Source organism: Triticum aestivum, chromosome 3B, assembly GCF_018294505.1.
Source record: "Triticum aestivum cultivar Chinese Spring chromosome 3B, IWGSC CS RefSeq v2.1, whole genome shotgun sequence".
NCBI classification, from domain to species: domain Eukaryota; kingdom Viridiplantae; phylum Streptophyta; class Magnoliopsida; order Poales; family Poaceae; genus Triticum; species Triticum aestivum.
Window position 1 is genome coordinate 611,872,345 of NC_057801.1, and position 72,089 is coordinate 611,944,433.

The window sequence follows — 72,089 nt, forward strand, 5'->3', positions numbered from 1 at the left end:
ACTCATGTGTAGCTGCCCACTTGGTACCACGGGGTTCGGTGATGTAAAACCACTCCACTGCCATAGGTTGGAAGTTTCTGTGACGGAGCCTTTTGGCCAAAAAGTACTGGTGAGTTTGCTCACTGTACCACCACCACACTCCGCTTGTTTCCCGTCGACTACCTTCGGCTTCACACTAAAGGTCTTGAGCCACAAGCCGAAGTGTGGAGGAACACGAAGGAAGGCCTCACACATAGTAATGAATGCCGAGACGTGAAGAAAGGAGTCCGGATCTAGATCATGAAAGTCTAGCCCGTAATAAAACATGAGCCCTGGGACGAAGGGATGAAGAGCGAACCCTAGCCCTCGGAGAATGTGGGAGATGAATATGACCCTCTCACCGGATCTGGGTATAGGAATAACCTGCCTTTGAGCAGGAAGTCTGTGGGGGATTTCCGCGGTCAGGTATCTTGCCGCCCAGAGCTTCACAATATCATCCTCCGTGATAGAGGAGGCCATCCACCAGCCTTGAGGGCTAGGTCCGGACATGACTGGGAAGTGCGAAGCGATTAAATTGAAACTTGGGTGCTAGAACTCGAGGTGGTAGAGGTTGAGGAAAGGGTTGGCGCAAAGGAGAAGAGACGGGTCTTAGCCCCTTTATAAAGGCGATGAATATCAAACGCCCCTCCTAGGCCTTAAAACCTGCCTATTCCTAAGGAATCATGCCAACAGAACGGTTGGGTTACCCATGCTCGTATTGATGAGAATCCCGCAATAAGGGGACATGATCTCTGCTTTGACAAGACGTGCCAATGAAACCGCCTCTCAAAATATGGAGCGAGAGGCTAAAAACGGTTCGAAATAATGGCTGGGCGGCGACATGATGTCACACTACAAAAAGTTGTCAGCGGATTGGACTCTTGAAATATTATACTCTCTATGGTTGTGTGTGGAATTTGTTTTGCAGAGCCGGACATGATTCTTGTGTTCAAAGACTGTTTTGGAGTATTCGAAGAAGGAACCCGCCTTGCAATGCTGGAGACAATCTGCGTGCTGGACACCTCATCATTGAAGCCTGGTTCAGGGGCTACTAAGGGAGTCCTGTATTAAGGGGTCCTCGGACGGCCGGACTATGAAGCATGGGCCGGACTGATGGGCTGCGAAGATACAAGGCCGAAGACTCTCTCCCGTGTCCGGATGGGACTCTCCTTGGCGTGGAAGGCAAGCTTGGCTTTCGGATATGAAGATTCCTTTCTCTATAACCGACTTTGTACAACCCTAGTCCCCTCCGGTGTCTATATAAACCGAAGGGCTTAGTCGGTAGAGGTAATCATACTCATAATCACATAGGCTAGACTACTAGGGTTTTAGCCATTACGATCTCGTGGCAGATCAACTCTTGTAGTACTCATATTCATCAAGATCGATCAAGCAGGAAGTAGGGTATTACCTCCATAGAGATGGCCCGAACTTGGGTAAACATCATGTCCCCCGCCTCTTGTTACCATCAACCTTAGACGCACAGTTCGGGACCCCCTACCGGAGATCCACCGGTTTTGACACTGACAGCGAGGCCGCGGGCAGGGCCGCGGGTGGCGCTGCGGGCAGAACCTCCCCCGAGACTGTCGGGAGAATGGCAAGCAGCGAGGAAGAGCCCGAAGAGGCCGCGGGAGGCACCGTGGGCAGGATCACCATCGTGGCGGCGGAGGTTGCAGGCGGCAGTGGCGGGATTGGAGCTGAGAACATGGATCCCACGGCGGTGGTGCCGAAGAACTGGGGCACCAGCGGAGCCTAGGGGCAAGGTGGGAGGTTGAGGAGGGCGGCAAGCGACGCGGGGATGGACCCGGAGCTGTCGGCGCCCAAGGCGGAAGCAGTCATGGCACTGGCGGCGGCAACCCAGGGGTTTAGGGTTTTGGCATAGTGGTGGCGGCGGGTGGGGTGTAGGACCTAGGTTAGAGTCGATACCATGTAAAACGTAGGTTTTGGGGGAACTGGCTCAACCCTCTATGGGGTGGCCTATCTCATATATATATATATATATATATATATATATAATGAAGACATAAAAGACCTATACCAATACGGTATAGTTTACACAGTGGGGCTACAATATGAAGTCTAACAGGATTGAGCAACAAAAACATAAGGGCAGCCTACATGGTGACACATGACACAGGAAACACAAATTGCTGAAACATGGCGCGACCATGGTGACCAGCGAGCACTAGAGGCGGACGCAAGGTCGGCGGTGTCACTACGCGGTGTGTTGCAGCATCTCAGGCACTAAGAACATCTGCGAAGGCTGTGGGGGAGGAAGGACCGGGGCGGTCGATGTGGAGGAAGCCATTCTTCTGGCAGAGCCGAGCGTCAACAATGGCCTCCGTCACTTGTCTCGTCCTTGGACGCTAGTGAGAGGTCGAGCTTCTTGGATTTGTCCCGCATGACCCTCGTGGTCATGGACATGGTGTCAGCGCACCAACCACTCAAGAGCAAGGCACCGTGGCAGCACCGGTCATTAGCCTGCCACGGCGATCAACCCAAGCAAGACGCAAGGCTACACCCCAAGGTGCGTCTCCAGCAGGCTGACCCGCATCGTGCAACCCAACAGGAAGTTCATTGGGCCGGAGTGGACCCGCTAGGGTTGGCCCAGCGGCGACACCTACTTATCCCCACCGGCTAGACGAGCGAGGCATCCAGTTGGATCAGGACGATGGCGGCTCTCTTCCTCATCCCCTTTCTTCCTCATAAGAACAGCTTGGCTGATTGTATCCAAACTCAAGATTGTATCTATAATTAAGTGATAGATTGATCGATACCCTAACATCCTGGTATCAGAGACCACTCCACCACTCCTCTCCGCCGCGCTAGCCCTGGTGACTCGCCACCGCGTCCAAGCGCGGCAAGTACTCCTCGCCGCCATGGATCCAGCCCTGAAGGAGTACCTGGACAAGCTACACCAGGATGTCAAGGCCGACTCCGCCCACGTCCTCAAGCAGCTGTAGACTCAGTATTCGCATATCGAGGATCTCCTCCACTTGAAGCCCAATCTAGAGGCACGGTTCGCGAAGCTAGAAACACCGTGGTGACCCTACAAGCCGCGGCGCCACCTGCACCCAACGGGATGGTGCATCCCAGCACCCTCCCACCGCTGCTCCAAGCGCGAGGACCACCTCTCGGGGCCGATGGCCACGACGTTGCTGATCTCATCGGGGGGAGGGGGCGTAGGTGACCCCTGCATCGCCGGCAGCACTCCCGGTCACAAGTATTGTCCCACTCCCACTTGTCCCTACCGCTACGACCCCGTTCTCATCTTCTGTCCTCACCACCTTGGGCTAGCCACCGCCGTCCATGAGTTTCCCCGTTTTTTCCGGCGACAACCCACAACTCTGGAAGAAGCCGTGCGAACAGTATTTCTAGATGTTTCATGTCCATGATTCTTACCGTGTTCCTATGGCTATTCTCAATTTCTCTGGACCGGCAAGCATCTGGCTCTAGTCAGTACAAAAGAAACTGATCGGGTTGGATTGGGAATCATTTACTTCCCTGCTCTGTACACGCTTCGGCAGAGACAAACACCAAATGTTCATACGGCAATTTTACGCCATCAAATAGACCACCTCCATCACTGATTTCATCGAGCGCTTCGAATCATTGATGAATCACCTAATCTCGTATTCATAGCTAACTCACCCATATTTCTTTTTGACTCATTTTTTCGAGGGCCTACGACCGGACATTCGAGCAGTGGTGCTCGTACAACGCCCACTGGACCTTGGCTGATTGTATTCGAGAGGAGGAAGTGGCCAACGACGAGCTCCCAATTGACCGCACCTTCACCAACCGCGGCCAGGGGAGTCACCAGCACGCGACTGTGCCCCGTTCTTCGGTCGACCTGCTACACCAACAGTGGTCTCTGAGGATCGACGCGGCATGGACTCCGCACGCGCCAGCATCGAGAATAGGAAGGTCACGGCGCTCCATCAGTTTCGGCGCGTGAAGGGCCTATGTTTCAAGTGCGGGGAACAGTGGGGCAAGGATCACATGTGCCCACCCACTGTGCAAATGCACGTCGTCGACGAGCTCCTTGCCATGTTCGCTCAAGATGACCCCGTCATCGAGTCGCCACCACCATCGCCAACATCTGAAGAAGAGAACATGTGTACCCTCTCTTGCCAGGCAGAGGATGGATCGTCAGACCCGGGGGTTCTTCAGTTACACGCATGGCTCCAAGGGCATGAGACCTGTGTCGATTCCGGCAGCTCTACATCCTATGTCGACAACTCTCTGGCCACCAAGCTTGAAGGGGTAACGTCGTTACCGCAACCGTGCACGTCACTGATGGCGCCACCATTCCCTGCAACCTCTTCATTCCGGCATGTTCGTAGATCATGCAAGGGCACGAGTTCACCACGGATTTCAAAATCTTGAAGATGGGCTCGTACGATGCCATTCTTGGGATGGATTGGCTGCGCCAACACAGCCCCATGAGCATCGACTGGGTTGCACAACAGTTGAATTTCACCACACCTGCTGGGCGCCTCCATATGTCTGCAATCTCTTCGGATCAGACACAGTGCTCCGTTATCTCAGCTCCAGAGTTGCTCAAAGCATGTAAGCAAGGATCAGTTGCTCACATTATACACCACAATTCCCTCGATGGCAACAGTGAGCAGGACACAGCGATGCTCGTGGAAGTCCTCCGGCTGCTTGAGTAGTTCATTGATGTGTTCGAGGACCCGTGTGGCCTCCCGCCGCGTCGTGAATGCGACCATCGCATACCTCTGATGGTGGGCGTGCAACCTGTCACATCCAGACCCTATCGGTACAAACCAGAACTTAAAATAGAGATAGAGCGGCAAGTTCAGGAACTACTCGATGCAGGGATAATTCAGAAGAGTTCCAACCCCTTTTCATCCCCACCTTTGTTGGTTAAGAAGAAGGATGGGACTTGGCATATATGTGTCGACTATCATCGTCGCAACTTCATGACCGTTGTGGGAAAGTTCCCTATACCAATCATAGATGAACTTCTCGATGAGCTCGCTGGTGCCAGATGGTTCTCTAAGCTCAACCTTCGCGCCGGATTTCACCAGATCAGAATGGCTGCAGGAGAAGAGTACAAGATGACATTTCAGACTCATTCTGGCCATTCGGAATTCTGTGTCATGCCCTTTGGCATTGCTGGGTCCCTGCAACTTTCAACGGCGCCTTGACTACAACACTCAAGCCGACGAACCGTGTCTGCGTCATCTCATTCTTTGATGACATCCTCGTCTTCAGCAAGACCTTCTCCGACCACCTCCAACATCTCACTCTTGTGCTTCAACTGCTATGCAAAGATCACTGGCAAGTGAAGCAATCGAAATGCTCCTTCGCCTAGCGCCAAATCTCATACCTCGGGCACGTCATCAACGAGCACGGTGATACGTCCATTTTGCATCATGTTTTCCTACTATTATATATGTTATTTTATTGTATAATAATGCTTTTTGGAGTAATTATAATGCCTTTTCTCTCATAATATGCAAGGTATGCACCAAGGGGGAGAATTCTGGCAGCTAGAAATCTGGACCTAAAAGGCTACATCAAGCTACCTATTCTGCACAACTCCAAATGAGCTGAAACTCCCTAAGGATTCTTTTATGGAATATTTAATGAATATTGGAGCAAATAAGTACCAGAGGAGGGCCACTAGGTGGGCACAACCCTCCTGGGCGCGCGAGGAGGCCCAGGTGCGCCCTGGTGGGTGCTGCCCTCCTCGGCCCACCTCCGGTGCCCATCTTCTGGTATATAAGTTGACCTAGAAAAAAAAGGAGAGGACATTCGGGACGAAGCGTCGCCGCCTCGAGGTGGAACTTGGACAGGAGCACTTTTGCCCTCCGGCAGTGCGATTCTGCTGGGGGAACTTCCCTCCCGGAGGAGGAAATCATCGTCATCATCATCACCAACAACTCTCCCATCTTGGGGAGGATTATATTCATCAACATCTTCATAGCACAAACTCCTCTCAAACCCTAGTTAATCTCTTGTGTTCAATCTTTGTATCAAAACTATAGATTGGTGCTCGTGGGTGACTAGTAGTGTTGATTACATCTTGTAGTTGATTACTATATGGTTTATTTGGTGGAAGATTATATGTTAAGATCCATTATGTTATTTAATACCCCTCTGATCTTGAGCATTTTTATCATTTGTGAGTAGTCACTTTCATTCTTGAGGTCACAGGAGAAATCATGTTGCAAGTAATCATGTGAACTTGTATGTTTCTATTCTCTTAGTGGTGTCATGTGAACATCGACTACATGACACTTCACCATATTTGGGCCTAAGGGAATGCATTGTGGAGTAGTTATTAGATGGTGGGTTGCGAGAGTGACAGAAGCTTAAACCCCAGTTTATGCGTTATTCCATAAGGGGCCGATTGGATACAAAAGTTTAATGCTATGGTTAGAATTTATTCTTAATACTTTTATCGTAGTTGCAGATGCTTGCGAGAGGGTTAATCATAAATAGGAGGTTTGTTCAAGTAAGAACAGCACCTAAGCACCGGTCCACCCACATATCAAATTATCAAAGTACCGAACACGAATTAAGCCAACATGATGAAAGTGACTAGATGAAATTCCCGTGTACCCTCAAGAACACTTTGCTTATCATAAGAAACCGTTTTGGCATGTCCTTTGCCTCAAAAGGATTGGGCTACCTTGCTGCACTTTTGTTACTACTATTGTTACTTGCTCGTTACAAATTATCTTGCTATCAAACTACTCCGCTACTTACAATTTTAGCACTTGCAGACATTACCTTGCTGAAAACCACTTGTCATTTCCTTCTGCTCCTCGTTGGGTTCGACACTCTTACTTATCGAAAAGGGCTACAATTGACCCCATATACTTGTGGGTCATCAAGGCAATTTTCTGGCGCCGTTGCCGGGGAGTGAAGCGCTCTTGGTAAGTGGAAATTGGTAAGGAAACATTATTACTACATGCTGAAATTTATTGTCACTTGCTACTATGGAAAACAATCCTTTGAGGGGTTTGTTCGGGGTATCTTCACCTCGACCGGAACCACAATTAGTTACCCCTCAACCTACTGCACCTACTGAAAATATTGAATATGAAATTCCTTCGGGTATGTTAGAACAACTGCTAGCTAATCCTTATGCAGGAGATGGAACCGAACATCCTGATATGCACTTGATATATGTGGATGAAATTTGTGGATTATTTAAGCTTGCAGGTTTGCCCGGAGATGAAGCTAAGAAGAAGGTTTTCCCTTTATCTTTGAAGGGAAAAGCATTGACATGGTATAGGCTATGCGATGATATTGGATCTTGGAACTGGAACCGTTTGAAATTGGAATTTCATCAAAAAATTTATCCTATGCATCTAGTTCATCGTGATCGGAATTATATATATAATTTTTGGCCTCGTGAAGGAGAAAGTATCGCTCTAGCTTGGGGGAGGCTTAAGTCAATGTTATATTCATGCCCCAATCATGAGCTCTCAAGAGAAATTATTATTCAGAATTTTTATGCTCGGCTTTCTCGTAATGATCAATCCATGCTCGATACTTCTTGTACTGGTTCTTTTATGAAGAAGACTATTGAATTCCGGTGGGATCTTTTAGAAAGAATTAAACACAACTCTGAAGATTGGGAACTCGACGAAGGTAAAGAGTCAGGTATTGAACCTAAGTTTGATTGTGTTAAATCTTTTATGAATACCGATGCTTTTCAAAAGTTTAGCACTAAATATGGACTTGACTCTGAGATAGTAGCTTCCTTTTGTGAATCTTTTGCTACTCATGTTGATCTCCCTAAGGAGAAGTGGTTTAAATATCACCCACCAATTAAAGAAGAAGTTAAAGAACCGGTAAAAGCTAAAGAAGAAACTGTCATTTACAATGTTGATCCAGTTGTCCCCACTGCTTATATTGAAAACCCACCTTTTCCTGTTAGGATGAAGGAACATGCTAAAGCTTCAATAGTGGTTAACAAAAGTCATGTTAGGACACCCAAACCATCTGAACAAATCAAAGTTGAACCTAGTGTTGCTATGGTTAAAGATCTCTTAGTTGATAATATTGATGGGCATGTTATTTACTTCTGTGGTGAAGCTTCTAGAATTGCCAAACCTGAAGGAAAAGATAAACATAGACCAGTTGTTGGCATGCCCATTGTCTAAGTTAAGATAGGAGATCACTGTTATCATGGGTTATGTGACCTAGGTGCTAGTGTAAGTGCTATTCCTTTCTCCTTATATCAAGAAATTAAAGATGAAATAGCGCATGCTGAGATAGAAGACATAGATGTTACTATTAAACTTGCTAATAGAGATACTATATCACCAATTGGGATTCTTAGAGATGTTGAAGTCTTGTGTGGAAAAATAAAATATCCTACTGATTTTCTTGTTCTTAGCACCCCACAAGATGACTTTTGTCCCATTATTTTGGTAGACCTTTTTTGAACACCGTCAATGCTAAAATAGATTGTGAGAAACAAACTGTCGGTGTTAGCTTTGGTGATGAATCTCATGAGTTTAATTTTTCCAAGTTTAGTAAACAACCTCATAAGAAAGATTTGCCTAGTAAGGATGAAATTATTGGTCTTGCTTCTATTGTTGTGCCTCCTACTGATCCTTTGGAACAATATTTGCTAGACCATGAAAATGATTTGCATATGCGTGAAAGAAATGAAATAGATAGAATCTTTTTTGAACAACAACCTCTGCTTAAACACAATTTGCCTATTGAAACTCTAGGAGGTCCTCCTCCACCTAAAGGTGATCCTGTGTTTGAATTAAAACAATTGCCAGACACTTTGAAATATGCTTATCTTGATGAAAAGAAGATATATCCTGTTATTATTAGTGCTAACCTTTCAGAACATGAAGAAGAAAGATTATTGAAAGTTCTAAGGAAGCACAGGGCTGCTATTGGATATACTCTTGATGATCTTAAGGGCATTAGTCCCACTCTATGTCAGCACAAGATTAATATGGAACCTGATGCTAAACCCGTTGTTGATCACCAACGTCGGTTAAATCCGAAAATGAAAGAAGTGGTAAGAACGGAAATATTGAAACTTCTGGAAGCAGGTATAATCTATCCTATAGCTGATAGTAGATGGGTAAGTCCTGTTCATTGTGTCCCTAAGAAGGGAGGTATTACTGTTGTTCCTAATGATAAGAATGAGCTTATTCCACAAAGAATTGTCACGGGCTATAGAATGGTAATTGATTATAGAAAATTAAATAAAGCTACTAGAAAAGATCATTACCCTCTGCCATTGATCAAATGTTAGAAAGATTATCCAAGCACACTCATTTTTGCTTCCTTGATGGATACTCTGGCTTTTCACAAATACCTGTTTTACAATCTGATCAAGAAAAGACCACTTTTACTTGTCCTTTTGGAACATTTTCTTATAGACGTATGCCTTTCGGTTTATGTAATGCACCTGCTACCTTTCAAAGATGTATGACTGCTATATTCTCTGATTTTTGTGAAAAGATTGTTGAGGTTTTCATGGATGACTTTTCTGTTTATGGGAAGTCTTTTGATGATTGTTTAAGCAATCTTGATCGAGTTTTGCAGAGATGTGAACAAACAAATCTTGTCTTGAATTGGGAGAAGTGCCACTTTATGGTTAATGAAGGTATTGTCTTGGGCCATAAAATTTCTGAAAGAGGCATTGAGGTGGACAAAGCCAAGGTTGATGCAATTGAGAAAATGCCATGTCCTAAAGATATCAAAGGTATTTGTAGTTTCCTTGGTCATGCTGGTTTCTATAGGAGGTTTATCAAAGACTTTTCTAAAATTTCTAGGCCTCTTACTAATCTTTTGCAAAAGGATATTCCCTTTGTGTTTGATGATGATTGTATGGAAGCCTTTGAAACACTAAAGAAAGCCTTAATTACTGCACCTGTTGTTCAACCACCTGATTGGAACTTGCCTTTTGAGATTATGTGTGATGCTAGTGATTATGCTGTTGGTGTTGTTCTAGGACAAAGAGTTGATAAGAAACTAAATGTTATTCATTATGCTAGTAAAACTCTAGACAGTGCTCAACGAAACTATGCTACTACTGAAAAAGAATTCTTAGCAGTGGTGTTTGCTTGTGATAAATTCAGATCTTACATTGTTGATTCTAAAGTAATTGTTCACACCGATCATGCTGCTATAAAATATCTTATGGAAAAGAAAGATGCTAAACCTAGACTCATTAGGTGGGTTCTTCTGCTACAAGAATTTGATTTGCATATCACTGATAGGAAAGGAGCAGAGAACCCCGTAGCTGATAACTTGTCTAGACTTGAAAATATTCTTGATGACCCACAACCTATTAATGATAGCTTCCCTGATGAACAACTAGCTGCAATAAATGTTTCTCATAGTACACCTTGGTATGCTGACTATGCTAATTATATTGTTGCTAAATACATACCACCTAGCTTCACATACCAACAAAAGAAAAAATTCTTCTATGATTTAAGACATTACTTTTGGGATGACCCACATCTTTATAAAGAAGGAGTAGATGGTATTATTAGACGTTGTGTGCCTGAGCATGAACAGGAACAAATCCTACGGAAATGTCACTCTGAAGCTTATGGAGGACATCACGCGGGAGACAGAACCGCTCATAAGGTATTGCAATCTGGTTTTTATTGGACTACTCTCTTCAAGGATGCCCGTAAGTTTGTCTCATCTTGTGATGAATGCCAAAGAATAGGTAATATCGGTAAGCGTCAAGAAATGCCTATGAATTATTCACTTGCTGTTGAACCATTTGATGTTTGGGGATTTGACTTTATGGGACCTTTTCCTTCCTCTAATGGGTATACACATATTTTGGTTGCTGTTGATTATGTTACTAAGTGGGTAGAAGCTATTCCAACCAGTAGTGCTGATCACAACACCTCTATTAAAATGCTTAAGGAAGTTATTTTCCCAAGGTTTGGAGTCCCTAGATATTTAATGACTGATGGTGGTTCACACTTTATTCATGGTGCTTTCCGTAAAATGCTTGCTAAGTATGATGTTAACCATAGAACTGCGTCACTTTATCATCCTCAGTCTAGTGGTCAAGTTGAACTTAGCAATAGAGAAATAAAACTAATCTTACAAAAGACTGTCAATAGGTCCCGGAAGAATTGGTCTAAGAAATTAGATGATGCACTTTGGGCTTATAGAACAGCTTATAAAAATCCTATGGGTATGTCTCCATATAAAATGGTTTATGGAAAAGCTTGTCATTTACCTCTTGAGTTAGAACACAAAGCATTTTGGGCAATAAAAGAACTCAATTATGATTTCAAACTTGCTGGGGAAAAGAGGTTATTTGATATTAGCTCATTAGATGAATGGAGAACCCAGGCTTATGAAAATGCTAAGTTATTCAAAGAAAAAGTTAAAAGATGGCATGACAAAAGAATCCAAAAGCGTGAGTTCAAAGTCGGAGAATATGTTCTTTTGTACAACTCTCATTTCAGGTTCTTTGCAGGAAAACTCCTCTCCAAATGGGAAGGACCCTATGTCATCGAGGAGGTCTATCGATCCGGAGCTATCAAAATAAATAATGCCAAAGGGACTAACCCAAAGGTTGTCAATGGGCAACGAATAAAACACTATATCTCAGGTACGCCCATTAATGTTGAAAGCAATGTTATCCAAACTTTGACACCGGAAGAACACATAAAAGAGTCCTTCCGGAACACTCCAGAATCGTGAAAATAAGGAGGTACGTGATGGTAAGTAAACGGACTCCGAAAAATCTGCAAAAATATTTTTTTGTCAGTTTTGGAATATTTAGAAAATTATGAAAATAATAAACTTCCAGGAAAGTGACCTTGGTGGGCACGATACACCAGGGCGCGCCAGGCCTGGCTCGCCCGGGTGGGTTGTGCCCACCTCGGGTACTTTTCGGTCTCCGTTTTTCTTCCGTTCTGCTTGTTCCCCAAGATAAAACAATCTATATATACCTCCCGAACCTGTTAACCTCCGTATCACGGAGAAATATCCTATTTTCTTTTCTTGCTGTTTTCTGTCAGATCCAATCCACCATTGCCTCTTCAAGCTCCTCCAAGGACAAGTTCTTCGACAACGTCATCAACCCATATCTGTGGGAGGTGATGCAGCACCCTCAAGCTATCCAGATGCGCGATGGGGTGCTGCACATCCGCAATGTGCAAGGACCTAGGGGGACTGGATCCGTGGAGGCCAGGCTTGGAGCCATGGAGCAGGACATCTTCAAGTGCAAGGGGATGGTGAAGCATGGACTCAATGCCAATAATCTCATGATGGCGAACTATACCTATGATCCCAAGGTGGATGGCAAGCCCATAAAGGACATCATCTTCTCCCTCAACGAGCAAATCAACTTCCTCCATAGCTAGATCCACGATCTTCAAAGCCAGGTCTTTGAATATGTGGCCAGGTTTAAAGGTATGAGTTTGGCTGCCAGTTGGAGGATCTGGGAGACTCACTCCTCCTCTTATGATGGTGAGCCTCTGCCATGGAAACCTGAGGACAAGAAACCTTCTACCAAAAGAAAACTGAGTATTGGGTATGGGCACTCCCCTTGGCTTTCGCCAAGCTTGGGGGAGGTGCCACGGTATCGTATCAACCTCCACTATCTTTTGCCTTTACTTTCTTAATTTGATCAATGGTTATCTTTTGCTATTAGATGAATAAAAGTTTAGTTCGATCCTTGCTTTTTGTAAGTTTGCTTAGTGATCAATCCTTGTAACCGTGTGCGAGATATAATAAAGTCTAGTTTGAGTTTTGCCTTCTTTACTTTCTTGCTGCAATAAAAAGAAAGGAAATAAAAAGAAAGATCATATGCTAATCTTATGGTAAGTGATGACATTACATAAGGAAAAGTATAAGTAGAAAATTTTATTGTAGATTGACAAACATAGCATTGGTCAATGATGCAACACATGAAAGAATTAATAAGGGAAGAGAAGATTCACATATAAATATACTATCATGGAAATCTTTTGTGATTGTGAGCACCCATCAAAATATTATATGCCAAAATTGTTGACGTTGGACAAGGAAGACAACTTAATGATTTATGTTTGTTCATATTCACATAGAAGTCATATTGTCATAGATCCTTCAACATGTGGTGCTTGCCCCTATCTTTGCTAGCCAAAAACTCCGCACTAAGTAGAGATAGTACTTGTGCATCCAAAACCCTTAAACCCTATCTTGTTTGAGAGTCCACCATACCTACCTATGGATTGAGTAAGATCCTTCAAGTAAGTTGTCATCGGTGCAAAAAGGGCAATAAAAATTGCTTATAAAAATGTGAGATCATTTAGTGTAAGGGAAAATTGAGCGTTGTACGAACTTGTGATGGTGAAGAATAAAAGCGACATACTGCATAATAAATGTTGCCATCACAAGGGGCAATATAACGTGACGTTATCTTGCACTAAGGGGTTAAGCATACAAACAAAAAGCGCATGGCAACCTCTGCTTCCCTCTGCGAAGGGCCTATCTTTTACTTTCATGTATTTACTTTTATGCAGGAGTCAAAGTTTTTCTCTCTATTCCTTTTATTTTTCTCCTTTGGCAAGCATCATGTGGCGAGGAAAGATCTAGGCACATATGTCTAGTTGAATATGGGTGGCATAAGTTATTATTGTTGACATCACCCTTGTGGTGAGTGTGTTGGGAGGCGAAAGTATAAGCCCCTATCTTTGTTTGTGTCCGGTTGAAATGTTTTTCTCATGTGTACACGGTGAGTGTTAGCAATCATAAAAGACTAAATGATGGTTGAGTATGTGGACTTGCCTAAAGGCTTTGATACGTGACCCTTCCTGAAAAGATGATGAATTGTAGTTGCAAAGTTGACTAAGAACATAGTTTGTCGGTTTCCAATAGAGTTTATGCTTTATACTTTGATGTTGTGATGAATTGTCACTTGTTCATGAGAAGTATATGATAAAAGTTCTATAATAAAAGTTTTATATTGAAGTTTGCTGCTATTATAATAAGTCACATGATGCTGTTATGTCTGTATTTTTGTTTTTATCGACACCTCTCTCTCTCTCTCTCTCTCTCTCTCTCTCTAAGCATGTGGACATGTTTTTCGATTTCTGTTTTCGCTTGAGGACAAGCGAGGTCTAAGCTTGGGGGAGTTGATACGTCCATTTTGTATCATGTTTTCCTACTATTATTTATGTTGTTTTATTGTATAATAATGCTTTTTGGACTAATTCTAATGCCTTTTCTCTCATAATATGCAAGGTATGCACCAAGGGGGAGAATTCTGGCAGCTGGAAATCTAGACCTGAAAAGGCTATGTCAAGCTACCTATTCTGCACAACTCCAAATGAGCTGAAACTCCCCGAGGATTTTTTTATGGAATATTTAATGAATATTGGAGCAAATAAGTACCAGAGGAGGGCCACCAGGTGGGCACAACCCACCTGGGCGCGCCAGGAGGCCCAGGCGCGCCCTGGTGGGTCCTGCCTTCCTCGGCCCACCTCCGGTGCCCATCTTCTGGTATATAAGTCATTTTGACCTATAAAAAAAAGGAGAGGACATTTGGGACGAAGCGCCGCCGCCTCGAGGCGGAACTTGGGCAGGAGCACTTTTGCCCTCCGGCGGAGCGATTCGCCAGGGGAACTTCCCTCCCGGAGGAGGAAATCATCGTCATCATCATCACCAGCAACTCTCCCATCTTGGGGAAGAATATATTCATCAACATCTTCACAGCACAAACTCCTCTCAAACCCTAGTTTATCTCTTGTGTTCAATCTTTGTATCAAAACTATAGATTGGTGCTCGTCGGTGACTAGTAGTGTTGATTACATCTTGTAGTTGATTACTATATGGTTTATTTGGTGGAAGATTATATGTTCAGATCCATTATGCTATTTAATACCCCTCTGATCTTGAGCATGTTTATCATTTGTGAGTAGTCACTTTCGTTCTTGAGGTCACGGGAGAAATCATGTTGCAAGTAATCATGTGAACTTGATATGTGTTCGATATTTTGATGGTATGTATGTTGCCATTCTCTTAGTGGTGTCATGTGAACGTCGACTACATGACTCTTCACCATATTTGGGCCTAAGGGAATGCATTGTGGAGTAGTTATTAGATGGTGGGTTGCGAGAGTGACAGAAGCTTAAACCCCAGTTTATGCGCTATTCCGTAAGGGACCGATTGGATTCAAAAGTTTAATGCTATGGTTAGAATTTATTCTTAATAGTTTTCTCATAGTTGCGGATGCTTGCGAGAGGGTTAATAATAAGTAGGAGGTTTGTTCAAGTAAGAACAACACCTAAGCACCGATCCACCCACATATCAAATTATCAAAGTACCGAACACGAATTAAGCAACATGATGAAAGTGACTAGATGAAATTCCCGTGTACCCTCAAGAACACTTTGCTTATCATAAGAAACCGTTTTGGCATGTCCTTTGCCTCAAAAGGGTTGGGCTACCTTGCCGCACTTTTGTTACTACTATTGTTACTTGCTCGTTACAAATTATCTTGCTATCAAACTACTCCGCTACTTACAATTGTAGCACTTGCAGACATTACCTTGCTGAAATCCACTTGTCATTTCCTTCTGCTCCTCGTCGGGTTTGACACTCTTACTTATCGAAAAGGGCTACAATTGACCCCATATACTTGTGGGTCATCACACGGTGTTTCTACCGACCCGACCAAAGTCCAAACAATTCAGAACTGGCTTGTTCCTGAGTGTGCAAAGGACGTGCGCAGCTTCCTTGGTCTAGCTGGTTATTACCACAAGTTCATCAAGCACTTTGGAATCATTGACCGCCCACTCTTCACCTTGCTGAAGAAGAACCAGCTCTTTGTCTGGACAAGTGACACACAATAAGCCTTTGACACACTCAAAGAGAAGCTGATATATGCACCAGTCCTGCAACTACCAGATTTCAGCAAACAATTCGGGATCGACACAGATGCATGTGCCTATGGGGTGGGCGTTGTAATGCAACAGGAAGGCGACCCGATCGCGTACTTAAGAAAATCCCTCAGTCCCAAGAACAGAGGACTGTCCACATACGAGAAGGAGTGCATGGCGATTCTCATGGCCGTCGATCAGTGGCGTCCTTACCTGCACACAGACGAGTTCATCATCCTTACTAATCAACTTAGCCTGATCCACCTCGATGACCAGCACCTGTCGACACCCTGGCAACAAAAAGCATTCACAAAGTTGTTGGGTATGAGATACACGATCTGCTACAGAACCGGAGCCTCCAACACGCTGCTGACGCACTCTCTCGGCGCACTCTAGAAACATCGCTCACATCAATTTCAGTTTGCACTCCCTCCTACCTAGCTGACATTAAGGCCAATTATTCATCCAACCCTCAAGCTCAGAAGATCATACAAGACCTCGAGGGCCGACTAGATCCCAAGCTGCGCTTTGCCATGCGAGATGGGTTAATTTACTTCCGCAACATGCTCTGGCTGGGTGGCTCCCCATCCATGCAACAACGTGTGCTCCACGCCTTCCATGACAGCACGATCGGAGGTCACTCCGACGCGCCGGTCACATACAGACGCCTGCGCCGTCTGTTTGCTTGGCCCAAGATGAAGGAACAGACGCACTAATATGTTCAGTCTTGCTCTGTCTGCCAGCAAGCGAAGCCGGAGCATGTCCGTTACCCTGGACTCCTTGAGCCCCTACCTATCCCAGATGGCGCCTGGAAGGTAGTCACCATGGACTTCATCGACGGGCTGCCCACATCCGGCAAATTCAACTGCATCCTCGTTGTTGTCGACAAATTCACGCGCTATGCACACTTTCTGCCTCTGAGCCATCCCTTCATCGCCGCCAAGGTGGCTCACTCGTACTTGGAGCATGTCTACAAACTCCATGGGCTACCTGCTTCCGTTGTCTCCGATAGAGACCCAGTATTCACTAGCACTTTCTGGCGCGAGCTGTTCAAGACCATTGGGACTGAGCTGAACATGAGCACACCATACCATCCACAAACAAACGGGCAGACCGAGCGTGTCAACTAGTGCCTGGAGATCTATCTTCGCTGCTTCATCCACGCCTGCCCGCACAAATGGCACCAGTACCTGGCCCTCGCGGAATTCTGGTACAACTCAAGCTACCACTCTGCCCTCGACACATCTCCTTTTGTAGCACTCTACGGCCACGAACCGCGGCATTGGGGGGTTGAGGCCACGTCCACTTGCAAGCTTCTCCCGCTCAAGGAGTGGCTCGAAGAGAGTAAACACATGCAGCAAGTCCTCGTCGAGCATCTCCGTCGAGCCCGCGACATCATGAAGAAGCAAGCTGACAAGAAGCGATCCGAGCTCACCTTCGCTGTCAGCAACGCGGTCTTCGTCAAGCTCCAACCCTACGTCCAGACGACGGTGGCTCGTCGCACCAACCACAAGCTTGCCTTCCGCTACTTCGGCCCCTTCAAGATCATCCGCATCGTCAACCCTGTGGCGTACGAACTGCAACTTCCCGATGGCGCTAAGGTACACCTGGTCTTCCACGTATCCCAACTGCGTCGCGCCATTTCCCCTACCACCTCGGTCGATCCGGAGCTGCCAGCGTTGACGGACGAGCCGCTCCACCCCGCCGAGATCATGGACACGTGCTGGCGCCAGACTCCGCAAGGGCGGCGCGAACAGGTGCTCGTGCGCTGGTCGGACCCATCCGTCCTCGATGCCACCTGGGAGGATGCCAAGTACCTCTTCGACCGCTTCCCCACTCTGGCTCGAGGGCGAGCCAGTGCTCAAGGAGGGGGGGATGTCAGCACACCAACCACTCAAGAGCAATGCACCGTGGCAGCGTCGGGTCATCAGCCTGCCACGGCGATCAACCCAGGCGAGACGCAAGGCTACACCCCAAGGCACGTCTCCAGCAGGCCGGCCCGCATCGTGCAACCCAACAGGAAGTTCATTGGGCCGGAGTGGACCCGCTAAGGTTGGCCCAACCGCGACACCTACTTATCCCCACCGGCTAGATGAGCGAGGCATCTAGTTGGATCAGGACGACGGCGGCTCTCTTCCTCACCCCCTTTCTTCCTCACAAGAATAGCTTGGCTGATTGTATCCAAACTCGAGATTGTATCTGTAATTGAGTGATAGATAGATCGATACCCTAACACATGGAGGCGTAGAATGTCTGCTCACGCTCGGAATGCGCACACTTCCCCTGGCCTTGACGACAGAGTCCGATGCCATCTTAGCGCGTCGGCTGTTGCGGCACTGGATGCACTCATGGGGGGCTTCATCCGGATCAAGCTACGTCACAGGATTAGCAGGCGGGGTGGCATCTTGTGCGGGAGGAGCAGGGCCCGGTGCAGGCTGTGGTATAGAGGCGCAACACAAAAATGCTCTCGGGCCGGCCTCCAAACCTGAATGACATGAGTGTGGCTACACAGTTGATTGAGGTAGTCATCGAGAGTGCCCCTCGGCTACATTTCTTCTGGAGATAGATTATAGTTTCTCTAGGATGGGAATCGGAGGCGGCCGACCCGAGATGGATGAACCAGCTGGCGATGATGTGTGGTGCTTGTAGTCGTCACTAGGTGGTTTATGAATCTGAATGTAATTTTTATTATTTGTAGTGTTTATTGTACTGCGTTGATTGAAGTTGATTTTTTTAAAAGAAAGGGATCATTGAAGATGAATAGATTGGAAGCTTTCTCAAAAAAAAAAGACTGAGCGCATACGGCACAGTCCGTGCGCCGAAGTCACACATATGCGCGCATGTTTCCGCCAGCGTGCTATGTCGCTTCACGCATCGAAACACTTTGATGACACATATCTAGGATCGGCCTAATTGTCACACGATATCTCATATCTAGCACCAACATAGCCAGCCGGAGATGCAGATTTAATAGGCACAAGCGCGGAGTGTGCCCTTGTTGGCATCATACGTGATGACGTCGTGTCGTGTGCTTGCTTGCGCCCATTGTTATTCTTGGCGCTGGATCTTTTCTGGGGCCTCTGCTTAACTTGTCTAGCTACGGCAACCACTGCAATGATCGGTGGGTGGAGGATCTTGGTAATAGAGGCGACACGTAGCACTCCCAAAATGTTGGTTTCCTTTCGCATGAGGCAACCAACCAATCGGTTTTACTTCAGTGTGTTGTTGTCCAAGCCGCACCTGCCAACCATTCATGTGCAAATGCTTTGCTAATTACCCGAGTTAGATAGATAGTTTGTGCATGCTTGCAAGTTTTCCGTTGCTTGACAATGTAACACCTCGCGAAACCACACATGCACCCATCGAACACCATCCATTTCTTTTTGTCCTCTCCGCCCCCATATTGCAAACAATTCAGAAAAATAGATGCAGTACAACGAAGCCAGAAATCTAGGTGCCCGGAATTAAATTTAGGTCTCAGTCGACGTGACTCATGCTCTTCGAAAAAAAAAAGTCGACGTGACTCATGCGTGAAGCTTGTTTTTCTCAATGCACGTACGTACGTACTGCTCGTTTTTGGCTCCCTTGTCTCTTTTCACTCGCAAAAGAATTCTTATATGTACCACGAAAGAAACTGCTCTCTGTTTCTGAGAAATCTAGTTGCTTGCGACATCCCGGATCGGACGACTTAGAATCAATGCGCGATTCACGCGTAAAGCTTAGCACTGCACTGTACAGACGGATCGATGACACACTACACGTGTTGAAAAAGTAATGTGGAAACCTAGCTTGTCAATCCGTCGATCGATCGCCATCGGCTAATCAAAATCACGCAGGCCGGGTGGCAACACGCTTGCGTGCTCCCTTAATGTTGGAGCAATTTCAATAGTGCGATCGAAACGGACGGTGATTTTATTCGTTTTTGTCTGTTTGGATCGGTCGCCCGCCTGGCGTCCGCCCTGTTTTATATATGGGTCAGCAGCGTATCCAACACGTCGACCCATATGTGCCGGCGTGGCCGGCTGGCCGCCCTATTTTGCATTGATGAATTTGCATAGTTTGAATCAAATAACATAGTTTGAACTGAATAAAAAATAGCATAGTTTTACAAGCCGAATAAAAATAAAAATGTCTGACATAGTTCTCACATAGTTTTGCAAATGAATAAAAGAAGATACATCTATTGGTTGCCAACATGAGGCCACATATACTCAATCAAATCATTTTACAGTTGCATGTGAGTTTTCCTATCATGCATGTCATGATGAAATTGGGTGAATTGTTCAAATATTGCCGCTCCTTCATACTCAGCCACAACATTCTCACCTTGAAACTGAAACCCTTGATCGTACAGACGTTCCGGACGCTCGTATTCTACGATCATATTGTGCATGATCACAGAAGCAGTCATCACCTCCCACAATTTCTGCGTGCTTCAGGTATTAGCAGGATACCGAACGATGCCCCATCGAGATTGCAAAACACCAAACGCACGCTCGACATCCTTCCTAGAACTCTCTTGCTCTTGGGCAAATCTTTTTCTCTTCTCTCTGACAGAGTTGGGTATTGTCTTGACAATAGTGGTCCACTAAGAATAGATACCATCACTCATGCAGTATCCTTCGTCGTAGTTGTGATCGTTGACAATTAAGTTCACCGGTGGGCTGTTGCTTTCGGCAAGCCTAGCAAACACCGGCGAGCGCTGAAGCACGTTGATATCATTGTGTGAACCGGCCATGCCAAAGAAAGAGTGCCAGATCCAAAGATCTTGAGACGCCACGGCCTCTAGTATGACAGTGCAAGCCCTGGCATGGCCCTTATACTGCTCTTGCCAAGCAGAAGGGCAGTTCTTTCACTCCCGATGCATGTAGTCTATGCTACCAAGCATCCCTGGGAAGCCCCTGCTGGTATCATTGCCAACAAACGGGTTGTATCTTCAGCAGTCGGCTCTCTCAAGTACTCAGGGTCAAACACAGCAATAACAGCTTTGCATAACTTTTACAGGGACTCTAGGCATGTAGACTTGCTCATACGGACATGCTCGTCAATGAGACACCGGGCACTCCGTATGCAAGCATTCGGATGGCGGCAGTGCATTTCTGATAAGAGGAGAAACCAATCTTGCCAACGGCATCCTCTTTGCCCTTGAAATAGTCATCATAGCCGACCACCCCCTCTCTAATACGGCTGAAAAGATGCCTACTCATACGGAAACGGCAGCGGATTTTTTGATGTTTGAACAACGAGTTTGTTGTATCAAAGTAGTCCTTCCAAAAAAGGAAATGCCCACTCTCTTGGTTGCGATTCAACACCGGAAGGTGGCCCAGAATGGAGCCACGGAGCAATGACTGATGGTTGTTGAGGTGGTGATGGACCAACACGGCAACCAATATCTCCTCCTCGTCATCGGACGACGAATCGTCGGAGTCGCAAAGGAAATTATGAAAAAAGAACTCGTCGACGGAGTCCATTTTGTATCTTGGCAAACTGTCGAACAGGTTGCGGGTGTCGACGAAGGAGACAGCCGGCGAAGGGAGTTGCGGCGCGCACGGACCAGCTAGCTGCCCTGCCGGCGTCCGACAAGCATGCCGGTGAGGACCTGGCGGGGCGGTGAGGCGGTTTCTTGGTCGGGGGCGGCTGTGTGGTGGGGGGGGCGGAGGTGGTAAGCAATCGGCTCCTCGGCGGCAAGACGGCAGTGGCGGGCGACGTGGGAGTGGGCAGCGTTGCTGGGCGGATGTGGAAGCGCCGGTAGCTGGCAGAGTCGTCGACAAAAATGGGCGGTGGCGTCGGCAACGAAGGAGGCGGGCGAGGGTTGCTGTTGGATGAGTAGAGGCCAATGTGCCACTGGACAACGGGCCCGGGGGAGGAGAATGCGAGCGTGCGGCGTCCGTCGCGTGTTCGCGCCGACGCAAATTCGGCTCAAAAATGGACCGGGAATGTGTCGCCCGCGGACGAAAAGCGGATGCGCGTCCATTTGGGCCGACGCGCTGGGCCGCCTTTTCTGTCCGCGCCGACCCAAACGGACGGCGGCGGACGAAATGGATCGCTCCATTGGAGTTGCTCTTACTACTACATGTTTAATTACTCTGGTACGTCATTGTTTAATACTTGCACAACTAATGTTTAGTTATACTCCCTCCGTTCGGAATTACTTGTCTTAAAAATGAATGTATCTAGAACTAAAATACGTTTAGATACATCCATTTTCGACAAGTAATTTCGAACGGAGGGAGTATTAACAAAGAAGCAAGGCTAGATGATGCGATGATTGTGGTCTTCTCCCTGTTGACGCAATTCACATCTTTCCGGCGAGATACGAGAGTTGATTGCGACGGACGGGAAGCTGATTCCTAGAAACAAGGGTACGGTGACAAACGGTGCCGCACAAGCGCACAATGCATCCTCATTCCTCAGTTAGATATGTGCGTGCAGTGTCAATTTGTACATGGCCGTAGCGTAAACGCCCCGCTAGTTCTTCGTTTGTCCATGCATCGTCTCGTCGTCCCAATCCCACTCGCTGCGTACGTACGATCGAGCGCGCGCCACATTAATCTCACAACCTAACTAACTAAGAGCATCTCCAACAGCCTAACGCCGCGCCGCAAATTTGACCGTTTTAGTGTGCGCGCAACGCGTCGGGTCGCTCCAGCGGGCGCATAAAAACGGCGCGCGCTATAGCGAGTTGGGCGCGCGGTCGAAAGCACCATCCCGCGCGGTGTATTTCGGGCGCCTGCTACAGCGCGCAGCACACTCGACCGCTCGCGCCGCACTCTCTCCTCTCCTCCTCCTACGCCCAGCGCGTGCCGGCACCGGCGCCTGCCACCCATGGACGCGCACACCGGCACCCCGCTCACCCCGCTGTACAGCCGCGACCCCTCGCAACCGCAGCCGCCGCCGCCGCCGGAAACCCTAGCGCGGGGAGCGTTGGCGTCGCCACCGCCGGAGCTCCACCGAGCGTCGGCCTCGCGCGCAGCCTCTTCTTGCCGCCGCGGATGACCACGGCGACGGGTGGCGTCGCGCCGGCGCCGTCCCGTGCCGCCGCCGCACCGTCGAAGCTCCCCAATGCGGCGCGGTCGAAGAAGGGCAAAACTTCGGCGAAGAAAAACAAGGCGGCGGACGGCTCCGGCGGCACGAAGGCGAGGGGAAAGAAGCTTGCAGGGCGTTCGACGGCCGCGGCGGCTACCGAAGCGCCAGCGAGCTCACTCGTTGAGCCGGCCGCCGACGCGCACCACGTATTCGACGAAATGCCCCCAAGGTGAAAAAAAACTCCAACTTTTATTTTCTTCTTGTTTTTTCAGTGCATCATCACATATAGATAGCTTATTTGCATTGTTCAAAAAAAATTGTAGTCTCAATGATGATGCATACATGTCAACTATGGGTGTTGGGTCCAACAATTCGCATTGGTCTCAAACCAATGACATTCATTTGGAAGACCATGAGTTTGAGGTGGACGAGGAGGGTGAGGGCATTGTCGACGCGTCGAAAGGAAGAGCGGGCAATTACAACACCAACGATGACAAGTTACTATGCAATACTTATTTGCAAGTGTCGAGGGATCCATCCATTGGAGGTGATCAAAGTAGATATGCGTATTGGGGGCGAATGAAAGAATACTTTCATGATCACAACATGAGTGGAATTGACCGCTCCGAGAGATCACTTCGGTCCCGGTGGTCCACAATCAATTTGGATTGTCAAAAGTGGGCGGCCGCACAAAAGGTAGTTGACAAGATTAACCCAAGTCGCACAAATGAGGATGATAGAGTAAGTGGCATCTCATATATGTTCATCTCATACTTGTTTTTGGTGTCCGAAGTGCTAACTTGTTTTGTTTTTCTTGTAGTTCAACATTGCACAAAACTTGTTCAAAGAAGAGACGAGGACAACCAAGAAGGGGAAAATCAAGAAAGGAAGGGTCTTTACCTTGTCTCATTGCTATGAAGTGTTAAAGGATGATGAGAAATGGAAGAAGCGTGATGGTATGGATGATATGCATTTGAGCAACAAACGCAAGCGAACAATTGAGGTGGATGATGATGATGAGGAGGAGGATGCATCAAGTGATGACGGCAAGAGAAGCCCCACACCCAACTCGGTTTCATACTCGGAGCCAAAACGACCGGCTGGGTGCAAGAAAGACAAAACCGAAAAGAAAAGGAGGAAAGGAGATGGTGAGCTCAAAAATGCTATGGAAGTTATTGTGAAGGCAAGAAAAGAAGCCAACGAGGTGAGAAAAATGGCAAGGAACAAAGATGCCGCGGCCGAGGAGAGGAGGTTGGCGGCCGAGGAGAGGAGGGTGGCCGCCGAGGAGAGGAAAGTGGCATTGAAGGAGAGGAAGGTGGCATGGAGGAGCGATCTAAGTTGTTGGAATGGGAGAAGCACTTGTTCTTCTTGGACACATCTTCGTTCAATGGTGCACAAAAGGAATATGTCAACCTTGCCCGTGAAGAAGTCTTGATCCAAAAAAGAGCCATGATCCGCACAATGGGTGGCGGTGGCCTTGGCGGCATGGGTGGCGGTGGCATCGGCGACATGGGTGGCGGCGGCCTTGACGCAATGGGAGGCATGGGTGCACCTCCGGCCGCCATGGGAGGCATGGGTGGCTTTAGAGCGCCCTCTGACGCTATGGCCGCCATGGGAGGCATGAGTTTCGCTTTTCTTATGGGAGGCATGGGTGCACCTCTGGCCATGGGTGGAATGTCTTTCGATGTGCCTCCTCACACACATTCCTATAAAGATGCCGTTGAAGATCTTGCCAACACCGTCAGAGCTTCACGTGATGCGATGCGTGATGAGGATAGGGAGGAAGATTCATCTTCGGAGGCGGAAGAATCGTCTTTGGAAGATGAGGACGAAGACGAGGAAGATGTTTGATGTGTCTTTCATTTATGTCTTGAACTTTAGTTTGCATTTTGAACTTGGTTGGATGAACTTGTGGGCATGAACTTGTGGGCATGAATTTATGGGCATGAACTTGGTTGGAAGATGTTTGTGACAAATTTCACATGTTCATTGCATTTTGATAATTGTTTCAAACTCATTTTGTGGCTAAGTCGCGCGCGCGATGTATTTTTGCGCGCTGCTGGAGCGGCCGCGCGCTGCATTATAGCGCGGCTGCTGGAGCCAGCGCTCGCGGCCGCGCTAAATCAGCCGAAGCGCGCGCGGCAAACAGGTTTTTTGCGCGCGACGCATAGCGCGGCTGTTGGAGATGCTCTAAGAAGACTACGTGGGAATTGACGGCATCCACAACTAGTATGATGCGTGGTAGCTAACAATGGCATTAGCTAGTACTCCATCCGTCTAGGTGAGTAAGTCATCTTAGGATGTGCACCGTGACCAAGGAGGAGGGGAAACCGAGAGACATTATTGTTTATTTGCTAATTAATAGTGTTGCATGCAATGAACTGATCACTGCATGTCGTGTTTGATAGTCTCAAGTCATTAAAAGCATGCACATCCCTCATATCTTATTGATTGATATGTCAAGAAACAAGAAACAAGGTAGAAGTTAATGCACCGTGCCTAAGTGTTTTAGGATTATTTGGTTTTCGTAAGATGACTTACACAGGGAGTAATACGATGGAGCATTAATGAATTAACCACCATTTTGATGTACTGTACTAGTGTACGTACGTGGCACCGATGAGAATGCATGAGCAGTAGGCAGTAAGTAGTTGCCGGCAAGCAACGTGCACCTGCAACTCATTCTTGCATGGAACATATTGATCTTGCCAGTGTGATCACTCCTGCTCGCCACCACTATATAAGAACCAGCTGACCGCCATGGCTACCACCACCACACCACGGCCAGCCATCTCACAACATAAGCCAGCTAGCATACACTCCAGACCACCTAGCTAGCGTTGCCAAGGTTCCAATCATCAATGGCGAGGGCGATCGTGCTTGCGGCCACCATGGCCGCGGCCGTGCTGTTCATGCTGCTGGCCGCTGCGCCAGCGCCGGCGAGCGCCATGGACTTCGGCGACCACGACCTGGCGTCGGAGGACTCCCTGTGGGCGCTGTACGAGCGCTGGCGGGAGCGGCACACGGTGGCGCGCGACCTCGGCGAGAAGGCCCGCCGCTTCAACGTCTTCAGGGAGAACGTCCGCCTCATCCACGAGTTCAACCGCGGCGACGCCCCCTACAAGCTCCGCCTCAACCGCTTCGGCGACATGACCGCCGACGAGTTCCGCCGCGCCTACGCCTCCTCCCGCGTCTCTCACCACCGCATGTTCAGCCGTAAGGAGGGTGGCGGCGGCTTCATGCACGGGAGCGCTCGGGACGTGCCGCCTTCGGTGGACTGGCGGCAGAAGGGAGCGGTGACCGCCGTCAAGGACCAGGGGCAGTGCGGCAGCTGCTGGGCTTTCTCGACGATCGCGGCCGTGGAGGGCGTCAACGCGATCCGCACCAAGAACCTCACGTCTCTGTCTGAGCAGCAGCTCGTGGACTGCGACACGAAGTCCAACGCCGGCTGCAACGGCGGCCTCATGGACTACGCCTTCCGGTACATCGCCAAGCACGGCGGGGTGGCCGCCGAGGACGCGTACCCCTACAAGGCCCGGCAGGCCTCCTCCTGCAACAAGAAGCCGTCCGCCGTGGTCACCATCGACGGGTACGAGGACGTGCCGGCCAACGACGAAGCGGCGCTGAAGAAGGCGGTGGCTGCGCAGCCGGTGGCTGCGCAGCCGGTGGCCGTGGCCATCGAGGCTAGCGGGTCACACTTCCAGTTCTACTCGGAGGGGGTGTTCGCGGGCAAGTGCGGGACGGAGCTGGACCATGGCGTGACGGCGGTGGGGTACGGCGTCACCGTGGACGGCACCAAGTACTGGATCGTGAAGAACTCGTGGGGGGCGGAGTGGGGCGAGAAGGGATACATCCGCATGAAGCGCGATCTGAAAGACAAGGAGGGTCTCTGCGGCATCGCCATGGAGGCGTCCTACCCCGTCAAGACCTCAGCCAACCCGAAGCATGCCGGTGCCCATGACGAGCTCTGAATCTCTCGTCGACTATCTAGCAAATTATTGGCCCCAATATGCATGATCAGGGCATTATCGCTAGGGAAAAGAATAAGCAGTCAATCGTTATGTACCCATCACATACACTGCACTACTACTTACAGTAATTGTTTGTACATAGGGAGGGCCATGCCCCCCCCCCCCCCCAAGTATGATGGACTTGGGGTGCTCAACATTGATAAATTTGCGCAGACATTAAGACTTCGTTGGCTTTGGTATGAGTGGAAAGAACCGACCAAATTGTGGGTGGGGTTAGAAAAATCATATGATGAAGAGAATCTTGATTTTTCTATGTTTTCACAACCATCACGGTTGAAGACGGGGCAGAAACACCCTTTTGGGGCTCCCCCTGGCAGCTTGGCTGAAAGCCTAAGGGCATCGCCCCCTCTAATTTTTGAGGCCTCGACAAAAAAATGTTTGGAAGGTACGTGAGGCCCTTAAGGACAACGCTTGGATTTCGAAGATCAATCCCTCCATAGTTGTCACCGCTGACCACATCCGGGAGTTCTTCATTCTTTGGATGCTTGTGCATGACTTCCACCTGGATGTGCACACTGAGGACGAAATAATGTGGAATCACTTCAACGATGATGTTTACTTGGCGGCCACAACATACAAGGCTCATTTCTTGGGCATGGTCATATCTTCTTTGGACCGCATGATTTGGAAGGCTTGAGCACCTTCAAAAGTCAAGTTCTTCGCTTGGTTGCCTTGCCTTTGCAAGAACGAATTTGGACCGCCGACAGGTTGGAAAAGGGTTGAGAAAATTGCGGTCTTCGCCCCTTTGCAAGAGGGTGCAAGAATCTGGGGCACACCTTTTCTACAAATGCTGGTACACCCTGAGGCTTTGCAAATTTCTGATCGAAAATCTTGGGCTGGCACTCATGGATACTTCCGCATGGCATCTTGAGGAATTCGTCAAAAAATAGTGGTCAAAGAGTTCGTTGCGAACAACCCCAATAGAAAGGCCTCGACCTCCCTCACCATGCTCATCTCTTGGACTCTTATGGAATGAGAGAAACTTTCGTATTTTCCGCCACAAAAGTGTTCCACCGTCAATCTTGCGCGACATCATCTTGAACGAGGCAGAGTTATGGTCCACCATAGGGGGAAAAACCTAGGAAAAATTGTATCGCGAGAGTAATTTTCAAATGGCGTTTGTGGGATATTTGTAGAACTCTTCTTTCCTTAATTAAGGACCGCGATAAGTGTCACACGTGTGGGCTGAAGAAGCTCGGGCCACACGGCCTTCTAGCCACCCATTGTGACACGTTAGTCTTTTTATTTTTTACGCACATGCATGCAAACAGGGAAGTTTTTGATATCAGTAGGGATGTTTTGGGGGTTTCAATCTTTCAAATGTTTTATCTCTTAAATGACAAATCCGATTGAAAATCCATTTCCACCATTAAATCCGTCGCGACGAGAACTTCAAAACTAGATCCCATATCGATATGTTTCGACAATATTTTTGGCGGTCAAAAGTTGTCATGTCTATTGCATATAAATTACAATGGTGTTTACACTGAAGTTGCCATGCTATCTTTCAACTACTTTTTCTTCTATGTTTAAAGTAAATTTTGACATGTTAAAAAAAGAAATTAAGGAACTAAACTTGTCATGGTGAATTACTATAATTTGACATGATCCATGAAATAATTTTGACATGGTTCATAATTAAAAAGAAATTCGTCGTCAGTTATTTTAAAAATGCATGTTCAATGGCTCAAATTTGCCTTGAACCAGAAACTTAAATTGCCATGGTGAATTACTTAAATTTGTCATGATACATGCACAAAAATTTGCTATGGTTCATACAAAAAATAATTTACATGGTCAAAATACTAGAATTCTAGTGGTCAAAATACTATAATGCCATCATGAATTACTAAAAGTTGCCATGATCCATGAGTTAAATTTGCCGTGGTTAATTACTAAAAATTGCATGATCAATTAATAAAACTTGCCGTGAAAAGTAGTTGAAATACAATAGTAGTTTCAAGTCTAGAAGAAAAAAAATGGGACATATCATGGCAACTTTAGTGTAAACACTATAGCAACTTCAGTGTAAAATTATGACAACTTTTGGCCCAAGAAAAAGTCACGAAACATGTTAATATTGTATTTAGGTTTGAAGATCTCGTCGAGACGGATTTAATGTTGAAAATGTATTTTTAATCGGAATTTTTATTTAAGAGAAATATTTTTAAGTCTGAAAAACCAAAAGGATTTCGCTAATGTCATCTGTTTGATGTGGCAAAATGGATAGTAATGAGGAAGCTTGAATCATATTACTTTATGCCACACGTGTGGCACTTATCATTCGGGCTAATTAATATACGAGATAAATCTTTTGTCTCCATTTAAAAAAGGAAGAAAAGGATATCGATGACATGCTAGATAGTCATCAATTAAGCTCCCACAAAATGTTGGCATGTGGTGGTCCAAGGCTTTGGGCACATGTAAGTGGGTGCCTCATAGGTGCAGCGTTTTAGGCCCACTAGCAGCCAATTCTGATGGTCGTAACCCAGTCTCATCTTTCTACCCCCTTTCTTCTGTTGTTTCCTCCTCAATCTGCTTTAGAGCATCTATAGCTGAACCTGACGAATTCGACCCTTTAAACGTCCGCAGATGCATGCGGCGTGATCTTGGACAGCGACGGACGGCCCCTCAAATGTCCTATTGAACAATCACACTCCTTAACCCTCAAATTCATGTACGTTGATCATATAGTACAAATTCATCACAATTAAGTCCATACAAAAACGAGCCAAAAGCTAGCCAAATTTAGTGGTCTATATCCGCAACACTATTAAGGACCGTTCATCTGCGCGGCAAAGCGCGCCTTTCCATCTAGAATTCCCGAGGAATATGATACCCGTCTCTCGTCGGCTCATCTGTTGAGTTTGTGCGCGGAGCATCTCATCTGACGGAAAGCCAAGATGTAGCGAAATGCGTCCCCATCTCTTTCACTTCACCAGGAAGCTGAGTATAGATCATTTGCCTATATACAAAGCGCAGTTTGTTTCTCCACTTCGCAGCATCCGAAGTTTGTCTTTCGTACAGCAGTGATGCAGATGAACAACAAGGAGCCGGCCGCCGACGGCAAGACGCCGGTTACCATCTGCAGCAGGCTTCAAAGAGCCTTCCACGCTCGGCCGGTCTTCGGGCCTCTTCGCCGCCTCACGGGCCAACCCCATGACGGCGGAGCTGCCGCTACCGGCGTACCCTCGGGAGCGCCTGCCGCGACGCACGGTGGTGCACCGCCACCGACTGTATTGCCGGCACGTGCACCGGCGCCGTCTCCAGTAGGCAAAGCTCCGGCACCTAAGGCGGCACCGGTGATCCTGCCCGCGGTGCCACAGAAACCGGCTGCTGCCAAGGGAGGTGGCAAGCCTGGGCAGGTCCTCGGGAGCACTCCTACCGTCGCTGCAACCACGAGCAAGGTTCCCGAGAAGGCGGCAGGGGGGATCCCGGTACCGGTGCCACCGCCGGCGGTCATGGCTGGAAGGCCGGCAGCGGACGCGAAGGCTGGGGACAACAAGGCGCAGCAGACAAAGGGGAAGATCAGGGTGAGCTCCAGGGTCCGCAAGGCCTTGGCCTCATCCAAGTAGAGGCATGATCAACTGAATCGCCAGGGTGCGCGCCAAGAACGGAGCTAGCTGAATTACGCATCTCCAACGCCATTCTCTTTTACCAGTGTGCTGTTTTTTATTTACCGATTTTGAGCTAGGCTCTCCGTTCTGCTGTAACTCCAGATTTTCTATCTTGTTGATGGATTATCACTTGGGGGATCACCAGGAGGGAAACTCACACAAACTGGGCCAGATTGTACCGGAAATGATATTCTTGGCTCGAGTTCGTTGATGCTACACATCACATATATCTATTTATTTTGCAACTCGGAAAAAAAAGAGGATCTATTTATTGCGCTTTTATTATACTATCCTTCGCCGAACTGCAAGGCCCTCGAAATTGAGGCAGCTCTTGGAGGCTTGCAGGGATATATACCGTGTGTTGCTTCTGAACTTTTGATAGGTTGGTTCTGAACTTCTGATAGGTGATCAGCATTACAACTTCTCGATTTGCTGAATGATCAGGTCTCTCTCCTCGTCAAATTCATCTTCGCCTGTAAAATGGAACAAAAAATTTACATACACGAGTTTTTGTGGTGGTTGACATCATGGCTTCAAGTCTAAACTCAAATCAACCACAGGCAGGTTTCCTGACTACTTATCATTCTTTTTCAATTTCAAGCTGGTCTGTGATGGGTTCCAAGATGGGAACTTCACAGCACTACCTTTACTTGCAATAAGATTGTGGAGTAGTTTCAACAATTCTTTGCGATTGTCTCGCAAAGCTTCAATAATACCACGAGGCTTGTTTGGATTGGCAACGAACACCTAATTCCGCACAGGGAAATGGACCAAAAAAATTTGTTAGAAGGAATTTGTTTGACGGGGAAATACAGTGTACGTGCACTTGAAGATGGTACCTTAAAAACGTGGAAGGCACATATTTTGATATTTTTGCTTGAATCCTACAAAGGATGCTGGTTAGTAGTAACACTCCCACAAATAGATAGGATCTGTACATACATAATATTTAATAATATTTGTGCAGAAATGGAGAATCTTTCATGCAGAAAATCAATGTTAAGAAAAATTTGCAAGCTTTTATTTCTCATAAATGAAGCCTTTCAAATGTATATTCACGTCTGAACTTCCAGACAACTGCTGGAACCTTTGGATTTTTATTTTTTTGAGGATCTATTTTTTTTCAAGAGTATTTTTCTTTTTCTTTTGACAGAACCTCGTCAAGAGGGCAGGGAGCTCTTGCACACTCATATAGAAGACAGGCCCAGTTTAAAAGAGTAATATAATGCTTGAGTTTTCACAATGATGGACCTTCACTTAGCAGCCTATAAATACTTAGTCAAGCAGTTACTCTATGTAGTCTAACCTAGTACTCCCTCCATAAAGAAATATAAGAGCGTTTAGATCACTAAAGTAGTGATATAAATGCTCTTTATTTGTTTACAGAGGGAGTACGTAGCTACCAAAAAAGCTTGTACATATGCCTCCCTTTCTGTCTCAAAATGTATAGTTTTATACAGGTTAGAAGTCATTTATGTGCATCTTCGAGCATTCTACACTACTAGGTCCTGGAGTTCTTCACCTGATCAAGCAGAACCTTCTCCTTCTCCAGCCCACTACCTCTGTTCATTGGCTATCTGACTGTGAGAATGAACCACCCCTAGGTCTGATTAGTGTATGTTTACTTATACTTCGGGACCAGGGTGCGTTGTGGGCGGCCATTGGCCTTTCGCTTTGTAGTGCTAACTCTGTAAAACTCTTTTTATTTTAAATATAGGCAGATCAGTGCCAGTTCCTCATTAAAAAACCGCTGACTACCTTTTTTGTCTTAAGTTCAAAGGTGGAATAACAACTACCGAAATGGAATCTAAATAATATTACAATCTATTAATTTGACCTTAAAAAAACAATCTATTAATTTCCATAATATCCATAGAAAAATCATATTAGTGAGGCTCTTAAATACGAACTTAACAAGAAACAGAGTAGTGAATAACCAAAATAGGCTATCTCATTGTCGCGTAATTCCCAGATGAACAGTAAAATATATACTATAACTGATACCTTCAGTAGACCAATCATAATATTTAGGAAACGAACTTCCTGAATGTATCGCTTCATTATTTTAGAGTTTGAAGGCTCCAATAGAAATTCTGAAAGGAACTGAAAATACAGACACCAATATTAGTTTCTTTTCCATGTGAATGAGATGATTAGCTAGAGCATCTGAACATAGTCTGACCTTCACCGACTGACGCCTTGTTACATAATTAGCTGATGTTAAGATCCTTGTGTAGCGTTCAAAGAACTGAACAAAATATTTTACAGTGTTAGTGACAACAGGAATGGAACTATCCATTATGTTAGACTGTTAGTGATCTGGTTCAGCTTTTGCTGAGCAGTTCAATCCATTATGTTAGACTGTTAGTTACAGTGGCGGATCTACATTCAGGTCAGGGGGCTGCTGCCCCCTAGCTGTGCAAAAATTTGTGAGGAAAATATTTTTTCGGGGGAGGGGGTGGGAGGTGTATGCGGTTATTCACATTTTGTCTTGCGTGCCTCTGCCACTGGATACTGATCTGGCTCAGATTTTGCTGAGCAGTTCAATTATTTGTATAGGCATTAGGGCAATGAACAATTAAAATGCAAATCTTTAAGTGTATCACAAAAGCAGAGGCAGATTCAGAGAGGTAATAATCCAACAATGATGGCATACAAAAATGTAAATTCAACAATAAGAAATGTTTTTCCATTTTGATCGCACGAACACAGAATTTTTTTTCAGAGAAAAAGAGTGACCTGCTCGTAGTGGGAGCTCAAGTACACAGACACAACAGTTTCATGTTTGGTAAGCAAATCCTGCAAACATCTTGTCAAGAACGACCATTCAATATTTAATAAATATTAAATTTACACAGAGATAAATCTGAAAATATGGATTTACTTTGAAGGTGTTTAGAGCATCAGAAGCAATGTCGAAGTTCGGCAGCTCAACATACTCGAAAAACAGCTCAAAGCTATTGGATTCCAAGATATATCTGAAAGGGCACTACAAAATCATATATATGCAAAATTAATTGAACTAAATTAAATTAACTAGTTCAAACTATTGTATATTTCAGAATATGTTGTGCTATTATGGGTAATAACCACCTCATCAGAGTTAACAAAATGATTCACCGACGATACTTTTGTGGTAAGGTGAATGTGAGGGACAAAGCTGTTTCGAAGGCTAAGTGAATAACAGCACAATAATTGTGGTGACGAAAGAAGGACATTGGATTTGAATCTTTAAATTTAATGTATTTTACATTTTATTTCAGAAGAAAGGTGCAATAATGCATCGAAGGCAAACAGCTTTATGGTTGTTAAACCTTGTTTTCGTAGTAAATGCTAATGAAGGGAATCAATTTCTTTTCACATAATCATACATAGCCAAAGATTCCTAGCATGGAAAATTAAAACGCATCAACTTGTTCTTCATGTTATATTATTTTGTAAGCGTACGTCTTGTGCTACATTTAGCTCAGCACAGATTTACCAAAAAAATATTAGGTGCATATATCATAGTAGTCCCAAACAAAATAATGTCCCAAATAGATGAAAAGTTTGAAGCCTTACTTTGCAAGGGTTGGATGTTTTATGCATTCTCTCACCATAATCCCACAGTTCAGTGCAAGGTCTGACTTCTTGTAGCTGTTGCAAGAGTTTACCGATCAAGCTTACAAAGACACGGTGTATACCAAGCAAGTGTTATTAGAAAGCTGTCACAGAAGATTTAAATCATGGACTGCAAGGCTCAAGTGCAAGACCCTTTGGCTAGTGGCAATTACAGAAGTCCATATTAATGATACGGAAAATCCGGTAAAATAATAATGGTAAGGAAAAGCAATTTCATATACATGCAAACACAGGATATCTTGTAAACTATCTCTGCAATCACGATATTAGCATTCATGTTCACTGTTCCAACTGGAATTAACTGGAGAAGTAGATGACTTGCCAAACAACTAGGAAATCTAAAAGCTCCACGTGATCTTCAATATACTTCACACAGCAATAATTCTCATCAACTTTCTGCCCAAGCAAAATGCACCAGCAAATAACCAAATCTTTTCTTACCTGCAATTCAGAGCTAGCGAGTTCAGTACCTGAGTAATACTCGCTCCGCCCCATCTAGATACATCCGTTTGAGCGTCAATTAATATGGGATGGAGATAGTAATAAATAAAAAAGCAGAGATAAACATATTTAGTTGATAAACGACATACTCCCCAACCCAAGGAAGGTAGATTCTGAACAAAGAGGGAAAGCACGCCCTCCTTGCAAATTTCAAGTGCTATTTGCAGGACTTGCTCTTGATTTGCTCCTGCTTCTCCATCACCAGAGAGCACTTGCCGCAACGAGGAGATGTTTTTCTCAACCTCTTCGAGAGCCTAAAAAGATACACAAATTAGGAGTCATTTGTACATCACAACTGCGTTGAACGACTTACCAGAAATATATATGACTTCTTCTCTACAACATGACCAAATTGCAAACATCATTATCATACATTATTATGATCTAGATTCTAGAGCTTGCAGCTTTCCAGAGCAGTGAAGAATACAAACTGAGAGAAGAAACAATATGATCATGCACACAGAATTACACAAACTCCTTAAGGCTCATCCTGAAACAGGCTTTTCCTACTGATCGACCAATTCCGCCAATTTATGCAAACCTTCTTTTGATCGTACCCTTTTCTTACTCTCAGTTCTGTGATCCAAGAATAACTGGAGCGGGCACGCACGAATGGACTCCGGCCTCATCTTCTAGCATAGGATGGGCGATCGAGATTATAAGAGGCGGCGGAGATGGGAAAGGCGATTATTACCCTGTCGCCGGTCTTGGTGGGGAGGGCGAGGAAGGAGTCCTTGATGGAGAGGACCACCTCGGCCGTCGACGCCATCCGGAAGAGGAATGACAGCTCTGTTGCTCTGTCGTCGCCTCGCCGGCACCGGAACGGAATGGCGCTGTATCTGTCGCGGGATCGGGCGGTCGCGGTCCTTCCTTGGCAGCGTGTAGCTTTTGCGTTTTAAACCTCGCTTTCTTTCTTACACTTCGTATGCTTATTTTAAGGGCTAAAGCGGAGTCGATCATGTAAACAGGAGCGAAAGTGGAGTGGATCGTCTAAACACGGCTGACAGTGGAGTTGATCAGTCTTTTTTTCTTGAAAACTGTGAAGTTGTTTTGTTTTTCTTTCTTTTTTTGAGAAATTTCCGATCTATTCTTCAATCATGGCACTACAACGAACAACAGAAATAATAAAAATTACATCTAGATCTGTAGACCACCTAGCAACGATTACAAGCACTAAAGCGAGTCGAAGGCGTGCCACCGTCATCGCCCCTCTCTCGCCGGAGCCGGGCAGAACTTGTTGTAGTAGACAGTCGGGAATTTGTTGTGCTAAGGCCGCACATGACCAGCATAGCAGAACAACAACCATCGCTAATGAAGAGTAGCGTAGATCGGAAGGATCCAACCTGAAGAAACACAAATGTAGACGAACTACGACCAGATCCGGGCAAATCCACCAAGGACAGATCAGTCGGAGATAAACCTCCACACGCCCACCGACGATACTAGACACACCAACGAAACGGGGCCTAGGCGGGGAGAACATTATTCCATTTTCAGGGAGCCGTCGCCGTCTTGTTTTTCTGAGCAGGACACAAATCCTAACAAAACATGAAAGGAATATCTACAACAAAGCCCTCCCGTCGGCAAGGGCTAGGATCCACCGAGCCGCCATGGCTCAAAGGCCACCGGAGACGAGGCGGACTGGCGGCGGATGTGGAAAGCAGAGAAACCCAAAGCTTTTCTTGAGTTGTTTTCTTTTTGAGTGAGAGAGAAGAAAAACTTGGAGTTGATCAGACTAAACCGCCCGTACAACAACAAAAATTGCACGGTATTTTGATAGATGTGTAACTAATATTTTTTTTAAATTTCAACAGTGGAAGAGGTTCCCCAGGTGAATTCTCATTAAAAAGCTTCCACGTGTAGCATAACGAGATATAGGCCCTATTTTTTTGGGCTTTTCCTACCGATTAACCAATTTCACCAATTTATGCAAACTTTCTTTTGATCGCAAACTTTTACTCTCAGTTCTGTGGTCCAAGAATAACTGGAGCATGCACGCACGAATGGACACCGGCCTCATCTTCTACCATAGGAGGGACGGGAATATAGTAGGCGGCGGAGATGGTGAAGGAGATTGTTACGCTGGCATCGGTTTTGGTGGGGAGAGCGAGGAAGGAGTCCTTGATGGAGAGGACTGCTACTTGTGAGCTGCGTTGGGATTCTCCCCGAAAAGGAAGAGTGAATCAATATAGTAGCGGTCAGTATTTTACTAAGTGAGAACCAAGGTTATTGAACCAATAAGAGAACCACGCAAATGTCTAATAAGCAGCATCTACACACACAAGAGCAAATACTTTCACCACACAGGAAGAGGGTTGATGCAGAAGCCCTCCGTGATCGATTCCCGCTCCAGCAGAGTACCAGAAAAGACCTCCAGATGGGATTGCAGAAAAACAGAAGCTGCGGCGGCGGAAAACTTGTTTCAGGTGGCTCCCCGGGATCCAGTATTTGAGAACTTATAGAAGTGGAATTAGGTTAGACGGAGCCACGTGGGGCCCACAAGGCATCAGGGCGTGCCCTGTTGCCTTGTCGTCTCTTTGTTTCACGTCTGGTCTTCTCCCGGAGCTTCTAGGGTCTCTTTTTTCTAGAAAAAAATCATCAAAAAGTTTCATAGCGTTTGGACTCCATTTGATACAGGTTTACTAGAAAACCAAAAACAAGCAAAAACAATAACAAGTGGCACTAGGCACTGAGTTAATAGGTTAGTCCCTCAAAATGATATAAAATTGTACAAAAAGTATCCAAGATTGATAATATAATAGCATGAAACAATAAAAAATTATAGATACGTTGGAGACGTATCAAGGACCACCTCCTCGGTCGTCGAAGCCGCCCGGAAGAAGAATGACATGTCGTCGCATCGCCGACACCGGACCGGAATGGTGGCGTAACTGTCGCGGGGTCGAGCGATTGCGGTGGTCCTTTCTTGGCAGCGTGTAGCTTTTGCATTTTAAACCTATATTTCTTTCTTACACCTTGTATGCTTATTTTTAAGGGCTAAAGTGGAGTCGATCATCTAAACAGGGTCAAGAGGAGTGGAGTTGATCAGTCTTTTTCTTTCTTGAAAAACATGGAGTTGCTTTTTTTATATAGAGAAGAAAACTTGGAGTTTATCAGTCTATACATAGCTTACAACATTTTTTTTTCATGGTGTTTTTATAGATGTGTAACTATTTATTTATTTATTTTTGAATTTTCAATGGGGGAGGAGTTCCCACCTGAATTCTCGTTAAAAGCCTCAATAAGAGGCGTAAAAGGATATTTTCCAGAACGCGCATGAGAATTGCACATCGATATAATAAGAGGGACATCAAGAGTTTTGAATTACAATTGGCTCGCCCTAAGACTTCGAGCATCCGCATCCGCCATCCGCTACAAACAAAGAAAATCCGCCATCCGCTACAAACAAGGAAACCTAAGTCTACTACTCACTGTTGCCCACCGTGTGTCGAAACGTAGTAGAAAAAAATTGTCCTACGATCAACCGGAAACACTATGAAGATGTGGTTTTGGATCGGATCGTTAGCAACTCTGAGTTGCAGCGGAAAAAGATTCGGTTTAGATCGTACTTGAAGTCCCTCGAAGCGTAGATGAACGATTCCTCAAACCGTCCATGAACGGAAGACAGAAAGCACAACCTCTCCACAGTTTACAAGTGTACAGTCTTCACGATCTGGCTGCGCTTCGTCGTCTAGAGCTAATCACCGCTAGAGAAATAAAGGGAGGAAATTAGAACCACACTAGACTTCTAATATGAGGATTATATAGGATTGGATCTAGGTCTAACTGAAACAACTAGAGCTATAAGTGGTTCTGAAACTTGTATATATAGGTTGGAGGAGAGGGGAGGAGGCGCCAGAAGGGAGGAAGGTTTCCCTTCCCCCTTGCGCCGGACAGGAGGGGGAATCCCCCTCCAATTTGGCCTTCCCCCTTGCTTCTCCTAGACCCTAGAAGCTAGGGGGCGCCACCATATTGGGCCCAAGTGGCCCAATATCCTTTCCAACACTTGGCCTTCTAAAGCCCGTTGATATCTAGTTAAGTATAAAAGCCTCCTAAATATTATTAGAGCCATTTAATATTAATTTAACAACTTCGGAAACATTTTCCACCTATACATTACTTATCGGTAATACCTGGTATTGCCCGATAAACCCTGAAACCCTTCTAGTGACCCGAAACGCTTCCGGTTCCTCTTGAAACTATGTTGAATATTAATGAAACTATATCATAAATATTTCCTCATAACTCATGTCCTACTAATAATCAGCAGATCGTGATTTCCTTAATCTTATGACCCTATAGGTTCGGTAAAACGTAGACATGAAAAAAAAAACTTTCGTTCAATGACTTGATAGCAGAACCGTGGACATCAATGTCGATCCCTATGAGTACACGAATGAAATTCGAGTGAACCTTAGATTATCATGTGCTATTCCCTTTGCCTCGCGATACTTTACAAAACCCAAGGTGATATGTATCGCTATCCTCTTGAATCATTCTCATGCTCACTATATTTGTCTCTTCGTTACCGTTTTTGTTCTTCTTTCTCGTTGACATGTTCCGGCATCCCCGTGATACTTGGTGAGCTGCGTTGGGATTTTCCCCGAAGAGGAGAGGAGATGCAGTAGAGTAGAGATAAGTATTTTCCTCAGTGAGAACCAAGATTTATCTAACCAGTAGGAGAATCATGCAGAGCCTCGTGAACAACACCTGCACACACAAAAGCAAATACTTGTACCCAACACGGGCAAGAGGGTTTTCAATCCCCTTGAACTCATTACTTTCAAGGATTAAATCTCGTAGTGGTAGATAGATAAATTGCAAAACAAAATAAAAGTAAATAAATTGCAGCAAGGTAATTTTGGATTTTATAATATGATTAAAGTCGAGTCAGGGGCCATAGTTTTCACTAGAGGCTTCGCTCTCGAACACATAACATACGATAGGTGAACAAATTACTGTTGGGCAATTGATAGAAAAGCGCATAGTTATAATGTATTCATGGCAATGAACATGTATATAGGCATCATGTCCGAAACAACTAGACCGACTCCTGCCTGCATCTACTACTATTACTCCACCAATCGATTGCTATCCAGCATGCATCTATGGTATTAAGTTCATGAAAAACAGAGTAACTCCTTAGGAAAGATGACATGATGTAGTAAAAGTAAACCCAATCAATATGAATAAACCTCGTTGTTTTACCCTTAATGGAAACAGTACAAATATGTGTCTTGTCCCTTTCTGTCACTGTGATATAGAGTGCCACAAGATTGAACCCATTACAAAGAACCTCTCCCACTGAAGATAAATTCTAGTTGGCCAAACCAAACGGATAGATCGAAGATAAATACAAAGCTTTAAAAATCATGCATAATAAATTTTAGAAAGACTCAGTTACTTTCAATGGATATTCCAATCATAAACCCACAATTCACCGGGTCCCAGCAAACACACCGCAAAACAAGATTACATCAAATGGAGAACATTGTATTGAATATCAAAGAGAAAGAAGAAGCCATCTAGCTACTAGCTATGGACCCGTAGGCCTGTGGTGAACTACTCACGCATCAGCGGAAGGCAACAGATGTAGGAGCCCTCCATGATTGATTCCCCCTCCGACAGAGTACCAGAAAAGGCCTCCAAATGGGATCGCGGAAGAACAGAAGCTTGCGGTGGCCGAAAAAGTGTTTTGGGTGGCTCTCTGGGGGGTTTCAAATATATGAGAATTTATAGAAGTGGAATTAGGTCAGGCGGAGCCCCGAGTGACACACAAGGTAATAGGGCGCCCCACCCCCTGGGCGCCATCTCCTTGTTCGTCCTCTGGACTCCTCCCGATGCTTCTGGGTCTCTTATGTCTAGAAAAAATTGTCAAGAAAATCGTAACGTTTGGACTCTGTTTGGTACTGATTTTCTGGAAAACCAAAAACAAGCAGAAAACAACAACTTGCACTAGGCACTGGGTTAATAGGTTAGTTCCCAAAAGTGATATAAAATAGAATAAAATGCATATAAAGTATCCAAGATTGATAATATAATAGCACTAAACAATAAAAAATCATAGATACGTTGGAGACGTATCAACATCCCCAAGCTTAATTCCTTAATTCCCTCTCGTCCTCGAGTAGATAAATGATAAAAATGGATTTTTTTGATGTGGAATGCTACCTAACTTGTGTATAATGTAATCTCTTTTACGGTGTAAACATTGAGATATGAGTGATTCAAGGCAATAGTCTATTATTTGATATAAAGACATCAATACTCAGGCATACTAACAAACAATCGTGCCTTTCAAAATAAAGAATGCTAAAAAATGCTATCACTACAAAATCATATAGCCCATCATGCTTAGTCTTCCTAGCATAAAGATATTAATCATGAACTACCCCGATGACAAGCCAGGCAATTGGATCATACCTTTTAACGGGCTTCGACATTTTTAACCCCATGCAATACATGAGCGTGAGCCATGGATATAACACTATAGGTGGAATAGAATGCGGTGATATATATCAATAAGGGGAAGTCAAAAAAGGAAGAAAGTCTCGCATCGACGCGGCTAATCAAAGGGCTATGAAGATGCCCATCAATTAATATCAATGCGAGGAGTAGAGATTGTCATGCAACAAATGCACTAAGAGTTATAAGTGTATGAAATCTCAATGGAAACTAAATGGGTGTGCATCCAACTTGCTTGCTCATGAAGACCTCGGGCATTTGAGAACGCCCATCATCGAAAATACAAGCCAAGTTCTATAACATTAAATTCCCATTGTTATATTACAGTGACTACTCAGGAGACTCTCTATATGAAGATCATGGTGCTACTTTGAAGCACGAGTGTGAAAAGGGATAGTAGCATTGCCCCTTCTCTCTTTTTCTCTCGTTTTTATTCTCTCTTTTTTCTCCCTTTTTATTTTTTATATTATTATTATTATTATTAGTAGTAGTAGTAGTAGTAGTATTCGTCCAGTTTCTCATCCCGGTTGTGGGGAAATCATAGTCTCCATCGTCCTTTTCTCACTAGGACAATGCTCTAGTAGATAATCATCACACTTTTATTTACTTACAACTCGATAAAACTGAAACATATGACTATATGAATGCCTCTGGCAGTGTACCAGGATGTGCATTAATCTAGCGTAACATGTATGAAAATGATGAACGGTGGTTGAGCCGCAAATACTGTGACGCCCCGCTTATAATCATGCACTAATCATACACGCATCATGCATGATCACGAACAGTTACTCACGTCAATATCACAACACAACTCTACGGCACAAAAGATAAACAGAAGTTTTTAGTCCAGGGTCACAAGGACCCAAAATACACGGTCATCAAAGCAAATATTATCTAAGTACAAACATAGTTAGACAAGTTTTGCCTTAAGAAGGTTGAGCAAAACAATGACACTAGATCAAAAGGCAAGGCCTCCTGCCTGGTACCTCAGAACTACTCCTGGTCCTAGATCTCCACATAGTATCCAAGCTTGGGATCCTCTGGCTCCTGGGCTCAATCATCTGATTGCAACATCCGGGAAGAAGAAAAGAGGTAGCAAAGCAACCGTGAGTACTCATCCAAAGTACTCGGAAGACTTACATCAGATCTATACAACATATGCATCGGTATCAAAGGAATGGGGTATATCTGTGGACTAAGCTGCAGAGATGCCAGAATAAGGGGGAGAAGCTCATCCTATCAAAGACTACCATCATCTGTGGCCATCATCTTGCAGCAATAGAAGAGTGGGGCATATATGGTATCATCGTACACATACGTATAGCAGTAACATACCCAGAGATCCTTTCCTCGTCTCCCTGGGGGAAGGCGATCCCGGGGTTATCTTTCTCTTATTTGGGTGTATTTTATCAAGTATCTCGTTTTAGTTGTAAGAGGTTGGGATACAACTCCAAGTCATCCTGTTACCATGGACACGATTATTCAAATAGTTTAACTTCCCTGCAGGGGTGCACGACATTATTCAATATGCTCAATTACCTCTGGCCGGACACACTTTTCTGGGTAATGCCAAGCTTCGAGCAATCGACACATTATAGTCCTACATAGGCTCTACAAAGAGGCTAGCATGCCAGTCTAAATCCTAAGCACGAAGGGGTCATGGGCAAATCGCCCTAAGCACTCCTACATGTTGCGTGGACGGTCGGGCCCAATCCTAGCTACACCTCTTTACAAAGTAGGTAGATATGGATCACCCGGGTGCGTGCCGCTCAACTATGACGTCTGTAGAGCTTTCGGAAGAAATAGTATGGCGCCGAGGGCCCCATAAACCATTATACCGCGCGGTTAGTGCTTATATGCCAATGGCGGTCTCAGATCAAATACACAGGACGCGTTATGCGTGTTATTAAGAAGTAACCGCAGACAACAACCAGGGTCCAGGATAAAACTATTGAAAAAAATTTAAAAGATAAACAGAAGTTGGAAGAAATTTAAAAAATTTAAGCTCGGCTTTTGCTTCTGCTAAAACTATTGAAAAAACTCCCATAAAAATTGGCAAGAACAGGGGTGCAACTTCTAGTAACAACAAAGAAGATCTTAAGATGATTAGTATTCACTCTGATTTTGTTGAAGTGGTAAAAGACCATACTCACAAGAATGAATTTTTCAACCTTGTTCCTAGGAGCATTATTATTGGAAATTTATATGCTAAATCTTTGAGGAATAATGGTTGTGTGATTGAGGAATTGGAAACTAAAGATGACAACACTTGAACCTATGCATTATGCCTTGCTAGGGGCATAAAAGGATATCGCTTGTTGGGAGGCAACCCAATGAATAAATTTATTTTTGCCTTTTTTGTTTCTATTCTTGGGTGTTTGTGAAATTATTCTACTGTTATGATTGTGTTTTTTATGTTTTAATTAGTGTTTGTGCTAAGTAAAGGCTTTGGGATCATGTTGGGTGATGGTTGATTTGATCTTGCTGAAAAACAGGAACTTTTGCGCGCAGTAACATAATTGTTAAATTTACAGAAGTGCAATAAAATTCTGATTTTTGTACACAAAATTGATATACGAATTTACCAAGTTGTTCTAATTATTCAGAATTTTTGGAGCTACGGAAGTATAAGAAGTTTTCAGATTACTACAGACTATTCTATTTTTGATAGATTTTGTTTTGTTTGCATTGTGTGCTTATTTTGATGTATCTACGGATTGTATCGGGGGGGGGGGTGTAAGCCATGGTAAAGTTCAAATGCAGTAGATATAATGCAAAATAAAATATGAATGGGTTTGCAACGGTACTTAGAGTGGTGATTTGCTTTCTTATACTAAGGGATCTCACGAAGGTTTTGTTAAGTTTTGTGTGATTGAAGTTTTCAAGTTTTGGGTGAGATCACGATGAATGAAGGAATAAGGAGTAAGAAGAGCCTAAGATTGGGGATGCCCCATGGCACCCCAAGATAATATCCAAGGAGGAACAAGCAACTAAGCTTGGGGATGCCCCGAGTGGCATCCCCTCTTTCTTCTAACGACCATGGGTATTTTACTTGGAGCTATATTTTTATTCGTCACATATCATGAGTTTTGCTTGGAGCGTCTTGTATTATATGAGTCTTTGCTCGTTTTGCTTTTTATTTTGTCAGAAGTACCCTTGCTGTACACACCTATTTGAGAGATCCAAAATTATGCTATGATTTGTTAGAATTGCTCTTTATACTTCACTTAAATTTTTTGAGCTATGGAATTGCTCTAGTGCTTCACTTGTATCTTTTTTAGCACGGTGTGCTTTAATACTTTTGAAGAAATGCTCTCATTCTTCACTTAGATTTATTTGAGAGTTAGTAAATTTCTAAAGAAATTCTCTCCTACTTCACTTATATTATTTTGAGAGACAAAAGATTTTGTGCTCATGTTCTTCACTTAAATTTGTTTGAGCTTATCAAAAGCAATTGCAACATATGAAATTAGTCCTAAAGTGATAGATATTCAAGAGGGATATAATATAAACTTTTGTGAAGATCATTGGACAAAATAAACTTGATTCTTTGCAATAGTTTGAGATATGATTATAATGATGTGAGACATGTTGATGAGTAAGTATGCTTTAGTAAGAATATTGGTGTTAAGGTTTGTGATTCCCTATGCAAGCACGAAAGTTAATAATTATGCAATGAAATTACATCCTACTTGTGGTGCATTATTCGGTGTTAGTTATGCTTTAATGCTCGCTTATGTGATTTTTCATTTCTTGGTTGGTTGCTTCTCAATCTTTTTGCTAGCCTCCATTTGTACTAAGTAGAAATACTACTTGTGCATCCAAAATCCTTAAACCCGGTTTTGCCATATGAGTCCACCATACCTACCTATATGCGGTATTTCCGTGCCTTTCTAAGAAAATTTGAATGTGCCATCTCTAATTTTCAAAATAATTTTCCTTTTTGTGTGCCCGTACCGCTCATGAAGCGGCAGGGGGTGGCCAATATTTTCTATGCTAGGTGTGTTATTCTCAAGATGAGTGTTTATTCACTTGTCATTGCACGATATTATGGCGGTAATAGGGATGTCTAGTCCTAAAATGAAAAAGGAATTTACTTTATGTTGTAAAATAATAAATTTCTTGGAAAGTGTTGGGTATGGACGGCACCCGTGGATACAGATAGCCGTGGATTGTGAAATAATGGTGGAAAAGGAATAAACTTTACTTTCTGTTTGGGAACCGCCTATGATATATCTAGCATGAAAAATGTTGGGAATTACTTGGTCTTTTTCGTATACCTCTCAAAATGTTTATCTCTCAATTTTTTTCTTTGAGCTCTGGCACCTCTACAAATCCCTACTTCCCTCTCCGAAGGGTTTGTCCATTTAATTTATGCAATTTTTATTTTTATTTGAGTCTCCATCTCCTCTTATAAAGCAGCAACTAAGGGGCACTATGATCATACTTGAGTATTGGATATAGCTAATATGCGAGTGTGTTTCATGAATGGATCAATGACTGAGCATGATGGGCTACGGATATATTTCTTTAGTGTTGATATTTTGAAAGACATGGTTGCTTGTTGATATGCTTGAGTATTGAAATCTTCATGTCAAAACTAGACTATTGCTTTGAACCATATAAAAGTCCATATGTCCATGCTACAAAAGAAAAGAATGTGATGAACATGATGGTAACCCACAAGTGTAGGGGATAATTGTAGCCTCTTTCGATAAGTAAGAGTGTCGAACCCAACGAGGAGCTAAAGGTAGAACAAATATTCTCTCAAGTCCTATCTACCACTGATATGACTCTACACACACTTAGTGTTCGCTTTACCTAGAACAAGTATGAAACTAGAAGTACTTTGTAGGTGTTGTTCGATAGGTTTGCAAGATAATAAAGAGCACGTAAATAAAAAGTAGGGGCTGTTTAGAGAAAGAAGCAACTAAGTTAGTTTTAGTAGAGAGCTTTTTGTCACGAGAAAGTTATTTGTCCCTAGGCAATCGATAACTAGACCGGTAATCACTATTGCAATTTTATTTGAAGGAGAGGCATAAGCTAACGTACTTTATCTTCTTGGATCATATGCACTTATGATTGGAACTCTAGCAAGCATCCGCAACTACTAAAGATCATTAAGGTAAAACCCAACCATAGCATTAAAGTATCAAGTCCCCTTTATCCCATACGCAAACAACCTACTTACTCGGGTCTGTGCTTCTGTCACTCACGCAACCCACCATAAAAAAATCATGAACATATTGCAAACCCTACAGCGGGGATCACTCACGCTTGCGCGACACGGAGAGCACCATAGGACAGCACCAATAATAAAACATGCAACTCAAACCAATCACGATCATCAATTAACCCATAGGACAAAACGGATCTACTCAAACATCATAGGATAGCCATACATCATTGGGAAATAATATATAGCATTGAGCACCATGTTTAAGTAGAGATTACAACGGGTAAAAGAGGGGTTACACCGCTGCATAGAGGGGCGAAGAGTTGGTGATGAGGGCGGTGAAGTTGTTGGTGTAGATCATGGTGATGATGATGGCCCCCGGCAGCGTTCCGGTGCCACCGGAAGCAAGGGGGAGAGAGACCCCCTTCTTCTTCTTCTTCCTTGACCTTCTCCCTAGATGGGAGAAGGGTTTCCCCTCTGGTCCTTGGTCTCCATGGCATGGGAGGGGCGAGAGCCCCTCCGAGATTGGATATGTCTCTCTATCTCTCTCTGTTTCTGCGTTCTCCTGTTCTGCCCTTTCACCGTTTCTTTTATATCCGGAGATCCGTAACTCCGATTGGATCGAAACTTTCGCCCAGATTTTTCTCCGAAAATTAGCTTTTTTGCGGCAAAAGAAGAGCGTCAACCGCCTTACAGGGTGCCCACGAGGGTCAGGGGCGCGCCCCCTGCCTCGTGGCCCCCTCGTGCACCGTCTCGCGTTGGTTTTTCTTCCCAAAAATCATAAATATTCCAAAAATGATCTCCTTCCGTTTTTATCCCGTTTGGACTCCGTTTGATATGGGTTTTCGGCGAAACATAAAACATGCAACAAACAGGAACTGGCACTGGGCACTTGATCAATATGTTAGTCCCAAAAAATAATATAAAAAGTTGCCAAAAGGTATATGAAAGTGGTAGAATATTGGCATGGAACAATCAAAATTTATAGATATAAAGGAGACATATCAGCATCCCCAAGCTTAATTCCTGCTCGTCCTCGAGTAGGTAAATGATAAAAAAGATAATTTTTGATGTGGAATGCTACCTAGCATAATCTTGATCATATGTCTAATCATGGCATGAATATTAAGACACGAGTGATTCAAAGCAATAGTCTATCATTTGACATAAGAACAATAATACTTCGAGCATACTAATAAAGCAATCATGTCTTTTCAAAACAACATGGCCAAAGAAAGTTATCCCTACAAAATCATATAGTCTGGCTATGCTCCATCTTCATCGCACAAAATATTCAAATCATGCACAACCCCGATGACAAGCCAAGCAATTGTTTCATACTTTTGATGTTCTCAAACCTTTTCAACTTTCACGCAATACATGAGCGTGAGCCATGGACATAGCACTATAGGTGGAATAGAATATGATGGTGGAGGTTGTGTGGAGAAGACAAAAAGGGAGAAAGTCTCACATTGACGCGGCTAATCAACGGGCTATGGATATGACCATCAATTGATGTCAATGCGAGGATTAGGGATTGCAATGCAACGGATGCACTAGAGCTATAAGTGTATGGAACCTCAAACTGGAAACTAAGTGGGTATGCATCCAACTTGCTTGCTCATGAAGACCTCGGGCATTTGAGGAAGCCCATCATCGGAATATACAAGCTGAAAGTGCTAGTTATCGACTAGAGGGGGGGTGAATAGACGATTTTTATCAAAGTCTTCAAAACATGGAAGTTTTGAAGAAAAACAATAGAAATGACCTAATTGATATGCAGCGGAAGATAAACTACAACAAGCAAACCATAGTCAAGTATGCAATAATGTGAAAGTGCAAAGACTAATAGCAGCTTGGTAGTAAGGATCAGGATGGAAGATAGTATGAAGCCAACCAACGATAGTAGTCAAGCAATGAAGTCAAATAGGTACGACAAATAGGCAATGACTTCACGAAGACAAACTCAAAGTAAAGGGAGGGAGAGGATAGAACCAGTCACTTGTTGAAGACACATGATTTGTTGGACCAGTTCCAGTTGCTGTGACAACTGTACGTCTGGTTAGGGAGGCTGAGATTCAACTCAGAAGACCGCGTCTTCACCTTATTCCCCTTGAGATAAGGAAACACATTCCTCGCCCAATCACTCTGGTAAGTCTTCAAGGTAGACTTCCGAACCTTCACAGACTTCGTTCACCGGCGATCCACAATGACTCTTGGATGCTCAGAACGCGACGCCTAACCGGCTGGAGGATACACAGTCCTCAAGTGTAATAAGTCTTCAGGTCACTCAGACAAAAAGACTTCAGTGATGCCTAACACTCTTTGGCTCTGGGTGTTTGGGCTTTGTCCTCGCAAGGATTTCTCTCTCTCAAAGGCTTCAAGGTGGGTTGCTCTCAAATGACAAAAATCGTGAACTAACTCTGAGCAGCCACCAATTTATGGTGTAGGGGGTGGGCTATTTATAGCCACAAGGCAACCCGACCTGATATGTCCGAAATGACCCTGGGTCACTAAGGAACTGACACGTGTTCCAACGGTCAGATTTCAAACACACATGGCAACTTTACTTGGGCTACAAGCAAAGCTGACCCATCCAGCTCTGGATAAGATTTGCTCTCATTGTCTTCGCTCGAAGACATAGGATTTGGGTTGAGCATCACTTCAGTCATTCTGACTTTGTTCACTTGGACCCCACTTAACAGTACGGTGGTTCCTATGACTCAACAAAGAAGAAAAGAAAACAACAAAACAACACAGTCTTCGCGCTCCATAGTCTTCACTCAATGTCTTCTCATGTCATAGTCTTCAATATGAATATCTTCACATACCACCATTGTCGTCAATGTCTTCATACATTTTTAGGGGTCATCTCCGGTAGGTAAACCGAATCAATGAGGGACACTACCTGCGTTATCCTGTAATTCTCACAAATGCATTAGTCCCTCAACCAACTTTGTCGTCAATACTCCAAAACCAACTAGGGGTGGCACTAGATGCACTTACAATCTCCCCCTTTTGGTGATTGATGACAAACTAGTTGAAGTTTTCAACGGGGATAAAGTATGTGAAATTGTAAAGGATAGGGTATTGTCTTCATAAGTGGCAAAGGCTCCCCCTGAAGATGTGCATATAAGTAATTTGCTTTTGGAATGCAAATGCACATGGCAGGTTGTACTTGTGGAGATCCTCTTCAACTTATGAAGATAATTCATCATGCATGAAATGATATAACTAAGAGAGTGACATGCATAATGAAAAATGGACGTCTGTAGAATGATCTAAGTGCGGAAGTTATCATTGCACATGGAAAAGCAAATAAGTAGCAGACGACCATCGAGTTTAAGTGTTACAACTCAAAGAACGAAATGTATCAAAAGCAAGAGTTGTAATCACTAGGCAAAATATAAAGCAACCGCCCATATGAACCCGCTTGAAGACCATCAAACTCATATGCTTCTCCCCCTTTTGTCAGGAATGACCAAAAAGGTTTGAAGACATAGAGCATCTACTCATCCTCATGAGGAGTAGGTGAAGTAGCTGGGTTGTCGTTGTTGTTTGGCGGCGCAGACGAACTTGGTGCAGTGTCGATGTGTGCAGAAGTAGGGGGCGGTGAAGTAGCATCGTCTTCATCATCGATCACTTTGGAATTCACAGTTGCCGCGGAGGAGGAATAGTCAGAGTCTTCAAGGGATGGAGTTCGACGTAGGACAGCATTCCATGGAGGAGTGGAGTCAAACTTGAATCTTTCAGTGAAGCCATCGTCTTGAAGATCTGCTTCAGCACTGAGCAGTGTCAAACTCTTCCATGATCGCCGACAGGTCTCATGAGTGACAAAGGCATTCTTGGTGGCAAGATTTCGAATGCGATTGACGTCCACCAAGAGGCTTTGCATCTGTCGCTTGAGCCAGAAGTGATGCTTGTCTTGTTTCTGATGCAATGCCACAAGAAGTTCTCGGTCATTTAGGACGCGAGAGCGCTTCTTAGGCCTTTGGGCAATTGTGCTCTCAGTAGCTTCAGTTTGCACACGATGAGGCAGACGAGTGTTCCTAGCCATTGTATAGACACGAGTTACTGCTTGGACTCCTTCCATGGGCTGAGTGAAGCTTTGGTGTTCAACATTTTGAAGACAAAGAGGCTTCTTGGCAGGCTCAGGGTATATGGCTTCAACTGACATATCAACCTCTGGTAGAAAGATCAGATGATTGCGAGCAGAGGGCTGATAGTTGATAGCAGAGTGTAGCTTGATGAGGCGCATGACCCATGGAGCATAGAATTTCAGGCCAAAAAGGTCAGATCCAAACGCAGCCAGTTGCCGGAGGAAGAATTCTTGTGTATTGAAGCTGATGCCATTGAGGATGTAAAAGACCAATGTCTTCATGGCTCCTTCAAGTTTTGCAGCTGATGAATGCCCTTTGATAGGCCATAGAGTCTGCCTGATGATGTGATATATTGTGCGAGGCAGATACTCAAGGTCATCAACAAAGAACTCCTTTGGGTATTCAGCGTTAGGTGGCAGAGGCTTCATCATGCTCAACATCTGGCTCATGTTGGGCTTTGGCTTATGGAAGATGCTCTCCAATGCATTGCGGTGGAGTTGACAATCAGGTTCGAACAGCTATCCGGGGGTGGGTAGGCCTGCAAGCTCAATGATGTCAAGAGCTTTGGCTTCATGATGAACATTTCATGTCATCCACTCGAGAACCCATGTCTTTGTATCCCTGTTGTAGCCGCGAATGTGGAGGGTAGCATAGAATTGAAGCAAAAGTTCCTCATTCCAATGTTCTTTGTCTGTCACAAAGCTGAGCAGACCTGCATCACGAAAGCAGTCAAGTGCTTCTTCTAAGCATGGCAGTCCAGCAATGGCTTCAATGTCGAGGCGCATATGAGGGAAAATGCGCCCTTGATCATACAGAACGCAGGAGTAATAGCTTCGCTGCTGATAGCTCCAGAAACGATCAGATGATATTCTTGGCCTTGAGTAGGGATTCTTTGCACTGTCAAAGAAGGTGTTGTGGCTTTTGAAGCCATTTGCATTGAAGGACCCTGTAGAGGTGGCAGTACCTGGGAACCTTGGTAGTCTTGGCTTTGGTTTCTGGACCTGAGGCCTATGCTCAATATGATAATCAAACTGAGGACCAGAGGCATTAGGCGGAGGGACCAGAACGGGCCATTTGATAGTGATTAGCTGGCCATGGTTGTATGCTTGCTCAATTGTATGGGGCCTTGGTGGCGGAACAGGAGCAGTGGCAACAACAGTGGCTTCAGGCTGCATAACAGAAGCTTCAGGAGCAGTTGCAGCATTGGCTTCTGGCGTATTGGTTGGTGCAGGCTCCACACTTGCTTCAGCCATGACTACGTCATTGGCTTCATTTGTGTTGGTGGTGGCAGCCGCAAGATTTTCAACCTCCACTTGATGAGATGGAGGGTCTGGCACTGGCATGTTTACTTTAGGAACAACTTCTTCAGTAATGGGGGGAGTAGGGACACGTTCTTCTTCTTATTCGTCATCGGCTGATGCAGCCGGATTGTCTTCAGCAGCTTTGGCTTCAGACACGGAGACATTCACACTCGGAATGGCTTCTGGAAACACTTGACGTGCAACAGATTGGTGGTGCACTTCTCCTTCTGGAACGCTCGAAAGAGGGACTTGAGGCCTTGGTCCTTTGTGAAGCCTGTGTAATATGGGCGACGCCTTTGGAGATGGAGTTGGCTGGGCCTCATCCTCTTTTTCTTGCGCAGGTGGTGTGACTTGTTGTTGTTGGGGAGTACTCGGGGAGTCTTGTTGTTGTGGGTGATCAGCCCATGATGCATCCCGAGCAATTGGCGTCAGAGGACTACCAGTGCTGATGAGTTCGCTGTTCGTGAAAACAGGCGATGATACCAAGTTGTGTTCGATCTGAGGAAGAACTACATCATCTTCAACATTGTCATGGTGACCAATGTCTTCAGCAGCGGTGGGATCAACTGCTGGAATGTCTTTAGCTTCATAAGCCTCTGTGGAAGCAGGCTCATGAACTATCACCCGTCGTTCTTGGTGTTCAGATGCAGGGCGAACCATTGAGATAGGTTCAACAACTAAGGGCTCTGTGGGAGCAGCCCGATTCTTCTTGGTTTTGCGCTTCTTCTCGGAGGGAGCAACATCAGAGGCTTCTGTATTTTTCCTTTTTCTTGCTTCAGCCTCGACAGCCCTCGTCTTCTTCAGTTCTGAAGCGGTTGACATGACCTTTGGCTTCGAGCCAGTCATGCTGCTTGGGAAGACTATGCGAGGTTCATCCTGCCTTGAAGGTGCAGATTGGTCAGTTGATAGCTTCTTCTTCTTTACAGCCATTCTAGGGTCAATGCCAGGACGACCAAGAGCCTTGCGCTTCTTAGCCTCATTGTAGGCTAGCACACACTTGTCAGCCAGACTCTTCATGCGCTCACGAGAGCCTCTAGCTTCTTCGCGCTTCTTGTGAAAGGCTGCTTTGAGCTCGTGCAACATGATCTTGAAGTTTTTGACATCTTGCACGCTGAGCTTGGCCACATGCTTCTTGAACTGAGCTTTCTCATAGTCGATCTTGTGCTTCAGTTCAACGATGCACTGAGCAAGAGCTAGCTCAGAAGCAATGGCGCCATTGAAAGTGACGCAGAGGCCAATGGGAAGTCGCAGATCATCAAAGCTGAGATTTGGGGTGTCGAACCACTCATCAATGAAGTTATGGATGATTGCCACATCAAAGAGAGGAAAGTCATTGAAGATCTCTGCTTCTTCCTTGCTCTTGATCAGTTGCTCAAGAGCATCATCTGCAAGATCTTCATCGCTGGACAGATCAATGTGCTCTTCTCGCAGAATGGCAGCAAGAGTCAATGTCTGATCAGTATTCTTGACGATTTTCTTTTTCTTCTCTGTCTTCTTGGAGATGCGTGATAGATCTTCAGACTGCACACTGTCTTCAGGAGGTGCAGTGACCAGTGGCTTCGCACGTGAAGCTTTTGGAGGAGGAGCTGATCGTGAAGCCTTAGTCTTATTTAGCTTCTGCGGCTTTGGAGTAGGAGCTGGGGCTTCATCAGTGTCAGCATCATTATCAGAATGATCCACTTTGGCACCTTGGACCAAGATGTAAGTGATGAGGCCATCAAGGTTTGAAAAGGGGCGATGACATTGGGTTCTGCATCACGTGAGCCGTCAGCACGGGGAGCAGAGGGACCAGGGTTGAAGTCTAATCCCAATGACTTCTTGTTTTCCTTGGCTGATGCCTTTGCATGCTGGAAGTTGCGGTTAAAGAGATTATCGTCACGACACTAGAGCAATGATGATGGGTCGGCATTTTCAGGCTGAGGTCCACGGACCATACAAGGATAGAAACCCTGTGCAATAGCTTCAGCTCTATTCTTGGGTGGAAGGCCTCGATAGAGAATATCACCCCAAGGACTTTTGATGGCATTCTTCTCAGCGTATTCCTGGGTCACGAACTTGTATTTGAACCATTGTTCAGCCCAATATTGTTGAATCCATTGGATTTGTGTCTTGCGCTGATTATAATCCTCTTCAGGATCTGTCTTGTAAAGCTCTGCGAGGTCATCAGGCAAATCTTTTGATGTTCCCCCTCGACGTTGTCTGCCGCCCTTCCTTACTGATTTCTCTGCAGCCATGAACTTCAAACTGAACGGCTTCAACACATTCAAAGGCTTCAAAGGCTTTCGCTTGCTGGTTGAACAGGAACTGGCTTCGGGAGAGTTAATGTGTTGCTGTAAGAATTCTGCAAACGAATGCAGACTATGAGAACCAAGGGAATCTCCCACGGACATGTACCTGTGACAGCATTAGAGATGCGAGGGAAGGGGAAGAGGTCATATGCATTCTCAGAAGATTTTGAAGATAAATCAGTTTGAAGACATTGACCTCATGATGCGAAGACATTCACTTATATGTTGAGAGTTGGTTCCAGATTTGTACGAATCCGTGAATAAGTACAAGTGAGGAATCTAACTAGATATGAAGCTTAAGTGAATATACTAGGCAGTATGAGATGCAGACAGAATAGATCTAACATTGTATAGGTAGAAACCAATTTTGGTAAATAGGATGAATCATTGAGGATCAAAAAGATGGTAAAAATAGAGTTGTATTTACCACACGAAGAACTGCTAGATGGGATGAATAGGAGACCGAGCAGTTCAATCCACCGTGCCCTAACTTGGCGACGGAGGATACCTACGGCGGCGGCGGAGAGGACGATGTCCGCGGCCGGCATGAGGACGGCATCGGAGAAGTCGCGATAGCTAAGCGCTTCGTCGCCGGCGTCGTAGAGAGCTAGCGGCGGCGCTAGGGTTTTGACTAGGTGGAGAGGTGGAAGGTTTTCTTTACCGCAGGGGACATGTATTTATAAGGAAGTGTGCGGCATAGCGCAATTACGCAGGTGCTCCTGGCGGTTCACATCTGAGGGGCACGTGGCAAGCATGCAACATACTCAGAGTTGTCCCATGTTTCCACGCCCGCCAGGTTTGTCGGATGGTTGTTTTGGCTTCTCCGGATTTCAAACAATAAGGATGAATCATTTAAAACAGACTTAATGTTTGTCTCTGTGTCTTCTGCTGACCAGGATGCAGAGAAGACATTCGACAGTTTCAATAGAATGCATATGATTTGGACAGATCGAGTTTGAGATAGAAAGCATAGAGAGATTAGGGTCCGATCACATTCACTTAGTTCAAAAGATTCAACAAGGAAGACATAGCTATAAGTGAATGTTGTAGAGGACAGAACACTAGTATATATATCAGAAAGCAATCAAATCAACATAGTGAAGTAAATCATGAAGATAAGTTGAAATTTGAAGACAAACCAAATGCGAAGACATTGCAAAAATAACGCCATGAGTGAAATACTTCAAACCGAGAAATTTTGTGGTGGCGTTACCCACCGTATAGGAAGTATTAGAACCAGACACGGCGCACAATTATCGTGGCGCTCCGAAGTCAAATTCCACGTTAATGTATTCACACTCAGAATGTAAGTCTTCATTGATTGAAGATATACTTTACTTCGTGTGTTGCACATCTAAGTCATCAACATGCATAAGTGTTAGGATGTGTGCCTGATCAGAGGACATTTGAGGATTCCAAGATATTTATCTCACACCGTAACTTGCAAAACCTTTTCTCATCCAAGGGCTTTGTGAAGATATCTGCCAGTTGCTCTTCAGTGTTGACGTGAATGATGTCAATATCTTTCTTCATGACATGATCTCTGAGAAAGTGATGACGAATTTCAATGTGCTTTGTCTTCGAGTGCTGGACTGGATTGTTGGCAATCTTGATGGCACTTACGTTGTCGTAGAAGAGAGGGACTTGCTTCAGATCGATGCCATAGTCCTTGAGAGTTCGCTTCATCCACAGAAGCTGAGCACAACAAGATCCAGCAGCAATGTATTCAGATTCAGCAGTTGAGAGTGATACACAGTTTTGCTTCTTTGAAGACCAACAGACAAGTGACCGTCCCAGAAAGTGACATGTGCCTGATGTAGACTTGTGATCCACCTTGTCACCAGCATAATCATCATCCGAGAATCCAACCAGATCAAATTTTGAGCCCTTTGGATACCATAATCCGAGTGTTGGGGTGTAAGCCAAATATTGAAGAATTCGCTTCACAGCTAAGTGATGCAATTCCTTTGGTGCCGCTTGGAATCGAGCACACATGCAAACACTAAGCATAATATCTAGCCTAGATGCACATAGGTAAAGTAAAGAACCAATCAAGGAGCGGTATACCTTTTGATCGAACTCTTTACCATTGTCGTCGGGACCCAGATGGTGTTTGGCTGGCATTGGCGTTGTGTAACCTTTGCAATCTTGCATTCCAAACTTCTTCAGACAGTCTTTGAGATATTTTTCTTGAGATATGAAGATGACATTCCTTTGCTGACGAATTTGAAGACCAAGGAAGAACTTCAGCTCACCCATCATGGACATCTGATATTGCTCTTGCATCATGTATCCAAACTCATCACTATACTTCTGGTTGGTGCAGCCGAAGATAATGTCATCCACATATATTTGGCACACAAACAGTTCACCATCATATGTCTTCGTGAAGAGTGTGGGATCAAGGGATCCAGGTTTGAAGCCTTTGCTCTTTAGGAAGTCTTTGATCGTATCATACCAAGCGCGAGGAGCTTGTTTGAGGCCATACATTGCTTTGTTTAGCTTGTACACTGAGGGAGTCCTAGATTAGGGGGCGTCCGGATGGCCGGACTATGACCTTTGGCCGGACTCCCAGACTATGAAGATACAAGATTGAAGACTCCGTCCCGTGTCCGGATGGAACTTTCCTTGGCGTGGAAGGCAAGCTTGGCGATACGATATGAAGATGTCCTCCCATTGTAACCGATTCTGTGTAACCCTAGCCCTCTCTGGTGTCTATATAAACCGGAGAGTTTTAGTTCGTAGGACGAACAACAATCATACCATAGGCTAGCTTCTAGGGTTTAGCCTCTCTGATCTCGTGGTAGATCCACTCTTGTACTACCCATATCATCAATATTAATCAAGCAGGAGTAGGATTTTACCTCCATCAAGAGGGCCCGAACCTGGGTAAAAACATCGTATCCCTTGTCTCCTGTTACCATCCGCCTAGACGCACAGTTCGGGACTCCCTGCCCAAGATCCGCCGGTTTTGACACCGACATTGGTGCTTTCATTGAGAGTTCCTCTGTGTCGTCACCTTTAGGCCCGATGGCTTCTTCGATCATCAACCACGACGCGGTCCAGGGTGAGACTTTTCTCCCCGGACAGATCTTCGTATTCGGCGGCTTCGCACTGCGGGCCAACTCGCTTGGCCATCTGGAGCAGATCGAAAGCTACGCCCCTGGCCATCAGATCAGGTTTGGAAGCTTAAATTACACGGCCGACATCCACGGGGACTTGATCTTCGATGGATTCGAGCCACGGCCGAGCGTGTCGCACTGTCCCGATGGGCATGATCTAACTCTGCCGCCGGACAGCGCCTAGAGTGCCGCTCAGGTGTCCACTCCGATCATTAGCTCGGAGCCGACTGCGCTAGTCGGGGATGGATGGTTGGACGCCACCCCGGGAGCCGCAATCTCTACGGCGATAGAGACGAATACCAGCCTAGTCCTTTGCAGGGCCCGTGACTCCAAGGTGCCGGACTCCGCTCCGGACTCCGTATATTCCGCACCTCTTCCGATCGAACCCGATTGGGATCCAATCATGGAGTTCACCGCCACGGACGTCTTTCAGCACTCGCCCTTTGGCGATATCCTGAATTCACTAAAGTCTCTTTCTTTGTCAGGAGAGCCCTGGCCGGATTACGGCTAGCATGGTTGGGATGTGGACGACGAAGAAATCCGAAGCCCACCCACCACCCACTTCGTAGCCACTATCGACGATTTAACCGACATGCTCGACTTTGACTCCGAAGACATCGATGGTATGGATGCCCATGAAGGAGACGACCAAGAACCAGCACCTATAGGGAACTGGAAAGCCACCTCGTCATTATGACATATACATGGTGGACACCCCCAAAGCAGGGGATTGCGATGAAAAAATGGAGGACGACCCCTCCAAGAAGCAACCCAAGCGCCGACGTCAGCGGCGCCGCTCTAAATCCCGCCAAAGCAAAAACGGTGATTCCGGCACTGGAGATAACAACATGCCGGACAGTGCCGAAGACAACCCCCTCCAGCAGGATTCAGTGCAGGAGGACGAAGGAGCCAGCCCTCATGAGAGAGCAGCCGACAGAGAGGTCGAGGACGACAATTATATGCCTCCCTCCGAAGACGAGGCAAGCCTCGACGACGACGAATTCGTCGTGCCAGAGGATCCCGTCGAACAAGAGTGTTTCAAACGCAGGCTTATGGCCACGGAAAGCAGCCTCAAGAAAAAACAGCAGCAGCTTAGAGCTGACCAAGACTTGCTAGCCGACAGATGGACTGAAGTCCTGGCGGCCGAAGAGTATAAACTCGAACGCCCCTCCAAGAGCTACCCAAAGCGCAGGCTGCTACCCCAACTTGAGGAGGAAGCAACTAAACCTACATCACCAGCGTACGATGCGCCCGATCGGCCACCCCGTGGCCGCGACAGAGAGGCCTTCAGGCCCTCGACCCAAGCCGCATGCCGCCACCGCTCAAAACATACTAGAGTGCGGGGAGATGCAACAGACCTGTGAGACATATTGGAGAATAAGGCAAGGCAAACAAGATCGATCTACAGATCGCGTGGGTGCCCCGCTTCACGTGATGATAACCGTCACGCCGGATATGATAAATACGGCATGGCCGAATACAACAGACCAAGCTCATCTGAGCTGCGTCGTGATATAGCCTAGTACAGGGGCGCCGCACACCCACTATGCTTCATAGACGAAGTAATGGATCATCAAATCCCCGAGGGCTTTAAACCCGTAAACATCGAATCATACGATGGCACAACAGATCTCGCGGTATGGATCGAGGATTATCTCCTTCATGTCTGTAAGTGCATCTAGTGCCACCCCTAGTTGGTTTTGGATTATTGACGACAAAGTTGGTTGAGGGACTAATGCGTTCGTGAGAATTGCAGGATAACGCAGGTAGTGTCCCTCATTGATTCGGTTTACCTACCGGAGATGACCCCTAAAAATGTATGAAGACATTGACGACAATGGTGGTATGAGAAGATATTCATATTGAAGACTATGACATGAGAAGACATTGCATGAAGACTATGGAGCGCGAAGACTGTGTGGTTTCGTTGTTTCCTTTTCTTCTTTGTTGAGTCATAGGAACCACCGTACTGTTAAGTGGGGTCCAAGTGAACTAAGTCAGAGTGACTGAAGTGATGCTCAACCCAAATCCTATGTCTTCGAGCGAAGACAATGATAGCAAATCTTATCCAGAGTTGGATGAGTCAGCTTTGCTTGTAGCCCAAGTAAAGTTGTCGTGTGTGTTTGAAATCTGACCCTTGGAACACGTGTCAGTTCCTTAGTGACCCAGGGTCATTTCGGACAAATCAGGTCGGGTTGCCTAGTGGCTATAAATAGCCCACCCCCTACACCATAAATTGGTGGCTGCTCAGAGTTAATATACGGATTTTGTCGTTTGAGAGCAACCCACCTCGAAGCATTTGAGAGAGAGAAATCCTTGCGAGGACAAAGCCCAAACACCCAGAGCCAAAGAGTGTTAGGCATCACTGAAGTCTTTCTGTCTGTGTGACCTGAAGACTTATTACACTTGAGGACTGTGCATCCTCCAGCCGGTTAGGCGTCTTGTTCTGAGCATCCAAGAGTCATTGTGGATTGCCGGGTGAACGGAGTCTGTGAAGGTTTGGAAGTCTACCTTGAAGACTTACCAGAGTGATTGGGCGAGGACTGGGTGTCCTTAGCTCAAGGGGAATAAGGTGAAGACGCGGTCTTCTGAGTTGAATCTCAGCCTCCCTAACCAGACGTACAGTTGTCACAGCAACTGGAACTGGTCCAACAAATCATGTGTCTTCAACAAGTGATTGGTTCTATCTCTTCCCTCCTTTACTTTGAGTTTGTCTTCATGAAGTCATTGCTTATCTGTCTTATCTGATTGACTTCATTGCTTGACTACTATTGTTGATTGGCTTCATACTATCTTCCATCCTGATCCTACTACCTAGCTGCTATTGGTCTTCGTACGTTAATGCTATTGCATACTTGACTATGGCTTGCTTGTTGTAGTTTATCTTCCGCTGCATATCAATTAGGTTATTTCTATTGTTTGTCTTCAAAACTTCCATGTTTTGAAGACTTTCATAAAAATCGCCTATTCACCCCCCCTCTAGTCGATAACTAGCTCTTTCAATTGGTATCAGAGCAAGGTACTCCCCTGTTCTGTGTGATTCGGTTTAACCACCTGGAGTTTAGCTATGTCGACTGCAGGGATAATCAAAGTCTCCGCTCCTTGCCCCGTGTTCGATGGAACAGAATATCCCTACTGGAAGAATAAGATGCGCATGCATCTTGAAGCCATTGATGTCGACCTCTGGTATGTCGTCAAGAACGGTGTTCCAAAGACCGGTGAAGGTGTCACCCCTGCTGATGTCAAGAAGTTCATTCAACTAGACTCGACTGCAAAGAACATCATCTGTGGTCATCTGACCAAAGGACAGTATGGCCGTGTGAGTGCTCTGGAAATGTCAAAGTTAGTCTGGGACTGGCTATCCAAGGTCAATGAAGGCGTATCTACTCAGAGAGACCAGAGAATCAGTGTTCTTCGCAATCTCTTCAACCGCTTCAAGAGAAACGACAATGAAAATGTCCAGCTCACGTTTGATCGCCTCACCGACATCACAAATGAGCTTCAGGCTCTCGGCGCCACTGAGATCACCAAGCATGAAATTGTCAAGACGCTGCTAAGATCCCTTGACAGCTCCTTTGACACCCTTGCCCTCATGATACAAGAACGTCCTGACTTCAAGACTCTCGATCCGTCTGATATACTTGAAAGGCTCAACACACATGAGTTCCACTTTCTGAGAAAAGAGATATCTATGGCCCCAACTATGGTCGTACTCGTGCCTTGAAGGCAAAAGTCGTTTCCTCATCTGAAGAAGAAGAATCTGACTGCGGTTCAGATGATCCTGAAGATATTGGAAGGGAACTTGCTATGCTTGTGAAGAAGTTCCAGAAATTCACCAAGAAGAAGGGCTTCAGAAAGTCTTCACGATCCAGTTCAAGAAATGATGAAGCTTCCACTCAAGACAACAAGAAGAGAACCTGTCACAAGTGTAAGAAGCCTGGGCACTACATCTCTGAATGTCCTCAGTGGGAAAATGAGAAGAAGAAGAAGAAGAGCAAGGATTATGACTCCGATGACAAGAAGAAGAAGAAATCTTCGAAGTCCTCTTCCAAGTCATCATCAAGGTCTTCATCTCACAAGAAGAGCTCATCTGGCAAGGCTCGTGCTTTTGTTGGCAAGGAAATGGATTCAGAGGAGGAGTCTGCTTCTAAGGAGGCAGAGGTGGAATCTGAAGCTGAATCCGACTCCGGCGTTGCAAGTCTGGCTCTAGCCACTGCCTATGTTGCCAAGTCTATCTTCAACACTGAAGACATAGACTCCCACACCAACGCTGATGATGACAACGACAATTCAGCTCCCACCTTTTGCTTCATGGCACGCGGTGCCAAGGTAAAATCACGCGATGCTTACTTTCAAACATCAAGTGAAGATGACTCTGATTGTGAATATAAACCCAGCTACAAAACACTTGCTAAAATTGCTACTGAACAACAAAAGGCTATGGAATATACTCAAAAACTGTTAGACAAAAGCGATGACCTGTTCGATGCGGAAATGACACGTACACGGTCCTTAGTTGAAGACATAAAAAATCTTCATGCTAAGTATCAAGAACTTGAAAATATTCATGAGACGCTCTCAACCTCTAATGAAAAGCTCTCCTATGATTATCTTCAAAGGAAGCAAGACCTTGAGAAATTGAAAGCGGCTCATGAAGATCTTCAAAAGGAAAATGTGTCACTTCGCGCTCAATAGATCAGTCCCGCTCAGGAAGGATTTGAACCACCTTGCTTGAAATGCATTGAGCGTGATAACGCTGCCTCTATTGTTGAATCTTCCACTCCTGCTACTGTTGCTCTGTCTTCAACTACTGATGTGGTAACTAACCCCTCTGCGGAGGATACCACTGCTATTGCTGATGAAAATGCTAGGTTGAAGACATTGCTTGAAACAGGGATGTACAAAAGTTTGAAGGGACATCAGACACTCTGCGATGTCCTCAAAAAGTAGATTCTGAACCGAAACCCAAGGAAGAGGGTGTTGGGTTCGAGAGGAAAATGAATGCTGATGGCTCCTACTGGAAGCCTGAGCAGTATCCCAAAACCACATGGGTTGCTGTAAAGGAACCTTCAGTGGATCCATCTACCTTATCTGGCTTTACCTGTGCTAATCCTATTATCATTGATGAATCCTTTGATGCAAACTATAAACTATTCAAAAATCAGAATGGTGAAGTGTTTGCCAGGTTTATTGGCACTAACTGCGGGAATGGACCGCCAATGAAGAAGATCTGGGTTCCCAAAAGCTGTCTTGAAAATCTTCCCGTGAATGTTGTCATGACACCACCTGTGAAGAAGACAAACCCCGGACCAAAGGCGTCACATGGTCCAACGGCTTCATATGGAAACAGGACTCACTCGAGTCACCCTAACGCCAATGTTTTGCAGGGAAATCATACTCAAACTTATGAATATGAGCGTGTGTCTGCAAACCGCTACGTTCATAATACTAAGAACTTTTCTGCTTATTCATATGAGTATAATTCATCTCCTGCAAGGCTATTTGCTAGGGATCCAAAGCCGAAATTCTCAGATGCTGCACTTAGACTCATTGCTTCTAAGCCACCCCTGAAGATGTGGGTGGTAAAGAAGAACTAACTCTCTTTTGCAGAAAATGGTCTCCAGCCAGCAATCAATGGCGTCCGATATTATTGCTAGGGACCTAAAACACAAAGGGATGCATGATAAAATAACTTAATATGTATTCCACATATGAATCGCTTACCTGTCATACTGTGTGCTAACTTTCATCTATGTTGTGATAATCCAAGTGTGCATCAAATGCTTATGCTTCACAACATACATTGTGAAGCCTATCCCTCTAACTGCACTGTAGGGTACACCAAAAGCTTCAGCATGGATTATTAACAGCGGATGCACTAATCATATGACTGGCGATCAAAGTCTTCTCATGGACTCAACCTTACGTCCATCCGACAAGAGTCAAATCACATTTGCTGACACTGGTAAAGGAAAAGTATTGGGTCTAGGTAGAGTTGCAATCTCAAAGGATCAACACATGGACAAAGTGATGCTTGTTGAATCCCTTGGATTCAACTTAATGTCTGTCTCAATGCTATGTGACTTAAACATGATTGTGATATTTGGAAAATATCGTTGCCTTGTACTAATGGAATCTGACAAATCTCTAGTCTTTGAAGGGTATAGGAAAGGTGATCTATACATGGTAGATTTCTCAGCAGGTCCAAAACTTGTCGTATGTCTTCTTGCAAAAGCTTCAGAATGCTGGCTCTGGCATCGAAGGCTGGGGCATGCAGGCATGAGGAACTTGCACACTCTTGTCAAGAAGAAGCATGTCATAGGGATCGAAGGCGTCAAGTTCAAGAAAGATCATCTGTGTGGTGCCTGTGAAGCTGGAAAGATGACAAGGGCCAAGCATCCTTCGAAGACAATCATGACGACATCTCAACCCTTTGAGTTGTTGCACATGGACTTATTTGGCCCTACTCACTACTCCACCCTCACAACAACGGTGTGTCTCTATGGCTTCGTCATTGTTGATGACTACTCAAGATACACATGGGTGCACATAATTCTCTACAAGACTGAAGTACAAGATGTCTTCAGACGATTCGCCAATCGAGCAATGAACAACTATGGCGTCAAGATCAAGCATATCAGAAGTGATAATGGCACTGAATTCAAGAACACCGGCCTTGATCTTTATCTGGATACAATGGGAATCACTCATGAATTTTCTGCTCCATACACACCACAGAAAAATGGCATTGTTGAGCGCAAGAACAGAACCCTTATTGAGATGGCTCGAACAATGCTCGATGAGTACAAGACACCAAGAAAGTTCTGGCCTGAAACCATTGATACAGCTTGTCACATCATCAACCGTGTCTACATCCATAAGCTTCTGGGCAAAACATCCTATGAGCTCCTCACTGGCAAGAAGCCAAATGTCAGCTACTTCAGAGTCTTTGGTGCTAAGTGCTGGATCAAGGATCCCCATCACAAGTCAAAATTTGAACCCAAAGCTCACGAAGGCTTCATGCTTGGCTATGGAAAGGATTCACACTCTTACAGAGTCTTCAACCTCTTCCACTACAAAATCGTTGAAACAGTGGATGTGCGATTTGATGAAACCAATGGTTCACAACGAGAGCTCCTGCCAAGCACACTTGATGAAGCTCCTTCCAGTGAATCTATCAAGCTAATGGGAACTGGTGAAATCATGCCCTCTGAAGCACAGCCTGAAGAGGAACTTATCATCTCTGCACCAAACCAACCTGAAGACAATGCTCAGTCCGAAGACAATCCTCCCAATGATGACAATGATCAACATGAGCAAGGGCTTTGTCCAGTTCATCCTCGTGTTGCAAATGAAGTACAAATCGAGAAGATAATTGATAGCATCAATGCGCCTGGTCCGCTTACTCGATCAAGAGCAACACAGCTAGCAAATTTTTGTGGGCATTTTTCATTTGTATCAATATCTGAACCCAAGAAAGTTGTTGAAGCCTTTATGGAACCTGAATGGATTCAAGCCATGCAAGAAGAACTTCAACAGTTCAAACTGAATAATGTTTGGGAACTGGTCAAGCGCCCTGACCCTCGCAAGCACAACATTATTGGAACAAAGTGGATATATCAAAACAAGCAAGACGAGCATGGTCAAGTCATCAGAAACAAAGCATGTCTTGTGGCTCAAGGATACACTCAAGTTGAAGGAATTGACTTCGATGAAACATTTGCTCCTGTTGCTAGGCTTGAAGCCATTCGCATACTGCTAGCCTATGCAAATCATCACAACATCTTGCTATATCAAATGGATGTAAAGAGTGCATTTCTCAATGGCAAGATTGAAGAAGAAGTGTATGTTGCACAACCACCTGGCTTTGAAGATCCAAAACATCCTGATATGGTGTACAAACTCAACAAAGCACTATATGGCCTCAAACAAGCTCCTCGTGCTTGGTATGATACAATCAAAGACTTCCTGAAGAGCAAAGGTTTCAAACCAGGATCCCTCGATCCCACACTCTTCACGAAGACATATGATGGTGAACTGTTTGTGTGCCAAATATATGTGGATGACATAATCTTCGGCTGCACCAACCAGAAGTACAGTGATGAGTTTGGATATATGATGCAAGAGCAATATCAGATGTCCATGATGGGTGAGCTGAAGTTCTTCCTTAGTCTTCAAATCCGTCAACAAAGAAATGGCATCTTCATATCTCAAGAAAAATATCTCAAAGATTGCCTGAAGAAGTTCGGCATGCAAGATTGCAAAGGTTACACGACGCCAATGCCAGCCAAACATCATCTTGGTCCCGACGACAATGGTAAAGAGTTCGATCAAAAGGTGTATCGCTCCATGATTGGTTCTTTACTTTACCTATGTGCATCTAGGCCAGATATTATGCTTAGTGTTTGCATGTGTGCTCGATTCCAAGCGGCACCAAAGGAATCGCATCACTTAGCAGTGAAGCGAATTCTTAGATATTTGGCTTACACCCCAACACTCGGATTATGGTATCCAAAGGGCTCAAGGTTTGATCTGGTTGGATTCTCGGATGCTGATTATGCTGGTGACAAGGTGGATCGCAAGTCTACATCAGGCACATGTCATTTTCTTGGTCGATCACTTGTCTGTTGGTCTTCAAATAAGCAGAACTGTGTGTCACTCTCAACTGCTGAATCTGAATACATTGCTGCTGGATCTTGTTGTGCTCAGCTTCTGTGGATGAAGCGAACTCTCAAGGACTATGGCATCGATCTGAAGCAAGTCCCTCTCTTCTGCGACAATGAAAGTGCCATCAAGATTGCCAACAATCCAGTCCAGCACTCGAAGACAAAGCACATTGAAATTCGTCATCATTTTCTCAGAGATCATGTCATGAAGAAAGATATTGACATCATTCACGTCAACACTGAAGAACAACTGGCTGATATCTTCACAAAGCCCTTGGATGAGAAAAGGTTTTGCAAGTTACGGTGTGAGCTAAATATCTTGGAATCCTCGAATATCCTGTGATCAAGCACACATCCTAACACTTATGCATGTAGATTACTTGGATGTGCAACACACAAAGTAATGTATATCTTCAATCAATGAAGACTTACACTCTGAGTGTGAATATATTAACATAGAATTTGACTTCGGAGCGCCACGATAATTGTGCGCCGTGTCTAGGTCTAATACTTCCTATACGGTGGAAAACGCCACCACCAAATTTCTCATTTTGAAGTGTTTCACTCATGGCGTTATTTTGCAAAGACTTTGCATTTGGTTTGTCTTCAGTTTCAATTTATCTTCGTGATTTTCTGCGCTATGATGATTTGATTGCATATATATATACTAGTGTTTTGTCCTCTACAGCATTCACTTATAGCTATGTCCTCACTGTTGAATCTTTTGAACTAAGTGAATGTGATCGGACCCTAATCTCTCTATGCTTACTATCTCAAACTCTATTTGTCCAAATCATATGCATTCTATTGAAACTGTCGAATGTCTTCTCTGCATCCTTGTCAGCAGAAGACACAGAGACAAAACATCAAGTCCTATTTAAATGAATCATCTTTATTGTCGATATCCGGAGAAGCCGGAACAAACATCTGACATACTTGGCGGGCGTGGAAACGTGGGACAATTCTAAATGTGTTGCATGCTTGCCACGTACCCCACGGATGTGAACAGACAGGGGCACCTGCGTAATTGCGCTGTGTTGCGCACCTACTTATAAATATGTGTCCCCTGCGGTAAAGAAATCCTTCTTCCACCTCTCCACCTCTGTCAAAACCCTAGCGCCACCGCTAGCTCGCGACGACACCGGCGATGAAGCGCTTAGCTGCCGCAACTTCTCCGACGCCGTCCTCACGCCGGCCGCGGACATTGTCCTCTCCGCCGTTGCCGTAGGTGTCCTCCGTCGCCAAGTTAGGGCACGGTGGACTGAACTGCTCGGTCTCCTATTTTTCCCATCTAGCAGTTCTTCATGCGGTAATTATAACTCTATTTTTACCACCTTTTTGATCTTCAAGATTCATCCTGTTTACCGAAAGTAGTTTCTACCTATTCAATGTTAAATCGATTTTGTCTGCATCTCTTAATGCCTAGTATATTCACTTAGATTTCCTATCTAGTTTGATTCCTCACTTGTACTTATTCACGAATTGGTACAAATCTGGAACCAACTCACATATATAAGTGAATGTCTTCGCATCATGAGGTCAATGTCTTCAAACTGATTTATCTTCAAAATCTTCTGAGAATACATATGACCTCACCCCCTTCCCTCGCATCTCTAATGCTGTCACAGGTACATGTCCGTGGGAGAATCCCTAGGTTCTCATAGTCTGCATTCGTTTGCAGAATACTTACAATGTCATATCAATTCTCCTGAAGCCAGTTCATGTTTGACCAGCAAGCGTAAATCTCTGAAGCCTTTGAGCATATTGAAACCATTCAGTTTGAAGTTCATGGCTGTAGAGAAATCAGTCAGGAAGGGTGGCAGACAGCGTCGTGGGGGAACTTCTAGGGATCTGCCTGATGATCTTGCAGATATATACAAAACAGATCCTGAAGAAGATTACAATCAACGCAAGACTAGAATCCAATGGATTCGACGCTATTGGGTTGAACAGTGGTACAAGTACAAGTTCGTCACCTAGGAGTATGCAGAAAAGTATGCTATCAAGAGTCCTTGGGGCGATATTCTCTATCGAGGCCTTCCCCCCAAGAACAGAGCTGAAGCCATTGAGCAAAAATTCTATCCGTGCATGGTCCGTGGACCACAGCCTGAAGAAGCCGACCCATCATCATTGCTCTGGTGTCGCGATGACAATCTCTTCAAGCGCAACTTCCAGTTTGCTATGCCTTCAGCAAAGGAAAACAAGAAGTCATGGGGATTAGACTTCAATCCTGGTCCCTCTGCTCCCCATGAGGATGGGACACGTGAAGCTGAAGAGAATAGAATTGGCCCCTTTGCAAACCTTGATGGTCTCATCTCCTACATCTTGGTTCATGGTGCCAAAGTGGATCATCCCAACAATGATAATGATTCAGATGAAGCCCCTGCTCCTACTCCAAGGCCGAAGAAGCCAAAGAAGGTTAAGGTTTCTTCATCAGCCGCACCTCCAAAAGCTTCTCATGTGAAGCCATTGGCCACTGCACCTCCTGAAGCCAGTGTGCAGTCTGAAGATCAATCTCGTATCTCCAAGAAGACGGAGATGAAAAGGCAACTTGTCAAGCGTACTGATCAAGCTCTGACTCCTGCTACTATTCTGTGTGAAGAACCCATTGATCTATTAAGTGATGAAGATCTTGCAGATGATGCTCTTGAGCAGCTGATAAAGAGCAAGGAAGAAGCAGAAATCTTCAGCAATTTGCCTCTCTTTGATGTGGCTATCATCCACAATTTCATTGATGAGTGGTTCGACACCCCAAATGTCAGCTTTGAAGATTTGCAGCTTCCAATTGGCCTCAGCATCTCTTTCAATGGCGTCATTGCTTCTGAGCTGGCTCTCGCTCAGCGGATCGTTGAGCTCAAGCACAAGATTGATTATGAAAAGGCTCAATTCAAGAAGCATATGGCCAAGCTGAGTGTTCAAGACGTCAGGAACTTTAAGGTCATGCTGCATGAGCTTAAAGAAGCTTTTCTGAAGAAGCGCCAAGAAGCTCAAGGCTCTCGTGAGCGCATGAAGAGTTTGGCTAATAAGTGTGTGCTTGCCTACAATGAGGCTGAGAAGCGCAAGTCACTTGGCCGTCCTGGCATTGACCCCAGGATGGCAGCAAAGAAAAAGAAGAAGCTTCCTGCTGATCAGCCTGCGCCTTCAAGCCAAGAAGCTCCACGCATTATCTTCCCAAGTAGCATGACTGGCTCGAAGCCAAAGGTCACCACAACCGCTTCAGAACAGAAGAAGACGAGGGCTGCAGTGGCAGAAGCCAGAAAGAGGAAGAATACCGAAGCCTCTGATGCCGCTCCCTCCAAGAAGAAGCGCAAGACCAAGAAGAATCGGGCTGCTCCCACAGAGCCCCTTTTTGTTGAACCCATCTCAGTGATTCATCCTGCATCTGCATCCCAAGAACTTCACATGACTGTTCATGAGCCTGCTTCCACAGAGGCTCCTAAAGCTGAAGATATACCAGCAGCTGAACCCACCGCTGCTGAAGACATTGGTCATCATGACAATGTTGAAGATGATGAAGTTCTTCCTCAGATCGAATACAATGTGGTATCATCGCTTGTTCATATGAACAGCGAACTCATCAGCATTGGTCGTCCTCTGACGCCAATTGCACAGGATGATTCATGGGCTGATCGCCCGCAAGAACAAGACTCCCCCAACACTCCCCAACAACAACAAGTCGCAACATCCGTACAAGCTGAAGAGGATGAGGGACTGCCCACTCCATCTCCAAAAGCGTCGTCAGTACTTCAAAGGCTTCGCAAAGGACCAAGGCCTCAAGCTCCTCTTCCGAGCGTTCCAGAAGGAGAAGTGCATCATCAACCTGTTGCACGTCAAGTGTTTTCAGAAGCCACTCCTACTGTGAATGTCTCTGCATCTGAAGCACCTGCTGCTGAAGACAATCCGGCTGCATCAGTCAATGAAGAACGTTAAGAAGAACGTGTCTCTACTCCCCCCATTCCTGAAGAAATAGTTCATGAGGTGAACGTGTCAATGCCTGACCCTCCAGCTCCTCAAGTGGAGGTTGAAATTCCTGAAGCTGCCACAACCAACGCAAGTGAAGCCGATGACATTGTCATGGCTGAAGCTAATGTGGAGCTTGCAACAGCCAGTGTGCCTGAAGCTAATGCGGCCACTGCACCTGAAGCTAGTGAGGCTACTGCTTCTGAAGCACCTGTTGTGCAACCTGAAGCCTCTGCTGCTGCCACTGCTCCTGTTCTAGCCCCAAGGCCCTATACAATTGAGCAGGCATATAACCACGGAGAGCTAACAACAGTCAGATGGCCCGTTCTGGTCCCTCCGCCTAATGTCTCTGGTCCTCAATTTGACTATCACGTTGAGCATAGGCCTCAAGTCCAGAAGCCCAAGCCAAGACTGCCAAGATTTCCTGGTACTACCACCACTGTCGGGTCCTTCAATGCAAATGGCTTCAAGAGCCACAACACATTCTTTGATAGCTCGAAGAACCCCTACACGAAGCCAAGAATTGCATCAGATCGGTTCTGGAGTCATCAGCAGCGAAGCTATTACTCCTGTGTTCTGTATGATCAAGGGCGCATCTTCCCTCATATGCGCCTTGACACTGAATCCATTACTGGACTGCCCTGCTTAGAAGAAGCACTTGACTGCTTTCGTCATGCTGGGCTGCTCAGTTTTGTCACAGATAAAGAACACTGGAATGAAGAACTATTGCTTCAGTTCTATGCCACACTGCACATTCGCGGCTACAACAGAGATACGAAGACTTGGGTTCTCGAGTGGATGACCGGAAACGTTCATCATGAAGCCAAAGCTATGGATATCATCGAGCTTACAGGCCTGTCCACTCCCGGTGAACTCTATGAACCTGGCTGTCAACATCATCGCAATGCCCTGGAAAGCATCTTTCATAGGCCTGAACCCAATATGAGTCAGATGCTGAGCATGATGAAGCCTTTGCCCCGTGATGTTGAATATCCAACAGAGTTCCTTGTTGAAGACCTTGAGTATCTGCCACGCACCATATATCACATCACCAGGCGGACTCTATGGCCTATCAACATTCATCAGCAGCAAAGCTTGAAGGAGCTATGAAGACTTTGGTCTTCTACATTTTCAATGGCATCAGCTTCAATGCACAAGATTTCTTCATCAGACAACTTGCTGCCTTCGGCTCTGATCTCTTTGGTCTGAAGTTTTATGCTCCATGGGTCATGCGCCTCATAAAGCGACATTCTACTGTCAACTATCAACCTTCTGCTCGCAATCATGTGATTTTTCTACCTGAGGTTGATATGTTAGTTGAAGCTATATATCCTGACCCTGCCAAGAAGCCTCTCTGTCTTCAGAATGCCGAGCACCAAAGCTTCACCCAACCCATTGAAGGTGTTCAAGCAGCTACACGAATCTATCCATTGGCTGGAAATACTCGTCTGCCTCATTGAGCACCTACTGAAGCCACTGAAAGCACCATTGCCCAAAGGCCTCGGAAGCATTCTCGCGTTCTCAATGATCGAGAACTTCTTGTGGCCCTTCATCAGAAACAGGATAAACATCACTTTTGGCTCAAGAGACAGATGCAAAGCCTCTTGGTGGATGTCAATCGCATTCGCAACCTTGCCACCAAGAATGCCTTTGTTGCTCACGAAACTTGCCGGCGATCATGGAAGAGTTTGACCCTGCTTAGTGCTGAAGCAGATCTTCAAGACGATGGCTCCAATGAAAGATTCCAGTTTGACTCCACTCCTCCACGGAATGTTGTCCTACGAAGAACTCCATCTCTTGAAGACTCTGAATATTCTTCCTCCGCGGCAATGGTAAATGCCAGAGTGATCAATGATGAAGATGATGCTACTTCACCACCTCCTCCTACTACTGCGCGCATCGACACTGCACCAAGTTCATCTGCACCGCCACCCAACGACAACAACCCTGCTGCTTCAACTACTCATCAAGAAGACAAGTAGATGCTCTATGTCTTCAAACCTTTTCGGTCATTACTGACAAAAGGGGGAGAAGCGTATGAGTTGATAGTCTTCAAGCGGGTTCATATGGGCGGTTGTGTTATATTTTGCCTCGTGCTTACAACTCTTGCGTTTTGAAACATTTGGTTCTCTGAGTTGTAACACTTAAACTTGATGGTCGTCTGCTACTTATTTGCATTTCCATGTGCGATGATAACTTCCGCACTTAGATCATCCTGCAGACGTCCATTTTTCATTATGCATGTCATCCTATATGCTATATCATTTCATGCATGATGAATTATCTTCATAAGTTGAAGTGGATCTCCACAAGTACAACCTGCCATGTGCA

The 72,089-nt window shown here is 45.3% G+C and overlaps 3 protein-coding genes across 4 annotated transcripts; 2 read left to right on the top strand and 1 right to left on the bottom strand.

Moving 5' to 3' along the window:
* Positions 1-25,665: 25,665 nt before the first annotated feature.
* Positions 25,666-27,006, top strand: LOC123071248 (thiol protease SEN102). Its single transcript, XM_044494773.1, has one exon. The coding sequence runs from the start codon at positions 25,769-25,771 to the stop codon at positions 26,876-26,878; it is 1,110 nt and encodes a 369-aa protein (XP_044350708.1). The 5' UTR covers positions 25,666-25,768; the 3' UTR covers positions 26,879-27,006.
* A 2,823-nt stretch (positions 27,007-29,829) lies between these two features.
* Positions 29,830-30,764, top strand: LOC123071250 (skin secretory protein xP2-like). Its single transcript, XM_044494776.1, has one exon. The coding sequence runs from the start codon at positions 29,971-29,973 to the stop codon at positions 30,511-30,513; it is 543 nt and encodes a 180-aa protein (XP_044350711.1). The 5' UTR covers positions 29,830-29,970; the 3' UTR covers positions 30,514-30,764.
* Positions 30,740-35,583, bottom strand: LOC123071249 (calcium-binding protein 39). Of its 2 annotated transcripts, none has more exons than XM_044494774.1 (11): positions 35,372-35,583; positions 34,767-34,931; positions 34,499-34,617; positions 34,117-34,191; positions 33,440-33,533; positions 33,295-33,354; positions 32,738-32,803; positions 32,560-32,658; positions 31,395-31,439; positions 31,200-31,302; positions 30,740-31,028 (listed from the first exon to the last, which is right to left on the bottom strand). In XM_044494774.1, the coding sequence occupies exons 1-11, from the start codon at positions 35,444-35,446 to the stop codon at positions 30,970-30,972; spliced, it is 960 nt and encodes a 319-aa protein (XP_044350709.1). In that variant the 5' UTR covers positions 35,447-35,583; the 3' UTR covers positions 30,740-30,969. The 2 variants fall into 2 exon arrangements, with proteins under 2 accessions (XP_044350709.1, XP_044350710.1); XM_044494775.1 differs by lacking the exon at positions 35,372-35,583 and adding an exon at positions 35,235-35,321.
* Between the last annotated feature and the right edge of the window lie 36,506 nt (positions 35,584-72,089).

Bases quoted from the DNA above. Each gene is read 5' to 3' on its own strand.
- LOC123071248 (XM_044494773.1), top strand. From the start codon at position 25,769: ATGGCGAGGGCGATCGTGCTTGCGGCCACCATGGCCGCGGCCGTGCTG.
- LOC123071250 (XM_044494776.1), top strand. From the start codon at position 29,971: ATGCAGATGAACAACAAGGAGCCGGCCGCCGACGGCAAGACGCCGGTT.
- LOC123071249 (XM_044494774.1), bottom strand. From the start codon at position 35,446: ATGGCGTCGACGGCCGAGGTGGTCCTCTCCATCAAGGACTCCTTCCTC. The intron at 32,804-33,294 runs GTCACTCTTTTT...TATTTTGTTCAG, and splicing joins TGAGCTCCCACTACGAGCAG to TTCTTTGAACGCTACACAAG. The intron at 31,303-31,394 runs GTACCATCTTCA...GTGCGGAATTAG, and splicing joins GTGCCTTCCACGTTTTTAAG to GTGTTCGTTGCCAATCCAAA.